General features: G+C 44.0%; 2 protein-coding genes and 1 non-coding gene across 4 annotated transcripts in view; 1 reads left to right on the forward strand and 2 right to left on the reverse strand.

The window, feature by feature from the left end:
• Window positions 1-7,511: 7,511 nt before the first annotated feature.
• TRNAQ-CUG (transfer RNA glutamine (anticodon CUG)) lies at window positions 7,512-7,583 on the reverse strand. The gene has a single exon. It is a non-coding gene; the product is annotated as a tRNA-Gln (tRNA).
• RAB11A (RAB11A, member RAS oncogene family) lies at window positions 7,576-46,515 on the forward strand. Its single transcript, XM_026673117.2, has 7 exons — window positions 7,576-7,611; window positions 7,967-8,080; window positions 8,186-8,579; window positions 23,189-23,384; window positions 25,337-25,530; window positions 37,345-37,425; window positions 44,423-46,515. Exons 1-7 carry the CDS (start codon window positions 7,576-7,578, stop codon window positions 44,560-44,562), a joined length of 1,155 nt encoding a protein of 384 aa, XP_026528902.2. The 3' UTR covers window positions 44,563-46,515.
• A 6,037-nt stretch (window positions 46,516-52,552) lies between these two features.
• Window positions 52,553-71,301, reverse strand: part of MEGF11 (multiple EGF like domains 11) — a 530,131-nt gene continuing 511,382 nt past the window's right edge. Inside the window, exons 22-23 of one of the 2 annotated variants that reach the window (XM_087972942.1) lie at window positions 56,444-56,650; window positions 52,553-52,942 (exon numbers count right to left, since the gene is read on the reverse strand). In XM_087972942.1, coding sequence (XP_087829068.1) covers window positions 52,782-52,942; window positions 56,444-56,650 — 368 coding nt within the window. In that variant the 3' untranslated portion in view covers window positions 52,553-52,781. Of the gene's footprint in view, window positions 52,943-56,443; window positions 56,651-56,776; window positions 56,857-71,301 lie in introns of those variants that run through there. The other variant, XM_087972943.1, reaches the window with a different exon arrangement.

Here is a 71,301-nt window from a genome sequence, read left to right on the forward strand (position 1 = left end):
TTCCTTCCTCCCTCCTCCCTCCCTCCCTCCCTCTTCCCATCCAAGAAGCTTCTCCAATTCTAACTGAAGTTAGAAAATCGCACCTTGAGGATTCTCTGGAAGTAAAAAAAAAGAATCCGTTTTCTGCTGCGACCGACGGCCCCGGGAGGAAACATCCAGTGACCACAGAGGAGTGACGTGGCCCACAGCAGTCAAACGTGTCTCCAGTGGGAGCTGGGAAGAGCCCAGGCCCTGCTTGAGTCACTGCCAGCGTTGTGCAGGTTGTCCCAGATTCGTTTGTATGGCAACAGCGAGCAAGAGAACGGGGGAAATTGCCTTGAGAGAGTAGCTAAAAATAAATCCAGGTTGCGCCGGTCTGGTGTCGTGAGGAGAAGACGAGGTATCACAAAACAGTCCTTGGTGGGAATATCTTTCAGCTGTGGTTCGTGGGTGAAAGTAGATCCTTTAAACACAGGCAGTCCTTGACTTACGACCACAATTGAGCCCAAGGTTTCTGTGGCTAAGCAAGTGCCAGGATCCCAGCAATCGCCCTAATTAAAGCATGATCCTCGAGCCAAACTTCAAAAAACTTCAAAGGACTCACTAGAGGTGACGCTACTGGCACTGCCCTATATGAAGCCAACTCTGGCACACGTCATTGACACTCACCTGTCACCCTGTTTCCCCTCAGCACTCCTTCAGGGCAGGTATAAGAAAACACCAATAGCAGAACGGGTATGTAGATGTGGTAAAGGAGAAATGGAAGATATCTCACATGTTTTATTGTACTGGGAGTTATACAGAGTTTATAGGTCATTGTATGTTCTCCCCTTACAAGAGAGATTGCCAGGGAGGGCAGACCATTTTTATGGAGGCTTTCTCCTCCAGGACTCAGACCTAGTTGTTACGTGTGCGGTGGCAAAATTCTGTGTTGCTGCAATGTCTGCAAGAATTATAGCTGTCAATGTGTGCCAATTTTTGGAGATAGAACAATCTTTGGAAAATGATATTTACACACACACTTCTTGGCTCTCCACTCATATAAACCAGAAAATCTGCCTTTGTGAAAATCATTGGAACACCAGAGCAGCTTTCCATGTTAATAAGAATGCTCCAGTTTTGGTTTTGGACAGACATCTGGTATGTTTAGATTAGGGAAGAAGCAGAAATTTAAGGGGGCAGAACAAAAGAGCCCAGGGATTTGATGCCACGTTGTGTGAATCAAGCCTTTTCTGCCACAAGACAAAACTTCCTTTCCAAAACTCAACCACACCAAAGGGAGTCTCTCCCAAAAATATCCATTGTGTCTCCTTCTCCAGCTGCTTAAAAACACAGAAGGGAACACGTTCATTTCATCCATCTGTGCTGCCTAAAATGGATGGTTTCTTGCTGAATACAGAACGCAAAAATTCATAGGACGTAGAATGATAAGAATCAAAAAGGACCTTGGAGGTCTTCTACCTTGAGCACAAGTAGTCATAATCACAGGGTTGGAAGGGACCTTGGAGATCTTCTAGTCCAGCCCCCTGCTCAATCAGGTAAGTGGGTTGTCCAGTCTCTTCTTAAAAGCCTCCTGCGTTGGAGCACCTACAATTTCTGGAAGCAAATTGTTCCACTGATTCATTGTTCCCACCTAGGAAATTTCTCCTTAGTTATAAATTGCTTCTCTCTTTGATTTAATTTCCATCGATTGTTTCTCGTCTTGCCTTCTGGTGCTTTGCAAAATAGTGCAACCCCCCTTGTCCTTGTAAGAGCCCCATAAATATTGGAACACTGTTGTCTTCCCTAACCCTTCTTTTCTCTAAAGTAGTCACACCCAATTCCTATAACCTGTATGAGCCTCCAGTCCCCTAATTCTCTTTGTTGCTCTTCTCTGCACTTTTTCCAGAGTCCCAACAGCCTTTTTATACTGTGGTGACCAGAACTGGATGGAATATTCCAAATGTAGCTGTACTAAGGCACTCATAGTTGTTCTTCTTCTTCTTCTTCTTCTTCTTCTTCTTCTTCTTCTTCTTCTTCTTCTTCTTCTTCTTCTTCTTCTTCTTCTTCTTCTTCTTCTTCTTCTTCTTCCTCCTCCTCCTCCTCCTCCTCCTCCTCCTCCTCCTCCTCCTCCTCCTCCTCCTCCTCCTCCTCCTCCTCCTCCTCCTCCTCTCTTCTTCTTCTTCTTCTTCTTCTTCTTCTTCTTCTTCTTCTTCTTCTTCTTCTTCTTCTTCTTCTTCTTCTTCTTCTTCTTCTTCTTCTTCTTCTTAGAGGTGGGATTGGCTCAGTCAGAGGTGGGATTGGCCAGTTCTCCGAACTACTCAGAATTTCCACTACCGGTTCTCCAGAACGGGTCAGAACCCGAGGAATACCACCTCTGAACTGTTTCCAAAACATCTCTTTTAAAATTGATTGGACAACAAGAGGCAAGCAATAGGAAACGACCAAGGGAGGAAATTTAATTGGGAAAATTTGGCATGAAGCCTCAGTACGGGCTTCTCACCATTGTAATTCACTTGACTTCTCGTAAACTATACCTTTCTCAACAAACTGGAGTTAAGGATCGTCTTTACTTAGAAGACCGAGTTGAGGCAGGTCTGACATCAAGGAGCTTTCAGGGCTGAAGATGGACTAGGATCTTGCGACTTCTTAAAATCCAACGCTTCAAACCCTTCCTCGCATTATTCCTCCTATACTCTCAGCCTGGTTTGGTGTGTCGTGTAAAGTCTGACGAAGTTAACAGCTTCCTTTGTTGTTCTGATTTTTGGTTTTTTTTTTTAGTGGCAGATGGAAAAAAACCAGGAGGAATTGGGTGAGGTTCTGTTTCCACCTCCATGCACGGAAACCCAAAGCTTATCAAGGCAATTGCAATTTAAAAAAAACAAAACCTGTAGCATTAAAATAACAGGAAATTCTACCTGGTCCATGGTTTCCAAAAGTGTCAGGGGAGGACACTCAAGTATGCTTTGTCAGGTCACCTGTTTGGCATCTTCTGAATAGCAATCTTACTCATCACTGCTGGTTTAGCTGTATTTAGTGTGCTCTACACATTCACCCAGAAGTTGCCTAAGATGGATTGTCAATCTGCTACGCTAGCCTGTCAATCTGCTATGTTAGGCTGCCATGTTTAACGGGGAGGGAGAATTGTGGGGTAGGGTAAGGGGGGGTTAGCACGAGAGGTATCAAAACTAAGCATGAATTTGGACTGTCCTGTGAGAGTCACCAGCCATTACAAGGTCACACTAAGGAATACAGAACCACTCAGCCCGCAAAGACAGAGACTGTTACCTAATTTGTTAGCATCTAATGAGAGAGAGGGAGAGGGAGAGAGAGAGAAGGAGGGAGGGAGGGAGGGAAATAAACAATTTGGAAAAAACAGGGGAAAGATTAAAGTGCTTCCAATAAAGGAGAATATTGATAGCTTAGGGTTAAATGAGGAATCCTTGGTGCTCTCTGAGTTTGGTTGTTTTCTTAAAGACGTCTCATTACTCAAACTAGGTAACATCATCAGTGCTAATCCTATCGCTAGCAAGGATGATGTTATGGAGTTGCAGGCATTGGGTATGTGTGGCTAGTTTAATGAAAAGTAGGACTAGGAGAGACATGATAGCAATGTTCCAATATTTGAGGGGCTGCCCCAAAGAAGAGGGAGTCAAGCTATTCTCCAAAGCACCAGAGGGCAGGACAAGAAGCAACGGATGGAAACTAATCAAGGAGAGAAGCAACCTAGAACTAAGCAGAAACTTCCTGACAGTGGGGACAATCAACCGGTGGAACAGAAGTTGCCTTCAGAAGTTGTGGGTGCTCTATCACTGGAGGCTTTTAAGTAAAGACTGGACAGCCATTTGTCTGAAATGGTATAGAGTCTCCTGCTTAAATAGAGGGTTGGACTAGAAGACCTCCAAGATCCCTTCCAACAACCAAGTTCAAGGAGCACCAAGGACCCCTCACTAAAATGCTTGGAAGCTTAACAGCTTTAAGTTATGTCTATGGAGATTCTCAGTCATCCGGTTGTCCCAAAGGTGCTTTTTCAAGAGGCAACTGGAGTTTTTTTTTCTTTGAAGATGTTTCACTTCTCCTCCAAGAAGCTTCTTCAGCTCTGATGAAGAAGAAGCTTCTTGGGTGAGGAGCGGAACGTCTTCAAAAAAAAAAGCAGAAAGTCCAGTTGCCTCTTGAAAAAGCACCTTTGGGACAGCTTGAAGTTGGACAGATGAGATCTCTGGGGAGCAAAGTGATCCACCACACTGGACATTTCTCAGACTTTTCACTCCAGCAAGGAACCACTTTTAAGCAGTTCCTTCAATAACAGCTTATACAGACATAAATCAAATTCATGCTCACCTTATATACTATTTGATATCTTATTTAACCCGGGGTTAAGCCCCTTTCTAAAAAGAAGTTTTATGTCTTTATGTTATGTCTTTTGTTTATGTTTGCTTATTGAGAATTAATAATGTTGGATAAGAACATATGAAACAGTAATAATATGAAATATAGTAATATGAAATAGATGAAAGTATAAGTTTAATGAATAAAATTGAACAGAAGTAAAGGAAGAAACAGTGAGAAGTTGGAAAAAAGAGTAATAAGATATGAAGTTGAATACATAAGATGCATATTAAATTGTGTTTGTATGGAAATGTGATAATTTAGAATTATGTTGTACTTAAATAAGATGTTTTATTTGTTTTGTTAAGTAGTTCTTAGAAAAGATGTTCTATGTTCTTACGTTTTATGTTTTGTTTGTCTGTGTATTGTCTTTGAAAATTAATAAAATTTGTTTTTTTTTTAAAAAAACAGCTTATAAATGGCTTTGTAGGTGATATTGAAACTGCATCTAGAAGCCAGGGTGGATCTTTAACCTTAGATTGTCTACTATTGACCTCACCCCTTTCCTAAGAGGTCTGTAGGGGGCATGCATAAGTGCACCAACATGCCTACTGTCCCTGTCCTATTGTTTCTTTTATTTTTCTTATATGTATCCATGCAAGGGTGGGATTCAAATTTTTTAACAACCAGTTCTGTGGGTGTGGCTTAGTTGGTGGACATGGCTTGGTGGTCATGTTATTGGTTGGGTGTGGCCAACTCAATATCACTCACATCGAGGCACGCATCTCCTCGCCTGGCCTCTCATGACTGTGCGGATGCTGCAACAGTCAGAAGTGTGAAAAATGGTCGTAAGTCACTTTTTTCAGTGCCATTGTAACTTTGAATGGTCACTCCACACAAGCAAAGTACCAGCAAAAGAGGGGAAAAAAAACTCCAGAGAAGTTCCTGAGACAGGAAATCTAGTCCTGCCAAGAATGTAATAAGGGTTAACGGAGAGGCAGTTTCTGTAAGCACCACCAGAATGTTTCCTTCCTGCCTTCCTTACAGGATTAGGCCAGTAATTTCTTCTAACAACCGGTTCTCCAAACTGCTTAGAATGTTAACAACCGGTTCTAGCAAATAGCTGCGAACCTATAGAATCCAACCCTTGTATCCATGTATTCATAACTATGTTTTTACTTATACCTATTATCTTGTAAACAATTGACAAACCAAATAAAATAAATAAAAATGTGCAATCCTTGCCAGCTCTGATTCTGTTGGCGTTTTTTTAAGATCAGCCAAACCTGGCCACTTACTGCCACCTAGACCTCAATTTAATACTTGTACTTTCATCCCACCCTTGTTTCATCACCTCTTTTTCCTTTGCCAATGCCTCTCTTTGGAAGCAGACGCTGAAATTAAAATTCCAGGAATCGGGTGTCGTTTTTGAGTCCTCCCACGGATGGAATAATGATTTTTTTTTTTTAAAGTCTTCGGCAACACCTGTTGTTTCTTCTGCTTTGGAGGTTTTCCTGATGCAAATGGGATCTTCAGGAGAAATGCTGGGAATCTTTGCAGGGAATAAGCCAAAGGGCTGCAGAGTATCTGGAGCGTGTGTGTGTGTTTTGTGTGCAGTTGTCATCATTTATGCAGAAAGGGGCAAGACCCAAAGTCATTTTACTTTTCCAACTTGGACACTTGTCCTTCCTCTTCCCTTCAGACTTCCTACCTGGGGTGTGTGTGAGAATTTTGCAAATGGGTTTGTCAAGATTAGAGAACAGCAACCAAACAGGACAGGGATAATTATCAACTAATAATGAAGACTGAAGGGGAAACAAAAACGACGGCAACCAGCCTGATTTCCATTGAGGACCTGTAAACTGCAGAGGTTAGGAAGAGGGCTGAAGAAATATCTACAGACCCCTCACCTTCGGGACATAAACTATTCCAACTCCTCCTTTTGGGACTCCGCTCTAGGGCATTGCATGCCAAGGCAACTAGACACAAGGATTTTCTCTCCTGCCATCCCTCTTCTGAGCGCCTAATTCCCACAGTGCCCTAATGATATTTAATCCACGTAGTTGGGCCCTATTGCTATTATCCTTCCCAATTTTTCTACCACTTTCTATGTTTGATATCATTATGGTGATTATTATTTACTCTGTTGTTTTGCATCTAGAAGGAGCCCCTGAACCAGAGTCAAATTCCTTGGGTGTTTTAATCATACTTGGCCAATAAAGAATTCTTATTCATATATTCTTATTTGTAGATTCTTATTTTTTATAATTATTCTTTTAATCTTATTTTCTTATTTTATCCGTATCCTTATATTCTTATTCTTTATTCTTATTCTTTCATTCTTATTTTTTTATCCTTATATCCTTATTTTTTTATTCTTATTCTTTTATTTTTATCATATTCTTATTCTTTATTCTTACTCTTTCATTCTTATTCATTATTTTTGATTCTTCTTTTATTCTTATTCTTATATTCTTATTCTTTTATCCTTAGCCTTATATTCTTATTCTTTATTCTAATTATGTTCTTATTTTTTATCCTTATATTCTTATTCTTACATTCTTAATTCTTTATTTTTTATTCTTATTATTTTTTATTCTTCTTTTATTCTTATTTTTATGTTATTATTCTTTTATCCTTATGTTCTTATTCTTTATTTTTTATTCTTACTCTTTTATCCTTATGGTCTTATTCTTTATTCTTATTTTTTAAATCTTATTTTCTTATTTTATCCTTACCCTTATATTCTTATTCTTTATTCTTATTCTTTCATTCTTATTTTTTTATCCTTATATTCTTATTAGTTTTTTTATTCTTCTTTTATTTTTATCATATTCTTATTCTTTATTCTTACTCTTTCATTCTTATTCATTCTTTTTGATTCTTCTTTTATTCTTATATTCTTATGCTTTTATCCTTAGCCTTATATTCTTATTCTTTATTCTAATTATGTTCTTATTTCTTATCCTTATATTCTTAGGATAAGGTTCCGAGGCAGGCTCCCCCTGGCGAACTGGAAAGGCTGGATGGGGGATACTGGGAATTGAAGTCCACCCCTGTTAAAGCAGCCAAATTTGAAAAACGCCGATTTTAAATGAAAAAAAAAACCAACCAACCACGCTCAGCAGCAGAAACCGCTCCGTGGGAAGCTTCCCCGGGAGAAGCAGCAGCCAAAGATTCACGAGAGAGAGAAAAGAAAAGAAAAAAAAAGGAAAGAGCCGAGCAGGTTCCACCGAGATTTGAACTCGGATCGCTGGATTCAGAGTCCAGAGTGCTAACCATTACACCATGGAACCGCAGCGCCACCAGCCGCCTCAGGCGCCCGTAGAAGAGCCGCCTCGGCAGAGGCTTCGTTTCCTGCCCGGCTAGAGAAAGAGGCATGGGTTTTGGAGTGGGGTGGAAGGGTGGAGATTTAAAAGGCCACTGAGCATGCACAGAGCGCAGCTGGGAGGGAGGGGAAAAAAAAACAGCTACTCCTTTGGGAAGAAAAAGGAATTCTGCGCATGCTCTGCGGCACCGAGAGAGAATGGCAGCCAGACTCGAACGTCTGCAAAGGAAAAAAAAAAAAAAAACAACCCCGGGGGCGGAGGAGAAGGAGGCACTCTGTGCATGCTCAGGGACATAAGTCCTTTGCAAACCCCGCCTCTCTCCTACCCCTTCTTTTTTTTTTTTTTCGTAGTTCCCCGACTTTTTCATTCGTGGCTGCAACGAGCCTACCGACCGGCAGGGGGAAGCAAAGCGCAGTTCTGCTTCTCGCGGGCGCCGCCCCGTGGCCGCCGTGCCGCCCTATACGGCAAGGCTCCTCGCTCCCCCACCCCAGCCCTTACTGATCAAAACCAGAGAGTTCCTGCCCAGGCTCAGCCCACTTCCGGCTTCGACTCCCTCATGAACCGGAAACTCCCGGAGGAGACGCGCTAACCCTTCTTACGTCTCGGTGGCGCCGCTCTTCTTTCCGCCATCGGCACCGGAAGAGTTGGTGGTAACCCGGGGGGGGGGGCGAGAAGAGAGAGAGAGAGAGAGAGAGAGAGAGAGAGAGAGGCTGTCACCCCGGAAGCGTTTTGGAGCCGACCCCGGAAGCTGTCCGGGGTGGGCGGAGAACAGCGAACTAGGCCGGTCAGGGGGCGGAACCGGAGCGTCACTGGTCCGAAGGCGGGGAGGGAGCCGCGGCTGCTGCAGGAGGAGGAGGAGGAGGGAGCGGCCCCTTGGCTCTTGCCTGCGCTTCCTTCTTCGCTCCGTCCGCCATCGCCGCCATGGGGGCTCCCGCGACGACGAGTACGACTATCTCTTCAAAGGTGGGCTCCCAAGACCGCCCCGCCCCGCCCGCCGTGTAGGGGAAAACCCGACGGCCATTCCAGCCGGGCGGAGAGGCTTCCTGGCCTCTCCGGGTGTTAATATGGGGGAGGAGGGGAGGAGAGGGGGCACAGAACGATGGTCTCGAGGAACCCCCGCCTTGGCCCGGCCCTTTTTCTCCTCGGCGGGGGTCTCCAAGGGGAGGGGCCGTCCGAAGCTGCCCCTCGTGACCTTGACCTTCCCGAAGCCCGTCCTGCCTCGCAGGGCTGTCGTACGGGGGCGGTGGGGGGGAAGTCGCCCTTCCCATGTATGTGGGGGTGAAAGGAATGAGGAAAGCTGCCTCGGCTCCTTTATTGGACGCCCTCCTGGGTGGGTGGGTGGGGGGGCTCTCCTTTCCCTTGACCCCCCAGGACAGCCCCCTCCCCTCTTGGCAAGGGGTCAATCTAGGCCAAATGTGACTTCTTCCCCTCATTCACTTTTTTTTTGGGGGGCAGGTGCAGGTGGGGACGGACTGCAGGTGCCCCACCTGCATAAATAGGGTTTTTTTGGGGGGGGGCTGGATTTGGGTGGTCCTTGGTGGGGTCTCTTCACCCCCCCCCCCAGGATCCTTTGAGACCCGTTCCTTGTCAGATGGGCCCCGGAGGATGCATAACCTTCCCTCCTGGTTTCTTTTCTTTTTGTTGTTGTTGCCCCCAGGGCATAATAATAATCAATTTCTCATCTTAATAATTCTCTTTCTCATTTCCGGCCTTTGTGGGGGTGTGTGTGGAAAAAAACAAACAAACTTTGGCTTGTAAAAAAAACTCAGGCTGAGATACTTGGCGGTGAACCTTGAACCCAAGACCAGCTTTTCTCTTCTGCCATGCAAATAGATATATAGAGAGATTAATATAACAACCTCATTTATATAGACCTCATTTTAAGGAAAGGATAAAGACTTCTGAGAAAGCTTGAATTTCTGAAGAATTTATTATAAATTTTTATTAAAATGGTTAGGAACAGAAGTTTTTTTTTTTAAATTAGCATCCTACCAATATGTAGATAGCCTGTTATTCAGAGACAAATCACTTAATTCTAGCCAAACTTACGTAAAAACAAGGTATTTGATTCAGGTGGGGGAAAAAAAGAATGGAAATAAACCAGTCAAATTAATATATATTTTTTATTCCCTCTTACTTTTTCCTCCCCAATTCTCATTTCTTCTCCCACCCTCCTAGAATAAGGCTCTGCATTCTGAATATGCCATGTCTTATTAAAGCCTTTTCTCCAGAATTGTCTTTCCTAGCTAGGTGTAATAATCGAACCTTTAAATAAGGGCCAGGTATTAGGTAGTTCAGGGATGGGCGGGGTGGCACAAAGCATTTGCAGCAAAGGAGGTTATCTGGTGTAACAGGAACGTCTTGTTATTATAAGAATCATTTAGACTTTTTTTTTGCTTTTTAATCTGTATTGTTTTTCAGTCCTCCAAAGGGTGTTTTGTTGCTATTGCCCCAGTACTTAATTTGTTTCTTGCAGTTTTGTGGGTACAGCAAAGATCAAATTCTTCCTAGGCTTTCTGTTGGTTGCCAGCTCTTCTAAACACTCCTTTGATGTGAGGATCTAAACTGTTAACTTTGTTATAGTTTTTATCCGAATGATTGCTGCAATAGTTTGGAAGAGATATTTGTAGGGTTGAGGCTTGACTTTGGTTCCAGATGTGTTGGATACGGTAGTTTCTTGATTCTGACAAATAAAAGTTTGCTTACCATGTTTTTTTTTTTTTTTACATTTTCAAACCATTTTTAAAGTACATTTACAGTCTGAGAATAAGCCATTATTACCTTGGCTTTGGGTTTGAAAAAGTATAATTTTCACTCCTCTTTGATCTTTCATTTATACATTTTTGCTTCCCCAATTTTTGTGGCCCTTTGACATAGAGGAAGTGGTTGCCACAGCGGTAAGACTTTTCAATCTGGAGGTTAGTGATTTAATATATTAATGAGGTTTGTTTTAAATGCATGAACTTGCAGGTTTATTTTGTATCTTAAAGAGGTGGCTGGAAAGAGAAAGCTAACTTTTGAATCTGAGATTTGTTTTTGAATGTATTGCACACCTTTTACAGTGAATGTGCATTTATCCTTTATTTTTAAGGGTAAATTGGATTCTCTTTAAATATATATTCTTCCCAAGCAGCAGTATAGCAACAGACCGGGGGGGGGGGGTCAAACTCAAGGCCCCCAGGCTGGATCCACCCCGCAGGGTGCTTACATCTGGCCTGCCCTGGAAACTGTGATGGACTGGCCCATGAAAATGGAGCTCGGGAGGGTGATGTACAATCCTCCCGGGCTCCGTTTTTGACTGCAATGCCTCCTGCAACCCTCTGCCAGCGAAAATGGAGCTCAGGGAGGCTGTGTGCAGCCCTCCCGATCTCCGTTTTCACTGGCAGAGGGCTGCAGGAGGCCGTCACGCCGAAAACGGAGCTTCGATGAGTGACGTTGAGCTGGCCATGGGGGCCCCGAGGTGAAACACAACCCTGAGGTGGCCCTCAATGAAATCGAGTTTGACACCCCTGCAATAGACACATCCTCCCTTGGCCTCTTCCATCCTTCTTTGTTTTGGGATAGACATTTTGTGAATAGATTAGCTTCCCTTTGCTGATAAGTCATAACCCCCAGGAGTGACGCTCCGGATCGCAGATGCTCCCGCTGACCCACAAAATTCAGGACCTTTGGCAGCCAAACCCTGATCTGTGCGGACAAACAGAGGAAGGCACTGTGGGTTGCCTGGTTCTGATTCTGTCACTGACCTCATTTCCCTTCCTGTTGTTTCTGCCTAAATTCATTTGAGCGACTGTCCCCCTTTGGGATCGGTATACATTCTTCCCAGGTTGCTTATTCAGCTTTCTGATAGTGAACAGGATATGCTGGGAAGGACCATATTTGTCTGCTTAGATAACGGGCATTGCATTATGAAAAGGAAGTATTGCACAGAGCTTTTGCAGCCAAGCTGTTTAGAAGCAAAGGTGATTAAAGTGGAAACAGACACTGGTCTGTTTCCTAGGCTTCAGAACTGGGTTTCCTTCCCAGTTGGAGAACCTGTGCAGTGAACTGAAATTCCTTTTCAGTCCCAGGTCAGATGTAGAAACATCTGCCCAATGATGCCCAATTATAGTTAACATCTTCCAAGACCAAGGAAGAATAAAGTAGCCCTGTCATATGATTCTCATACTGACTCACCTATTGGAAATGCCTCTTAAGTGCTTTCCTATATTATTCCTTAGATCATTTTGGCCTGCATGGCATGAATATAATTTGGATTTCAAACGACTCCATGGTAATACTGCTATTTATTCATTCACTCCATTTATATCCATGACATCTTGAGTGTTAGTTATTTATATCCCGCCTTTATTTATTTATTTATTACAAATCAGGCAGCAAACACACACCGTATACTTTTCCTCCTTCTATTTTCTCCACAACAACAACAACAACAACAACAACAAATAGGTGGATTGGGCTGAGAAGGAGTGACCGGCCCAAAGTCTTCCAGCTGGCTTTCATGGCTAAGGCAAGACTTGAACTCACGGTCTCTTCCTTCCTAGCCTGGTGCCTCGTGCTGGCTTACCAATATCATAAAATTTAAAAATAAACAGTCAACATTTAAAGCATAACACACTTACAGTGACATAACAGTCTTAACCAATGTAGGAATTACAAACATGAAATAGAATTTAAACAGCCAAATGGTATGATATTAATCAAATACAAATAATCCTTGATTTACAACTATTTGTTTAGTGACTATTCAAAGTTACAGCAGCACTGAAAAAAATGGCTGCTTTTCACACTTACGACCTTTGCAGCATTCCCATGGTCATGTGATCAAAATTGGATGCTTGGCAACTGGTTCATATTTGTGATGGCTGCAGTGTCCCAGGGTCATGTGATCAGCTTTTGTGACTTTCTGAGAAGCAAAATCCATGGGGAAGCCATTGTCTGCAAGGAGCATAAATCCTTCCATTCCCCACCATCCAGTCAGAGCTGAAGAAGCTTCTTAGAATGAGAAGTGAAACATCTTCAAAGAAAAAACAAAGTCCAGTTGCCTCCTGAAAAAAAACACCTTTGGGACAACCAGGACCTGGATGACTGAGAATCTCTACAGACTTTTAGCTATACAATTTGGGATGGACACCCTTGGAATGGGGTGCGAGTAGGAATGGATTTCCAGAGGAAAAAATTGCAGACTACAGGAACCATTTGCACTACTCAAGTGACCCTGAGGACACAGATAAACCTCCAAGTGGCCTCAATGACCCTGTAAAAGGATGCAAATGACCAGCTGTCTGCAAGGAGTTTAAATCCTTCCATTCCCCACCATCCAGTCAGAGCCGAAGAAGCTTCCTGGAAGGAGAAGTGAAACATCTACAAGGAAAAACAAAGAAAGTCCAGTTGCCTCCTGAAAAGAAACACCTTTGGGACAACCAGGACCTGGATGACTGCAAATCTCTACAGACTAATGGGGAAGCCAGGTTCACTTAACAACTGTGTTACTAACTTAACAACCACTGTGATTCATTCACTTAACAACTGGGACAAGAAAGGTCGTAAAATGGAGCAAACATCACTTAACTATCTTGCTTAGCAAGTGGAAATTTTGGATTCAATTGTGATCGAAAGATGAGTACTTTTAATAACATAATGAGTTTATATAGTAAATTCCAACGATGAAAGCATTGCTCATGTACCATGAAAGGTTGCCTTCTGGGAAGGTGGCTTTATTTCTATAATGCAAATTGGGAAGAGAAATAATATCGCTCAGTTGCCATAAAAATGGCAGAATTTTGCCGCAACGAATGTGTGCTGGAGCTTGTTAGGTTGCTCGTATTGTCTTTTCCTGCTACAAGCGATTAAACGAACCAGAGATTCCCTGTCTTTAAAAGTTGCCCAGTTTGGGAAAAAACCCTCATTTAGAACTTCTCTTTAGATCAGTATTCCTCAAGCATGGCCACTTTAGGATGTATGGACCAACGCCCAGAATTCCCTAGCCATCAAGTTCGCCCCATCTTAATGGGGCCAAGTTGATGAAACATTGCTTTAGACCAAGGATCTTCAAACTTGGCAAGTTTAAGACTTGTGGACTTCAACTCCCAGAATTCCTGAACTAACATGACTGGAGGAGGAATTCTGGGAGTTGTAAGTCCACAAGTCTTAAAGCTGTCAAGTTTGAAGACCCGTGGAATAATTAGACAAAGAGGTAGAATAGATAGAAAGAGAGATAGAATAGATAGATAGAGAGAGAGAGAGAGAAAGATAGAATAGATAGATAACGAGAGGTAGAATAGAGAGAAAGAATAGAATAGAATAGAATGGACAGATCAAGGGTCTTCAAACTTGGCAAGTTTAAAACTTGTGGACTTCAACTCCCAGAATTCCTGAGCTAACATGACTGGAGAAGGAATTCTGGAAGTGGAAGTCCACAAGTCTTAAAGCTGTCAAGTTTGAAGGCCCCTGCTTTAGACCAAAAAGCTGAAGTGGTTTATATTCAATATGTTCTTATGGATTTATAATCTCAGCACACAACTTGGAAGGATAAAGATTGGAGCTGGGAAGGGAAAAGGTATCTATTGTTAAAGATGTCTATTGGTTCATCCATAATGACTGTCAATGGATGGACGCTAAACAAGGAGAGAGCCAACCTGAAACTAAGGAGAAATTTCCTAACAACCCGTGAAACAGGTTGCCTTCAGAAGTTGTGGTGCTCCATCACTGGAGGCTTGTAAGAAGAGACAGGGAACTTGTATGTCTGGAATTGAGCAGGGAGTTGGACTATAGAAGACCTCCAAGGTCCCTTCCGACTCTATTATTTTGTTGTTCTGATCCAAAGTTAAGGATCAGTTGCACAAACCTTGAAATGGGCTGGGTTGAAGCAACTACGTATCTGCATATATTTATTTGTTAAATGTCTGTACTGCCTATCTCACTAACACAGCAACTCAGGGTGAATTACAATATTATAATAAGATAAAAAGTGCTAAATTAAAATTAGAATAAAAGGATTAAAAGTTAAGAACCAAGATCATGGGCAGTCGGAGAGAGATAATTTTCTTTACTCGAAAGCCACCCCCCAATGTAGTAAACACATTTTTAGACTCTTCCAGGAATCCAGAAGGCCAGGAGAATGGAGGAAGATCTTACCTGTAAAGGAGAATATTTGTAGTTCAGAGTTCAAATGAGGGGTCCTTGGTGCTCTCTGAGCTTGGTTGTTTTCTTGCAGATGTTTCATTACCCAACTAGGTAACATCATCAGTGCTGGAAGGGAGCAGGATGCACTGATAACATTACCTAGTTTGGGTAACAAAACGTCTGCAAGAAAACAACCAAGCTCAGAGAGCACTAAGGACCCCCAATGCTATCTTTGATGCTAGAACATTCCAGAGGGCAGGGGTCACAGCAGAAAAGGCTCATTTTCTGGACCCTACTGGCCAAAATTCTTTGGTCAATGGTATCTGAAGCAGACCCAAGGGTGGGATTCTACCGGTTCGCACCTATTCGCTAGAACCGGTTGTTAACCTTCTAAGCAGTTCTGAGAACCAGTTGTTAGAAGAAATTACAGGGCTAATCCTGTCAGGAAGGCAGGAAGGAAACATTCTGGTGTTGCTTACAGAAACTGCCTCTCCGTTAACCCTTATTACATTCTTGGCAAGACTAGACTTCCTGTCTCTGGAACTTCTCTGGAGTTTTTTTTCCTCATTTGCTGGTACTTTGCTTGTGTGGAGTGACCATTCAAAGTTACAGTGGCATTGAAAAAAGTTACTTATGACCCTTTTTCACACTTACGACTGTTGCAGCATCCCCACAGTCATGAGAGGCCAGGCGAGGAGATGTGTGCTTCGATGTGAGTGATGTTGAGTTGGCCACGCCCAGCCAATAACATGACCACCAAGCCACGTCACCCAGCCACATGACCACCAAGCCACACCACCAACTAAGCCACGCCCACAGAACCGGTTGTTAAAAAATTTGAATCCCACCCCTGAGCAGACCCTTTCTGCTAGAACAAGTGGGCTAGGCTAGTCCCATTGGGCTAAGGCAGTTCCTCAGATACCCTAAAGATCCACGCCATGAGGAGTTTTAAAGGTGAACACCTTGAATTGGACCCTAAAGCAAACTGACACCCAATGCGCTGATGTAACAGTGGTATGTGTACCACCTGAGGGCACATCTGGAGTTCTGCACCAGTTGTAGCTTCCAAATAGTCTTCAAGGGTAGACTGCATTGCAGTAATCCATCCAGGAGATGACCAGGGCATGGGTGACTTGTATAGAGGACCTCACGATCCAGGAAAGCAACTTGCCCACCACTCAAAATTGTGCAGAGACTTTCCTAGCTTCAGGCAGGAGTCAGAAGTCTTTCAGAAATTCCTTTCGGTCATTCAGAAGGTCTTCTTTCCCTCCTCCTTTTCTTCCACTGTCACTCAAAGTCATGGCAATATCCTGCTGGCTAGGACATCGTTGCAGCGTCGCCTCTGGATCAGAATCCATGGTTTGTTGCTCATTTCATAAGCCAGGATGTTAAACCAGCCAGATAGAGCAGAACCTGCCTATAGATCTCTAATTTGCTTAGCTTTGCTTCTTGGCAAGCGGAGTCCAGCATGAGTGTGAATTCTGGCTTCTCTTGTTATCCAAACTGTATCGAATGGGAAATATATGGCAAGATACTATTTCTTTAGTATTGATTTTTATTTACTTATTAGATTTATTTGCTGCCCCTCTTGTTTAGTTCTTAATGCCATTTTCAAATATATTTTTGAAGTATACCTTTTGAAGTTCTCTTTAAAATACGTTCTCCACAAGCTGGAGAACATCCTTTCTTGTTTGGGGACAGCCATTTCACAAATAGATTAGCTTCCCCCACGCTGGTCTGTAGCCCCCAAAAGATATGCTCAGCCTTGCAGATACTTCCCCTGACCTCCACCATTCAGTATACTTTAATTGCCTAATAATTTAATGATTTGCGTCTTTGAGGCAGCATTCAAAACTGTTTTCTCATTGGGTGGCAGATACAGTTTTAAAAACTAGGTATATCACAGAGTCAGTTTGCTGCAGTGGTGAAGGAATGAGATTAAAAACTGAGAGGCCATGAATTCAAATCCCACCTTAATCACAAATCCCACCGAATAATCTTGGGCCAGTCATTTTCTCTCAGCCCTAGGAAGGAGGGAATGGCAAACATCTTCTGAAAAACCTTGCCAAGAAAACTGCAGGGACTTTTTCTAGGCAGTCTCTCCGAAAGAGAATGCAGTAATTGAACAGAAGAAAACAAAACAAAACCAAATTACATCGTAGTCAGTTTCTTGTAAAGGATTTTTGGCAAAGGAACTGGACTTTTGTCCAAGATCTTGGATTGCAGGTAGGTCCAAGTGACACCATCAGTTACCTACATCTAGTTCAACAAAAAGCAACCTTGTCACCACCAACATTGCCAGATAGCATCAGGGAGGCGATATTGGAATGAGAGGCAAGTCAGTTGAAACTTAATTCTGTCTTATTTTTCATTAGGAGTAAATTACACAGTGTAGTGTGGGAGTTCCTGTTGATCAGGCTATTAGTGGCCAGAAGTGCTGCTTGTCAGCTTCAGTTGGGCTGCCGGTTGAGTCCTTCTGCATTAATCTTGCTTTGCTGATATTTGCACTGGAAGCAAATCCAAAGCGCACTCTTTTGCAAAGCATCCTTTTTTTTTTTTTTTTTTTAAAGGCAGCTTGGAGACTTGAATTCATTTTAGAAACTTCACCAAGAACTTGTAGGAACAAGGCAGTTGGATCATGCAGTTTCTTCCCCACGTTCTTTTTACACTGACGATTTTAACACTCAACGTCTTGGTTTCATGTTTTAAAAACTTTCCCTAGAGTGCAGTTGGTTGTTAAAAGTTCTGCTCAAACCAGATCTGGGAGTAACAGAAGCAGGATTTTTTTCTCTCTCTAAGAAATGGGTTGTTTTTATTTAGGATAATACAGCATCTTATGCAAGATGAAAGTTTAGCACCGAGAAATTAAAAATGTGTTAATATCTGAGCAGCAGGAAATTAAGAGTTTAACACGGAAAGAACTATTGAAAATGTGCAACGTCTGATTTTTGTACAGGTGTTGGGGATAGAACAGTGCTGACCAGCCTTCAATGTAATTTGACAACCAAAATGATGATGGTGATGATACATTTACATAAAGTATAAAGACACGTGTCTATGGAGATGCTCAGTCATCAAGTTATGGTTGGCCCAAAGGTGCTTTTTCAAGAGGCAACTGGACTTCTTTGGTTTTTCTTTGAAAATGTTTCGCTTCTCATCCAAGAAGCTTCTTCAGCTTTTTTCAGCATTCTTCTGCTTCTTGAAGCATTCTTGAATGCTTCTTCAGCATTCAAAGGGTGTTCATCCCAAAATGTCTATGGAGATTCTCAGTCATCTAGGTCATAGTTGTCCCAAAGGTGCTTTTTCAAGAGGCAACTGGACTTCCTTGGTTTTTCTTCAGCTCTGAAGAAGCTTCTTGGATGAGAAGCAAAATGTCTTTAAAGAAAAGCCAGAAAGTCCAGTTGCCACTTGAAAAAGCATCTTTGGGACATAAAGACGTATAAAGCTATATCCTTCTACCCTAAAAGAGGGAAATTCTGGGGAATGGCTGCCCTGGGCCTTCCTATGTCTCCCATCCAGTTCAGGACTGCGCAGTCACTTGTTTTGGGACCTTCTCTGGAATGTGCTGCCTCCTCCACTGTGGTACCACCGACATTTCCCGCCCCAAAGCTTCTCCGTCACCTGCACATTTAATCACCTCTGACTTAGAGCATAGAATAAGAGAGTTGGAAAGGATCTTGGAGGTCTTCTAATCCAACCCCCAGCCTATACCATTGGCGGTCTAATCTCTTCTTAAAAGCCTCCAGTGAAAGCCTTCTGGCGGCAAGTTGCTCCACTGGTTAATTGTTTTCACTGTCAGAAAAATTATCCTTAGTTCCAGGTTGCTTCTCTCCTTGATTAGTTTCCATCCATTGCTTCGTGTCCTGCCTTCAGATGCTTTGGAAAACGGATTGACCCCCCTCTTCTTTATGTAAACCACTTAGATATTGGAAGAACTGATATCATGTTGCTCCTCGTCTTTCTTTTCCCTGTGCTATAAATCCCTTCTGGTCTGAGGGTATGGCTGCATTTTCCACCCCAGAGTATTGTGGGCACAACATTTGATCTGTCTGAGGCCCCTTCTGGAAATGTGGAGCCTTGAGAAAGCATAGAAGTGAACATCCAAAGTTCTACCAGTTTAGTCTCAAGCCATGGTCCTCCCCTTTCTGAAGGGCTGGTGCATGATATTTGTCCTCATAGAGAAGGGCTAAGATTTTTGGGAGACGCTTTTTAGATGACAACATGATAAGCAGGACATCCTTAAAGGAGCAGCAGAGATCGGCAACCAGAAGGTGACTTCTGGTTGCCTTCATCTCCAGAAAAAGGAGAGATGATGAGGTTTCCCACATGTGCTCCCCACAAGTGTATACTGCAGGGACGGAGATTTTTGCAATCAACCCATGGGTGGCTTGGAGTCGAGGGATGCAGTCACCATGTAGTCTGTATGGACAAAAAGCTCAGCTGAGCCTTACTTTTTTGAATTTCCTTTGAATTGCTTTTTATTTATTGAGAACTTTTGGATCAATATGTTTTACAACATTCCTTGAGTGAGTCCCCATCAATCCTTGAAGAAAGAAGTTGTAGGTGCAAGATTTAAGGTCTTAAAAAACGAGGAGGGAAAATAAACATAAAAAACGTGATTAGAATCTATTTTAGAAAGTTATAAATGGGTTAAGGGTCCAGAGGGATTTCACATAGTTATAAGAAATCTTCCCATGGGAAAATGCTATTATTTAGGAAAACAACACATGATAAGATGGGATTTAGAAGGTTGGACACCAGAAGGAACCTGAAATAAACCGAAGTTTATAATTAAAAATAATTTACATTTGCCTCAGTAACACAAAATGGAGCAAAATACTTTAATTTTGGATGAACTGGAGGGTATTCCTAAACAATAAACTCAAGTTAGTCTTAAGATTGTCTGCTATCATAGACAAGCTGGTTTTAAAAGAGATTATAGAATAGAAACAAGTTTTACTGGACAAGACTGAGGCTGATTTGAATATGGATTTTAAAATGACAGGTTACAATGGTAAGGACAAAGATGTTATATTGGATATACAAATGAAATCTTAGTAATTATAAGGGATATACAAATAAGAAACAAGAAGAGTGACTTGGATACTTATTTTGGATTTGCAAGAGACTTGTTGAAATTTTGAAGGATTTTTTTGAGAAGGGACAAAGACACCATGAAAAGAAATCATTTTTTGAGAGATTATTTAAATAGACTAAAGATTAACATTGTTAAAATTAAAGGCAAAGAATATAAAATTGGATTATTTGATCAAGTGTAAAATATAAATGTTATTTCTGGTAACCCCCAATGGATTTTTGCTGACCTGAATTGAATGTATAGGAAGCAAAAATGTTTTATTGTATTTTCAGAGAAAATGATAAGTTTCTGACATTGCTTATACATGCTGTGATGAAGGGAGAAGTTACTTCTTTATATATTGCTTTTCTAATGTATTCTTATCTTTTTTTCCTTTTCTGTCTTTTTATTTTTTGCATTTTCATTTTTTTCCTTTTTATTCTTGTTCATGTTTGTTTAATTTTATTAGTTATTTTTTCATCTTTGAAATTATAAACTTTTCCTCCATTCAATCATGTTCAATTCTCAGAGAATTCCTGGACAGGTCCCTGCAGTTTTCTTGGCAATTTATTTTGACAAATCTTAATCAAAAAGGTCAAGATTTTCTTTGTGAGCTTGATTTTGTATTTGAGACTGATAGGTGTGTTTATGTGTGTGTGTGTGTGTGTGTGTGTGTGTTACTCATCTGATTTTACGGAACACAAATTTTTGTGGAGAATGGAGACTGGGCTGGCTATTTTTATTTATACAGTGTATTAGGAGTAACTGAATGGTCCTTGTAGATTAGCTACCCTTTTTTATTGTGAATTTGACTCCCTGGGATTCTATTATCCAAGTTACGTATCATGGCATAGTTGGCATTCTAATGCACAAAGTTGGACTCCATGGGTGAGGGGCAAATCCTGCTTCTCCCTGTAACCCCTTGAATCCATCCAAATCTTTTCCAGAATCGAATTCCCCGTCTAGTGGTTAAGGTACCAGGTTAGAAAGTGGGAGAGCCTGAGTTCTAGTCCTGCCTTAGGCATAAAAGCCAGCTGGGTATCTTTGGGCCAATCACCAGGTGAGTTCTAGTCCCGCCTTAGGCATAAAAGCCAGCTGGGTATCTTTGGGCCAATCACCAGGTGAGTTCTAGTCCCGCCTTAGGCATAAAAGCCAGCTGGGTATCTTTGGGCCAGTCACCAGGTGAGTTCTAGTCCCGCCTTAGGCATAAAAGCCAGCTGGGTATCTTTGGGCCAGTCACCAGGTGAGTTCTAGTCCCGCCTTAGGCATAAAAGCCAGCTGGGTATCTTTGGGCCAGTCACCAGGTGAGTTCTAGTCCCGCCTTAGGCATAAAAGCCAGCTGGGTATCTTTGGGCCAATCACCAGGTGAGTTCTAGTCCCGCCTTAGGCATAAAAGCCAGCTGGGTATCTTTGGGCCAATCACCAGGAGACCTTGAGTTCTAGTCCTGCCTTAGATACGAAAGCCAGTCCCTCTCTTTAAGCCCAACCCCTCTCACAAGTTTGTTGTTGTTGGGAAAATAGGAGGAGACAGATGTGTGGGATACGTTTGCCACTCTGAGTTATTTGTAAAAAATAATAGAGCCAGGATGTAAATAAATAAAATAATTTTAAAAAATGTGCAAGATTGGACATCACTCCCAGAAGGGGCTATTTTACAGGAGGGGTTTGGAGGCACTTCAGTTTGACCTCCCTTTGCTGCTTTTACCCTTAGCTGAACTTGTCTCGCTGGCTTCTGTCATTCTTGGCCCAGGCTGATGGGAGTTGTGTTCTGACAGGTTTGGGAATTACGGCACAGGCAGGACCAGGTGGCAGGAGTCCTGCTTCCTCTTTCCGGCCTTTCGGTTCCCGCTTCATGTTCTGTTTGGAGGCTCTGGGCCACTTGCAGAGTTTGGGAAGTTGTAGGATGGGCGAAGTGAGCCCACCATTCTCCTCCTCCACCCAAGTTGCAAGTCGTCCTCAACTTATGGCCACAATTGAGTCTCACATTTTTTGTCCCGTTTGATGACCTCCCTTGCCGTGTTGTTAAGTGAATCTGCCTCCCCCCCCCCCCCATTGATTTGCTTGTCAGAAGGTTGCCAAAGGGGACCACATGACTCTCAAGACACTATAAAAGTCATAAATATGAATCAGTTGCCACAAGTGTCCGAATTTTGCTGGCCCGACCGTGGGGAGGCTTGCAGTGGTCTTAAATATGAAAAAAAAACCACCATAAGCCACTTTTTCAGTGGTCACTGAGCGGATGGTCGTAAGTTGAGGACTACCTCTATTTTGCCCCCCTCCCCCCCAAAATGCAGAGCCTTTTAAAATATTCCATCTTTTCTGCCCATGGTGGGGGGAAAAAAAGGTCTTTCCAACCTGCCGAGGCCAGTTTCATTTCCCACCCAGTGCTTTTACCTGCCAAGCGTTTGCAGAAACCTCGGCCTCTGCGGTGGTTTTTAAGCCTTTTGGATTTGCAAATAGGAGTCAGCTGATTGCCCAGTGAGGTAATGGATTTTCCTCCCTGGCTTCTGTCCTTGGAAGTTGCTGAGGCCAGCTCATCGTGCCCTGCCTGCTGCTGGAAGAGCGATGGGGGATTTTCAGCAGGCTGGCTGGCTTTTTTTGGGGGGGGACGGGACCCCCGTGCTGGGCGCTTCTCTGGCTCCCCAGATTGATTGCTTTCCAGAGAAGCCGCCAAAACTTAATTAACCTGGCGTTTTGAATTGTGTGCAGCTTTGGCTTGGCGGTCTGGGAACGTTCACAACCTTTGGTGTTTTTATCCGAAAAGCTGTTTTCCTGCTTGGGGCTTGCTTATCATGATGGATCACTTTTTCTTTTTCTTTTTTTAACGTGTGAGAGGCTTGCTTTCTCAGGAAGAGCTTCTTGGTGGATTGTGATTTATTATTTGGCATCTCACATTAATGACGTCAACTTCAAAAGCCCAGCCTTCTTTCCCTGCCCGACGTAGATAGGTTTCTGAACTTAAATTTATTACTTTATAACAGGAGTCCCCAAACTTGGCAACTTTAAGACTGGTGGACTTCAACTCCCAGAATTCTGGGAGTTGAAGTCCACCAGTCTTAAAGTTGCCAAGTTTGGAGACCTCTGCTTTATAAGTACAAGTAGTCCTTGAGTTACAACAGTTCATTTAGGGACTATTCAGAGTTACATTTGAACATATATTTTTTTCTTCTTCAATTAAAACAATTAGTTTTGCCATCTCTGCCAAATTTTTCCACCCCTTCTTCCCTTGTGGGAATTGATGGGCCTTTCTATTTTTTGACACCCACCGAATTCTCCCTGCAGTTGACGTAATAGAATAACAACATTCAATTTTTTTCTTTTTTGGGTTCCAAGTTCTTTCTCCAATAATCTTCTGGTCTCCCCTTTCCAGTGGTTCTCATTGGGGACTCCGGAGTTGGCAAAAGCAACCTCCTCTCTCGCTTCACGCGTAACGAGTTCAACCTGGAGAGTAAAAGCACCATCGGTGTAGAGTTTGCCACCCGGAGCATCCAGGTGGACGGCAAGACCATCAAAGCTCAGATCTGGGACACGGCTGGGCAGGAACGATACCGAGCCATCACATCTGCGTAAGTGTCCCTTCTCTTCCTAGCCCAGATGATCCAAAGGAGTCTTAACGTATTTATTATGCCATACAGTTTTCTCTGGATTAATTAAAATAAATATGGTACAATAATACTTTTAATTTCTAAATTTATTTTTAACATGACCGAGGAGGGAAATTATGTGGAGTGGTGCGATGGCTTAGAGGTGGAGCTCTTGCCTCATAAGGAGGAGGTAGAGGCAGGTATTTCTCTGGGCACAGTGAGAATATATCTGCTGAACAAAACTCCGCATTGCCAATAGGAAGGGCATCCGGCCAGTAAACACACTGCTAGCTCCATTCTGTTGCTCAGACTCCACCCCGCAAGGGATAATGGAGTCATTAAAAAAAAAGAAGAGGAAGAAAATTACGTTGTGGGAACAGTCATATTAGCTATATTAAGGTGGTTTAAATCAGGGGTCCGCAGCCCGTTTGAAACCAGGCCGTGGGAAGTGGTGGGTGAGTGCGCGCATGAAGAAAGTTTCACTTGTGAAAGCAGTGCGCGCCTCTGAAACCATCCCCTCTTCCTCTACTGCCACTGCCTCCGGCACTCCACCAAACCAGAAAGATTGGGGAATGCTGGTTTAAATGCAAGGTAAACTTAAATGTAACACGAAATCACATTTAGTGCTTCCTCCTAGTCCTCTTTGCAAAAACATTTGCACCCTTAATTTAAAACTACATCACACAATGTGGGTTTCCCTTTCCACGGGTATGAAACTCTCTGCTCCTAGGCCCTTGTTAAGTGCTTTTTAGAAAAGCTTTTAGACTCTTTTATTTGCAAAGAAATCAGGAATGATGTGATACAATTAACGTCATTGAAGTCCTGAATCCTTGTTGTTAGGTTTGTTAGCAAAAAGCACATTAGTGACAGAATTAGCTGGAGGCTCTCAGATACTGTATTCTGTAGTTAGTGGGTTTTCATTTGCTGAGGATCAATGGCATCTTACCTATTAAGTCTCTTCATTACACTAAGGTGTAGCAAGGTTTGATTGGTTCAGTGTGTTGTAATTTAACAGATCATGGTTAAAATAGATGATGGCTTCAGCTTCTCATCGATTTTCTTTCACACGTGGAAGATTGTCCACCCTTTGTGAGTGGGACCAAAGATTACTTCAGAAGGAGAGATTTATTTATTAGTTCAATATGTCCCACTTTTATTCTGTACAACTAGGCATTAAATATACAAGGTTGCTACCTCATATTCTCTCCATGCAACAATTGCCCTTGAGATGGACTGGAATGAGAGAGAGGGAGGGAGAGAGAGAGGGAGAAGGAGAGGGAGGGAGAGTCAGTCTGGTCTAAAGTTACATGTCCATCTTCCCGGTCCATGGGTGTACTAGAACTCACAGCCTCCTGGTTGTAGTTCCTCACCTGGTTTGTAGTTCCTCACCATGGTTTGTAGTTCCTCACCATGGTCACTGCACCTGGCTGACTCTCTTAAGTGAGGGAGCAGGTACATCTGTAACTCTTTTAGGTATAAGTTTTATTCTTGAAATTCTTCAACCTCAATTCTTCTGAAATCCTGACAGTTGGCAGCCTACAATACTGCATTCTTAATCACTACGCCATTACAGCATGTTCCTCCCTCCCTGCACTTAGACTTCTATACCTCTTCACAGTGCTTTCCAGCCCCCTCTAAGCGGTTTACAGAGTCAGCCTCTTTCCCCCCACAATCTGGGTCCTCCTTTTACCCACCTCGGAAGGAGGGAAGGCTGAATCAACTTGCGCTGGTCAGGATCGAACTGCCAAACTGCTGGCCGTCGGCAGTCAGCAGAAGTAGCCTGCAGTACTGCACTCCAACCACCGCGCCACCGTAGCTTTTATACAGCGTTTGTTGTTTCCCTCCTTGTAAGCCCCTCAGGTTTGTCAGTGAGTGGGGGGGGGACCTAGAAATGTTAAACGACGGGTGATCGGTGATGTGCTTTGTTCCTCCAGCTATTACCGTGGTGCCGTGGGGGCCTTACTGGTTTACGACATTGCCAAGCACCTCACCTACGAAAACGTGGAGCGGTGGTTGAAGGAACTGCGGGATCACGCCGACAGCAACATCGTCATCATGCTTGTGGGGAACAAAAGTGACCTCCGTCACCTGCGAGCCGTTCCAACAGACGAGGCCCGAGCCTTCGCAGGTCAGTGGGTTTGGCTGTGGGGGCATTCAAATTTTTTTTTTTACTACCGGTTCTGTGGGCGTGGCTTGGTAGGTGTGGCTTGGTAGGCGTGGCAGGGGAAGGATACTGCAGAATCCCCATTCCCTCCCCATCCCACTAACCTGCTTTCCAGCTCCGTTCTCCTGGGCAGGGCAACCAAAGGAGACCCAGCTGATCAGCTGGGACTCAGGGGGAGGCAGCGAAGAGATGGGGTTGGCGGGGCCAGTCAGAGGTGGGATTTCCCGGTTCTTCAAAACTACTCAAAATTTCCACTACTGGTTCTCCAGAACTGGTCAGAACCTGCTGAATTCCACCTCTGACCCCCCTCCGATGGTCACTGTGTCCCTGGGACATCCTCACCTGTAGAGCGATGTTTATGGCAGATTGCTTTAATTGTTCCTGATGCTACTTGTCTGGCTACAAAGCTGGACCCAAAATAGTCGAGACACCAACCCTGTCAAGCCCAGCATTGGGCAGTGATGGGACATTTTGCAGTAATTTTATTAAGCATAACGATTAAGATACAAACGAAAAAGAATTAGAGAAATTAAAGAAGTTGATATAAAGAAATAGAAAAGAAGAAGAAAATGATATAGGGAAGAAGAGCAATATACAAAAAATGACATCTCCATAAATAATTTCAGTGGCTTGTCACTTTCTTTTTAAGAGCCAAGAAATGATCATCTTCTCATATCTCTTATCTATAAACAAATCCTTAAAGTCTGGTCAGCAGAAGTCCATTAAGAGGTAACTGGAGGCTTTCAAGAAGAGACTGGACTGCCATATGTCAGAAATGGGGTAGGGTCTCCTGGTTGGTGGGTGGTTGGACTAACCCTAACCCTACAAGGTCCCTCCCAACTCTGTTATTCTGTTAAAGTAACCAAATATCTGTTTTAACCTTGATCAGATAAACCAACTTTATATGTCTTCCTCTTCCTTTTGGCAATCTTGCTCTTTAATCCCTTAATATCCCAGCACTTGAATTCCTTTCATTTTTTCCTTTGTCCTCATAAATTCTTCAGTTTTAACAGCCTGTTTTATAAATCCAGTAGGAGAACTATCCAGATTTTCTATTTGTGTATCTCTTTTAATTATTAAGACGTTAGCTGGTCTAGTGTAACATCTTTTAAAGACAGTCTATGTATAATGGCAGGCCCTCTTAAAATTAATTTGTGGGTCCATGATTTGCAAATGCTATCTAATGTTGAATTATTTTGTTCCATTCTGTATTAGTAAGTCGAATTAAATGTTCTTCTCCTTTAATTGTAATCTTTAGCTCCTTTTAGTTCTTTCCCATCACTTTATGTTTTGCTTTAAAGAATTCAAAACAACAGCATTTTCCCACGGGAAGGAGCCTGATAATTAATTTGTTAAATTATATTTTTTTAAAAAGCCCAAAACTCTGTACTACTTGTAAGGGATTTCTAGTCAACAGTGAATGTTGATATAAAATAAATCAATTTTTTGTTGTCATTTTCACCAAAGCATTCCTCCATTGTGGATAATACTGAATTTTTCCATCTTTAATCTTGCCGCAGTTATCGTTCCATGACCTTTTTCCCCCAACTGTTTATCCATTCCCTGAGAAATGCCCCCTGATTTAAATTCTATATTAATCTTCAAACTCCTCTGCATTAGTGTACATATTTGAGCTTTCTGGTTTTTTTTAAATACATCCACCCAATGTGATAAAACCTCCTTTCTTGCTGTTCAGTTTGCCAGGCTACGTTTGAAGGGCCTTTATACACTCTAGACCAGGGGTCTCCAACCTTGGCAACTGAAGACTTGTGGACTTCAACTTCTAGAGTTCCTCAAGCAGCAAATTCTGGGAGTTGAGATCCACAAGTCTTAAAGTTGCCAAGGTTGGAGACCCCTGGTCTAGATCACAGGTGTCAAACTGGATCCCGTCCCTGGCCACATCAGGAGTTTGCCCTTGAGGAGCTGGGGTGGACATGGCGGTTGATTGAGTGGGTGTAGACAGGCCCGGGATGGCAGGGGCCAGTCCCTCGCGGTCTCCAGGGGCCAACTCCACAGCCTATTACGGGCCGTATCTGGCCCACAAGCTGCATGTTTGACACACCTGCTCTAGACAATTTCTCTGGTGACATGTACCAACAACACATTGTTTTACAGAACTTCTCTTTAAGACTATAGTATAGTGTAAATTTCCATCCCATATTTCCCCATGATTTCATATATACATTTATAACCATAATTTTTAGCCCACTCATCATAGAGGTGCCACTTGATGATGGCTCAGCCATTCGTGGGAATATGGGTCTGATGTTTCCCACCCATGGACATGTGATCACAGGTGGCCAGGATGCAACATCCTATGGTAACATGACTGCGTTTTATGACAGTTTTGCCCAACATTAGCATTTATTTCTAGTTTTTAGCAAAACCAGCCCACTGAGAATTATTGGTTTGCTTATAACAACCATGGCATTTCTCAATGACCACTGTGGTTAAGGATAAGGTGACCTGCTTTACGACTGCTACAACCTATGACCATGATGGGCAGGCTCCCTTATGGTCATAAGTGAGAATTACTTGCACATTCCTTCATAGTCCTTCCCTTATGTTTCTTTTCTGGTCCTTGAAATACTGAATAAATGAGAGTGGAGAATGGGCAGCCTGGTCTTGTTCCTTTTTGTATCTCACATGGTTTTGTTAGATTTCCATGAACAATTACGTGTGTTTTCTGTGAAGCATAAATCAGTTTCACCCATTTTATAAAATATTCTCCGAAATTCATATTTTCTAAAATCTTGGAACCACAAAGCCCCGTTCAAATGGTCGAAGGCCTTCTCTGCATCTAAGAAATTCAGTGCAGTTTGTTTTTCATTCTGATGTTGCTCCAAATATTCCAAAAAGGCCAACACATTCCTAGTGGTGTCTTTTAGGTAAAAATCCCTATTGATCCTCATGTGTAAATTTTTGAAATATTATTTTCAGTTTATCAATTAGAATTGTGGTGAACAACTTGTAATTGTTAGCGATAGCACTTAGACTTATATACCACTTCATTAATAGAGTAAATAATTATAATTTCTTGTTAAGGTCAAATCTTGACCCTTTTTAGGTAGTAGTGCTATGTTATATTAGCCTCTTTTCAACTCTCTGGAGACTTTCTAGCTTTGTTCATGGTAATTTCTAGAGGTTGTAAAGGTTTGTCCTCAAACCATTTATAATAAAACCTAATAATCCATCTGATCCAGGGACCTTTCCCAGTTTAATCTTTTATATAACTTCAGAAACTTTCCTTATTGTCATAGGTCCATTCATAATTTGTCTCAGAATTCTCAGGAACATTTGTTTCTTTAGATATTCATCTATTTTTTTTCTAAAGTGATGTCATTTCCTTTGTACAAATTAGAATAATAATTGATAAAATGCATTTTTCATGGCCTCATTGTCCTTTAATAGAGTATCTCCTTCTTGTAATTTCAGTATCATTTTTTTTTCCTTTTGTAATTTAAATGTCAGCCACTTCCTTGGTTTATTTGCAAACTCAAAATCCTTTTGTTTCACACACTTCGTTTTTACTTCAATTTTTCTTAGAGTTATCATAGATAACTGTGATTTTAATAGTTTAATCTGTTGAGAAATGCTTTTCTTCTCTGTGAATTTCTCCCCCCCTTTATCTCCTCCAAAATAGCTTGTGTTTTCTCTTGTCTCTTCTTTTGGAGCACACTGTGATATTGTATAAAATAATCTCTAATAAAAACTTCACGCATATTCCCAACCATTCTTAAATCAGTGCCTTTATCTAAATTTTTATTCAAAGAAATTCTTTTAATTTCCTTTTACAGGCCTCCACTATTATTAATTCTTTCATTTAGTCGCCATGTGAAAGGACTAGTTTTCCTTTTATATAAACCAGCCTCACAGGATTATGGTCTGAAAAAGTCCTTTGTAATATCTCTACTGTAGAAACCTCAGAAGCCAAGTTCTCTGAAGTCCAATCATATCTATTCTTAAAAGAGAAGTAGGTCTTTCTTAAGAAAGTGTGCACTCGCAAGCAATTCAAGCCATTTTTCTGTCTCCATATATCCAATAGCCCTAAATTGTCCATTAAATTTAAAAAATGGGTAATTTATCTTGAGCGTTTTTTTAACTTTTTTCCTCAAAAGCTCTGTCTGGTTGTGGGTTGTAATCGCTCCATAAATCATTTACAGAACAGTATTTTATCCTCATTTGGGGCATAAATTCCCAGTCTTAGCACCATGCAAATTAATGTCCACCGCCAGTCAGTCAGTACAAGTTCTGGTTTTAGTTGGTGATGAATATAATAATTAATTTCAAAGAATATTAATGTACAGTTTAATTTTTTTCCCTTGCTCCTGCTGAAATAAATCCTTTCCCCGTATTTGTATAAATTATTTATGTCCATTTTAAGAAGAAAAGAAATGTAGGCAAATTATATCCTGTTTTAATGTTTTTCAAATTATGACATTTTTTTTCTCCTTTTCTCTTTTGAGGAGCATTCACTCCGTTTATTATTCCACCTTAAGCATGTGTAATCCATAATCCATAAAAAAAAAACGTTAGGAAAATCAATAGCCATAGTAGTGCCTCGCTCGCTATCTTCCATTTGAAGCCTGTTCTAAGCTGAAATTTAATTCACTTTGGCCTGCTGACATTAAAACCCGACTGAGATCTTTCACTCACTCCTGGGCCAGCCTGACAACAACAGCAACAACAAAAAAAAAAAGGCTGCAAAATTTTCTTTTATTTGTTTGTTCATTTGCACATTATTCTTAGATGTGCTTAAGGCATTTCGGTGCCCTTATTTCTAAATCTCGGCTTAGTTTCCTGATTCCCCATCTCGGCTTCTCTCTGAAGAAGAGAGAATGGTGTTCAGGCGAAACACCATTTCCTTCCTCTGTTTCCTTATTTATTTATTCTTTTTTAGAAGTTGTTTGCAGTCCTTTCCTTTACGAGGACTACAGGGTGAGGTCATGGCTCCGTGGTGAAGGCGAAACCTTGCCAGTCCCATTGTGTTGTGTTTAATTTGTGGCATGTCATGGCCGAAACGGTTTTTACAGGGCTTAAAAATGGGGGAACTAGTCCTGCGTTTACCAGCCATATTGGAGCCTGGAGTTTCTGTAAGTCATGATGGTCGAATATCGAGGCACCCGTGGGACCAGGTCTGATTTTATGACGTAAGTCACGATGGCTGCATATCCCGTGTGATCAGATCTGATTTTGTGAGTTTCTATGCAGCAGTTTTCAGTGAACGTGGCAGTCATTAAGCAAACGCTGTGATACTTAAGTGAATCCATGTACTGTATCCCAAAGGGTGGGGTTTTTTTCTTTTTACAGAAACCTACAAAAAATGGAGGAAACTGGCAAAAAAAGACATAAATCCCGGTCATACGGCCATGCAGTGCTACAGCTGGCTGTGCAAGTGAGCTGATTGCCAAGTGCCCAAAATGCAATCATGTGATTGCAAGGACATGTCACAACTCTGGAACTGAGTCATAAGTTTTTTTTGGGAGGGCGGGAATTGTAACTTTGAATTGTCACTAAGTTGACTGATCGTAAGACGACTCCCTGTCGAAGGAGTCAGTGGACTTGCTCTGTATTTAGCAGGTTTGCGCCTTGATTCACCTCCCTCTTTCCAGCTTAGTTTGGTGAATAACAGAATGAGGGACCTTGGAGGTCTTCTAATCCAGTGATCCCCAACCTTTTGGCGCTGCCCGGTACGGCATCAACTGGGCGCTCGCCGGTCCGGCATCAGCTGGCGCCGCCATCTTTTGATGAAAAGTGCCTCCGGTGACCTCACGGAGCCGTTTCATCAAAAAGATGGCAAGCCGTGAGCCGGGTAGAAATGGCTTTTCAGAAAAGCTCACGGGCCTCTCTTTTGATGAAACGTGCTTCCGGTGAGCTTTCTCCGGAAAGCTCAGAAGCACTTTTCATGAAAAGATGGCGGCCACAAGCCAGCGCCCGGTAGGAGTTGTTCGCGCCGGTCGGTCCACGGACCGGTGGTTGGGGACCCCTGTTCTAATCCACCCCTGCTCAAGCAGGAGGCCTAAACCAGGGTGTCAACCTTGGCAACTTTAAGACTTGTGGACTTCAACTCCCAGAATTCCTCAGCCAGCAAAGCTGGCTGAGGAATTCTGGGAGTTGAAGTCCACAAGTCTTAAAGTTGCCAAGGTTGGACACCCCTGCCCTAAACCATTGCAGAGAAATGGCTGTCCAGTGATGGAGCCTCCCACCACTTCTTGTGGCAAGTCGTTCTCCCTCTCAGGAAATGTCTCCTTAGTTCCAGGTTGCTTGGTTAGTTTCCAGGCGTTGCTTCCTCCTCCCACCTTTCCTTTGGAGAAGAGGTTGACACCCCCCTCTTCTTTGTGGCAGCTCCTCAAATACTTCAGCACAACTTTTGCTCCCCCGCCCCCTTATCTTCTCCTGGCTTTCCTGATAAGTCTGTCCAGCCAAATGGCTGGTGCCTAGAATGGCTTTTCTTTGTCAGTATTTGTCAGCCAGAATTATATTCTAGTGACCTATCCATCCCATCAACGGGAGTGCAGATCAGCCACACGGTAGCCAGGCTTTTTAAAAAATTAAACAAGGGTCTGCACTATTTCCCCCTTCTCCCACTCCGCACCCGGAAGGGCAGAAGCAATTAAACAACGGAGCCGTTCGTGTGTGTGTGTGTGTGTGTGTGTGTGTGTGGTGAATAAATCATGGGAATAAATCTTGAGTTTCAGACTGGGGGTTTATTTCACTCTGGAATGTGACACCGGGTCCTTTGCACTAATCATGATTAAAAAGGCTTGATTTATATTCCCCCTTGCAGTCAAGAGAAGATTTCTGATTACTGGGAGGAGGAGAGGGAAGAGAAGAAGGGAAATTGCTGGCCCTTGGATTTTGTGTCAAGAGGAATGGCATGCCCCCCCACCCTCCCTCCCCTTCCTCAATTCCCCACACAGCCTCTTGCACCAAAATGTTGTTTTCTGAGGATTGCAAAATTCCATCCTGTCTGTGCACAGGATACTGTACACAGGAAGGGAAAAGGAGAAGTGGTACAGTGGAAAAAGGTTGCCTTGAAGCCAGCTTGACGTTTACTCCTATTTCTACCCCCCTCCCCGCCATAATTTAAAAAAAAAACATTCTTGCCCTTCTGATGAAAGAAGCTTTTTTTAAAAAAAAAAATTAAAAAGGTGTGAGCTATAAGGGGGGTGCAGGTAGCGCTTGACTTACAGCTATTCGTTTAGTGACTGTTTGAAGTGAACAGTGGCCCTGAAAAAAAGTGAGTTAACAACTGTTTTCCACTCTTATGACCGTTGCCACATCCCCATGGTCATGTGACTTACAATCGGACGCTTGACAGCTGGTTCACATTTATGACGTGATCCTGGGGTCACGTGGTCCCCTTTTGCGACCTCAGTGAGGAAATTAGATTCACTTAACAACTGTGTTCCTGGCTTAACAACTGAAGTGTTTCACTTAACTCTGGCAAGAAAGACTGTAAAATAGAGCAAACTCACTTAACAACTATCTTGCTTAGCTCAATTGTAACTCGAGGACTACCTGTATGGTTTTTCAACAACCCCTCATTCTAAGCCTTGGGCCAGCCAAAAGCAAAGGTCTTGGTTCTCCCTTCCCCAATTTTGTTCTACAAAACCCTTGAGAAAAGAAACATTCCAACACGGTGTGGTTCCTAAAAGTTTACACATACTGCAAATTTAAGTTGAATAAAAAAGAGGAAGTTAGAAATCAAAAAAGCCCTACCTGCTTTTCCAAATAGTTCCTTTTTTTTCTTTTTGATTTGGTTTTATTTTCTTTCGTTTTTCTTTTTAACAATTATAAATAATCAATAGCGATGCACTGGAGTTCTTAATGTTAGCCATTAAGCTCTAAGACAGAAAGCTTTTTTATACTACAAGATAATCAAATGTATTTTGCCACCGTCTCTCGATAGTTAGCTTTACAGTTCAAACAGTTTTAATAACTTTTTCAAAATTATCCTTTTAGCATTGATAAAACCTTGTTTCTCCTTATCTTTAAAAGTTTACCCTATCCGAACCCACCATAGTATTAATAGTTTTTAGTTTGCATTGCATAATGCCACAACGCCCCACTCTGGTGTTGGAAAGAAAAACAGAACAGGTGAAGTCACCTGGTTCTTTGTTCAACAAAGGGAAACTGTTCTTATGTCTCCAAACAAAGCACTATAAAAATATTCTGGCGCTGGCAGGTTGGTTAAGAAGGGCGTGGAGAAGAATACAAACATAGACTCATGTGCTTTTTCAAGAGGCAACTGGACTTCATTTTTTTTTTCTTTTGAAGACGTTTCGCTTCTGTTGGAAGAAATATCCTTCTGGGTTCAGTTCCAAGTGGGAAAGAAAGACACTGGAAACATGGAGGCTGCTTGGAAAGATGGCTTAATGGTGGACAGGACCCCATGCCCTGGAGCTCCAAAGTGAAGAGGACGATCACGTGCTTCCGGATGTTGGGTGAAGGGAAAGAAGGGAAAAAGGGAAAAGAGATGCTGAGAGTCCCTTGGTTTTATACCCTCCGTTGGGTCTCCCCTGAGTGTTTCCTGTTCCTGTGCAAGAAATGCATCCCATTGGCTGTCAGACTCCCAGGGGCGGGGCCTTCGCTAACTTTGTAGGCTTTGTCTGGACCCACATGGCTTCACCCGAGGGCTGGCTGATGCACTCTTGCCAGGCCAGGTGGTGAGGTGGGTAGAGGCCTTTGTTATGTAGAATGCTCTGGCCTAGATCTTAATGGCCCGCCCATTAACAAAGGTGTGGGGTGAGCTTCTGCCTCTCTGAGTTTCTACTTCCCTTTTAGGGGAAATATTCTGCCTTTTTAATATTTCCTAGGACATTTCATTTTATCTAGGAGAGGGGTGGGTACTAACTTCCTACACTTCTCATCCAAGAAGCTTCTCCAGCTCTGACAGGATAGTGGGGAATGGTCTTCCCATTCTTTCATGACCTGGATAACTGAGAATCTCTACAGACTGTTGGAAGTTAAAACCTACCCCTCTCCTAGAGAAATGAAATATTTTAGGACATATGTTAAAAAGGCAGAATATTTCCCCTAAAAGAGAAATAGAAACTCAGGGAGTCAGAAAGCCCCCTCCCACTTTTGTTAATGGGCCATTAAGGCTACATAACAAAGACCTACCTCCTGCAGGCCATTCAATTGCCATTCAGTCGCCCTTCATTGCATCACCCAGCCAGTTTCAACCAAACTTAGCGCACAGACAGCCTACAAAGCTAGCTAGGACCTCGGACAGCAACCCATCAGGATAGAAGCTCAAATTCAAATCCCAACAGAGGGCATAAAACCCAGGGACTCTGAGCATCCCTTCCCTTTTTCACCCAGGTGCTCCAAGGCAGGTGATCCTGCCCACCATGAAACCATCTTTCCAAGCAGCCTCCATGTTTCCAGTGTCTTTTCCCCCCACTTGGAACTGACCCCAGAAGGGTATTTCTTCCAACCAGACTTACCGACTCATAGGGTTGGAAGTGGCCTTGAAGGTCTTCTAGTGTTAATTCCCTACTCCAAGGCAAGAGATCTTCTACCATCCTGGACAAATGGCTGGGAACTCCAAAACCTCCAGGGATGGAGCACCTCCCAAACACCTCCAGGAGGAAAACTGTTCCGTTGATTCATTGTTCCTACTGTCAGGAAATTTCTCCTCCATTCTAGATTGGTGTTTCTCTTTTACAAGCTTCTCATTCCTTCTCCTCCTGCATTTTGGGGCGTTGGAGAATAAGTCAACTCCCTCTTCTCTATGGAAAGGTAAAGGTTCCCCTCGCACATACCTGCTAGTCGTTTGTGGCTCTACGGGGCGGTGCTCATCTCTATCACAAAGCCGAAGAGCCAGCGCTGTCCGAAGACATCTCCATGGTCATATGGCCGGCATGACTCAACGCCGAAGGCGCACGGAACGCTGTTCCCTTCCCACCAAAGGGGTCCCTGTTTTTCTACTTGCATTTTTTACATGCTTTCAAACTGCTAGGTTGGCAGAAGCTGGGACAAGGAACGGGAGCTCACTCCCTTACGCGGTGCTGGGGATTTGAACCGCCGAACTGCCGACCTTTCTGATCGACGAGCTCAGCGTCTTAGCCACTGAGCCACCACGTCCCCTTCTTCTCTATCAGAGCCCCTCAAATTTTACAAGACTGCCATATGTCAATCTGTCTCTATCTCAATATATATCTACTGTATATCTATTTATATTTCTATACAGGCAGTCCTCAACTTACGAACCACAACTGAGCCCCACATTTCTGTCGCTAAGTGAGACAGATGTTAAGTGAATGTTGCCCCATCCCATTTTATGACCATCCTTGCCACGGTTGTTCAGTGAATCTCTGCCGTGGTTAAGTTAGTAACCCGGCGGTTAAGTGAATCTGCCTTTCCCATTGACTCTGCTTCAAAGAAGGTCGCAAAAGGGGATCCTTTGACCCCCCCCAGGACACTGCAGTCGTCATAAATGTGAATCAGTTGCCCAGCGTCTGAATTTTGATCACGTGACCATGGGGTCATGCGACAAGGGTCGTAAGTGTGAAAAAGTCATGAATCGCTTGTTCAGTGCTGCTGTAGTTTTGAACGGTCATTAAATGAACTGTTGTAAGTCGAGGACTACCCTATCTGTGTTAAATATGCTGCCCATCTCGCTGTTCCGAGGGGCTCTTGAGTGGGTTGCAGCAGTATAAAAGCATAAATATAAAAACATTAAAAGCATCAAGAGCCTCGGGGGCGCAGTGGTTAGAATGCAGTACTGCAGGCTACTTCTGCTGCCTGCTGGCTGCCTGCAGTTTGGCAGTTCGAATCCCACCAGGCTCAAGGTTGACTCAGCCTTCCATCCTTCCGAGGTGGATAAAATGGGGACCCAGATTGTTGGGGGCAATAGGCTGACTCTGTAAACTGTTTAAAGAGGGCTGTAAAGCACAGTGAAGCGGTATAGAAGTCTTAAGTGCTATTTCTATTTCTATTATTTCTATTTGTATTATTTCTTCTGTTCTATTCTATTCTATCCTATCCTATCCTATCCTAACCTAACCTAACCTAACCTAACCTAACCTAACCTAACCTAACCTATTATTATTCTATTCTAGTATAGTAGTAGTTAGAATACAGTATTGCAGGCTAACTCTGCCCACTGCCAGCAGTTTGATCCTGACCGGCTCACGGTTGACTGAGCCTTCCAAGGTCGGTTAAATGGGGACCCAGATTGTTGGGGGCAAGAGGCTGACTCTAAACCCCTTAGAGAGGGATGCAAAGCTCTATGAAGTGGTATATAAATCTGAGTGCTATTGCTATTAAGATTAACAATTAAAAATAAGGTTAAACTCAAGCATACAGGGATGAACTTTGCCTCTCAGTCAGCCACCTCCAGGATAGCCTGCCCTCATCGGGTCCCCAAGGCCTTCCTGGAAGGCCAGAAGGATGGTGGAGGCAGATCTCAACTCCAATGACACAATTTCCAGTGAGACATAATAGCTGGTAATGCAGAAGCCAATGTTTTGGTTCTCCAGATTAGAATTCTTTTATTGGCCAAGTGTGATTGGACACACAAGGAATTTGTCTTGGTGCAAATGCTCTCAGTGTCCATAAAAGAAAAGATACATTCGTCCAGAGTCAAGAATCATCAGGTACAACAATTAATAATAGTCATAGAGTACAATAAGCAATCAAATCTAGGAAACAGTCAATGTGATGGACAACTGAGAAAGCCAGGTGTCCATTTTGTCCTCCAGTTCCTGCTTCCCAAGGTCAAGAAGCTCCCAGGCCAACCCCTTGACCAGCCTGTCCTCTTTCCCACAGAAAAGAACGGCCTGTCATTTATCGAAACCTCTGCTTTGGACTCTACAAACGTGGAAGCTGCTTTCCAGACCATCCTGACTGGTGAGTGGGGCCTTTAGAGGCCACCTAGAGTTCTCCTTGTCCCTGAAGTTCTTAAAAAAGTATCTGGCTGACTTTGGCCTTCAAAGGTGGATAGCACTTGGGTTGAAAGACCAGCGGTAAGATTGAATCCTGAAGTAGGAATGCTTTGGAAGAAATTCTGTTTTCCTCTTGCAACTCTCCATCACTTATTGCTGTTGTTCTCCAATATACAGTAATTCCCTCTGAAAGAAGGAATGAAATTGCGACAAGACCAAAATGTCCATAATGGGCAATATTTTATGTTGTAAAACATATTTTCCCCCCCCATGTTGGAAGCACCAAAGTGGCAAAAGGTATTTGCCGGTGGCATCACTGTTGCCCAGGGGGATGTCCAGGTTGGGGGATCCTTTTATGGTCCCAGGAAGTTTCCCACTGAAGGGGTACCCATTAATCTACTTGGGGTCACCCACTTTCCAACTGCTGGGCTGGCAGGAGCTGGCGCGTGTGACGGGAGCTCACCCCGTCCTGCAACAGTAACAGGACTCGAACGTGAGCCTGCTGATCGTCAGCCCAGCATTCTGACCTCGTGAGCACCGTGCTCCTCCATAAAAACAATAGAAGATCACGAACTTGAAGGAAGAAATGGGTAAACCAGGTTAGCTGCCATCCCACCGTTCCTTCTCAAAGCGTTCCACCTGCCACCTAACAAAACGTTGGTGCATCATGGGTGGTGCATTTGCATTTGCAAATCAGCAGACAAGAAAGGAATTCATCTGGATGACCAGAAAAGTTTACAAAAAGGGGGCACAAGGCATGTATCCCATATATTCTCTTACAATCTGTGTACAGAAAGCAGGTTGTCCCATGCGAAGGCTCCCATTTTTAAAAATTGCCATTGCTATATCCTGGTTGTCCACATGAGCGGTGAGGAGAAAAGTCCGTCCGTTCCATCAGGCGCACCCCAAAAAGCAAGCAAACCACAGGGAGACTAAGATTTCCCTCCTGACATGTTCGTAGTTTGACGAAGTTTTGAGAATTCTGCATGCTGAATTTGTGTCCCAGGAAAAATGGGTGTGGAAGTGATGGTTAAAGTCCTTTTCAGTGCACAGCTGGGTTATGGCCGAAGGCTTCGTTTTTGCCCTTCCTATGTGCAGCGTGGTAAAACTGACTTCCCTTTCTTTTGAAATTCTTTGGAACCGTTTGGGGCATTTTCGTTTTTGAGCAGTTAATGCCACCAGTCAATGATCTGCAGAAAAGACACTAACGAATTTGCCGACAGCAGCATTTCAAGAGCATACCTCAGTCTGTGTTTTAAAAAAAGACATTGCCCTTCTCTAGGAAAAGGGGATAGAAAAGAGGAAAAACAGAACAAATAGAAAAGAAGTGTGCAAAAAAAAAAAAAGCTCAGTTTTGCAAGTTTTAAATCTTAACGACACATCCCAACCCCGAGTTGAATATTTTGTTGGTAATCTTCTCCTCTTCCTTCATTTCCCCAGCTGCCTCGTGGCCTTGGTGTGCTCCAAGAACCATGGCACACCTGGATGCACCTGTGTCTTTTTATTCCTTCCCTCAAAAGCAGATACAAGGCTGTATTTCTTTCTACGATTGCCCCGTTTTGAAAGCATGGTTAACCTTTGCCTCTAGAATGTCAGGCTGGTTAAAGACATGCCATTCACCAGTCCACGCCCATTCCAATAAACGGTTAAATTAATATTTTTTTGTAAGTCCCCCAGAATAACGTGAGAGTGAGTGGGTGGCCATATAAATTCTCTTAAGTAAAAAAAACAACAATAAATAATGAAACAACTGTTTTTTGGGGGGGGAGATGGGGCCAAATTGAGACATGCAGGGAGAAATTCTGAACGGCAGTGGGGCGGGGTAACAGGGACAGGAGGCTTCCCTGTGGCCCTGGGTGCAATTCTTTGGAGACAGGAGCATGGGTGGGCTTCAAACGTTTTAGCAATGGGTTCTCTGCCCCGGTTGCCGGGTGGACGTGGCCTAGCCGCCCTCCTGCACCACAGCGGGGAGGAGTTTGGCCTCCCCAGGCTCCGGAGGCTTTCCTTGAGCCTCCAAGAGGGTTTGAAAATGCCCCCCCCAGACTCCGGAGGCTCTCTAGAAGCCGGAAACAGGCCCATTTCCTCCCTTCCCTATCAGAGCATTTGAAAGCGTGGCTACCTTTATGAGACAAGCCAGGAGCAAACCACAGCACACACAGAGACGTACACCATTAACAGTGGTTTATATGCTGCAGTTATATACAGACGTGATAGGCAAAATACCTTTAGTCTCCAACCTTGGCAACTTTAAGTCTTGTGGACTTCAACTCCCAGAATTCCTCAGCTTAGCCAAGCAGCTGAGGAATTCTGGGAGTCGAAGTCCACAAGTCTTAAAAGTTGCTAAGGTTGGAGACCCCTGCTTTTAGAAGCCAGCTTTCTTCTTCTTAACACCCGGAGAACTTCTGCACTGAATCCTGGTCACAAGGAAAGAGAACCACGCCCTCTAATGGCTGCCTTTTATACACACACCTCTTAAGGGGATCTTTAATCTCCGGTCTTAAAGGGGAAATGCTCATGCTGTGCTGAATCACTCTTGTTTCATCAGCCTACATCTGGCAGCTATTCACCGCTGGTCAGTTCTTAAATCGTAATACCTTAACATTCCCAAACTTCCGGGAGGCCCGTTTTGCACTCTCCCCGAGCCTCTGTGAGCGCCCTGCAGTTACCGGCATCCAAAACGGGCCACGTGGGGACTCCTGGGAGGGGAGGGGCAGGGTGGGCGGGGCCAGCCAGGAGTGGGATTTGGGGGTTCTCCAAACTGCGCAGAATCTTAGCTAGGGGCTCTCCTGAACCCCTGGACAGGGGGATTGTCCAGCCTTGGCCATGCAGAGAAGGGAGAGCAGGCAGGGGGCAGCCCAGCCTCACCCTACTTGTCCCATCGCATCGCTCTGGGATTCCCTCCAGATGTTGGCAAGTGGAAGGTCAGAAATATTCTGGATTGTGTTTCTGCTGAACTGTGTGGTCCACCTGAAGCATTCGGGAAGAAGACAGGCAGCCCTCGACTTAACACGCCATAATGGACCCCAAAATTTCTCTTGCTACATAAGATAATCGTGAAGTGAATTTTCGCCCACTTGACGGCTTTCCTTGCCCCGTTTCTTAAATGAGTCGCTGCAGCGGTTAAGTTGTTTTAACAACGGTTGTTAAGTGAGTCTGGCTTTCCCGTGGACTTTGCTTGCCAGGAGGCCCCCAATCTCATGACCTGCAAGGCAGTGGAACCGTCATAAATACGAGTCACTTGCCAAGCGTCTCAACGGTCCTGAGTCACTTTTCCCAGTCCCGTCGTAACTTTGCATGGTCACGAAAGGAACTGTTTGAAAGTTGAGGGCCACCTGTATCTGGAATGTGCGGTTTGAAACACAAACAGAGCGGTCTTCTGAATTGAGGATATTTCCCTTTCTTCTGGTTGAGAAAGTTTAGTTTAGTTTATTGTCACTGCACATCATAGAACAAAATTAAATACTAAATATAGTAGAATTCAACAGAGTTACTGCCCTAGGACAGAAGCTGTTTTTCAGCCTATTTGTCCTTGTTTTTATTCTCCTATACCATCTGCCAGGTGGTAATAGTTCAAAAAAGGGTTCCCAGGATGAGATGGATCTTTGAGGATGTTTTGAACTTTCTTAAGGCAGCAGGAGCTATGAAGCTCTTCCAAAGAGGGGAGAGGGCAACCCATGATCCTCTGGGCAATGACATTCACCCTCTGGAGTGCTTTCCTATCTGCCCCTGTGCAATTGGCAAACCATACAGAGGTGCAGTAAGTTAAAATACTCTCTATGGTGCAGCGGTAGAAGGTCACCAGCAGTTTCTCATTCCGTTGTTGTTTTCTGAGAAGTCTCAGGTAGTATCGTCTCTGCTGGGCCCTTTTGACCAGGGCTTCAATGTGAGCACCCCAGGTCAGGTCCTCTTTTAGGGTAACACCCAAAAAAGCCTTGCAAAATAAGGCTTGTATCCTGTTGGAGCCTCATTTGCCTCCCCCACTGCCCCACTTAAAGGAAAACAACAGGATTGATTGATTTCAGGAGTAGTGTGTGTCCTGACAATCCAGAGGCCAGATATCCTAATTAACCACCCGGGGATTATAGCAAGTCCCAAAGGTAGCATTTGCAATACTACGTGTCCCAAGAGGTAGGAAGTGGCCCTGGATCTCTGCTTGATAAACAGCAGCTTAGAGGAGATAAGAAGGTGATCTTCTGGAATTTGGAAGTGGTGCTTGGAGTGGCTTTTAAGTTCAGGTGAAAACCAGTCATCCCAGGACAGGTTTTAATCCCCATAAAGCAGGAAGAAGTCTCTGGCAGGGCATTGGGTCAATAGAAGTCAGGACTCAGCAAGGAAAGGCTTAGACCAGGGCTGTCCAACCTTGGCAACTTTAAGACTTGTGGACTTCAACTCCCAGAATTCCTCAGCCAGCAAAGCTGGCTGAGGAATTCTGGGAGTTGAAGTCCACAAGTCTTAAAGTTGCCAAGGTTGGACAGCCCTGGCTTAGACATCCCAAGAAATTGACTCGGTACAGACCAGCTTTGCAACCCAAGATGTGTGCCGTTTACAGCTCCTAAAATTCCAGGCATACCAATCCCTGATTTGAGATCTCCAGGCTGGCCCGTGGCTAGCCCGAGAGTGGGCAGGATGTGGTGCCAGTGTGCCCAGGCCCCACAGAAATCTTGGGAGTCCTTCCTGCAAAGTATCTGCAGAGGTTACCATCAGATTGTAATCGCCAAGGGGATAGAAGATTGCCAGAGTAGTCCAGAGGAGGGGATTTTAAAAAAAATAATTATACGTATGAAATCATTTCTCTCCTCCATGGTTCAGGTAACTTTGAAGTTACAACGGCACTGAAAAAAGTGACTTATGACCCGTTTCCATATCTTGTTCTCGGGCCTACTGCTTCAATGTTTATTGTTACCTTGTTTGGCAGTTTTTGATTGGGGTGTTGTTTGCTTTTTGATCGATGGTCTGATCTTAATCTTGACTTTAAAATAGAATTAGTCCCATCTGGTTATATTTTTGTCTGGAGCACTTCCCTAGGTTGACTTAGGCCAGAGGTCCCCAAACTTGACAACTTGAAGGCTTGTGGACTTCAACTCCCAGAATTCTTCAAGTTGCCAAGTTTGGAGACCTCTGACTTAGGCAGTGGAGACCTCCGAGTTGGGAAGGGTCATTTCATGTTGGTTGTTCCGGTTTGGAAGTAGGAACCTTTCTGGGCCAAAGTGTCTCCCATCTCGGCCCTGGATTGTCAGTAACAGGCTGACTTTGCCAACTTTCTAATGGCGTATTTCTGATTCCAGCTGGCGGAACACACTATTCTTCACCATTTATTTCACTGTCCGTTGGAATAGATGCCCAGGCTCAGTCTTGTTAACGGCCTAAATGATGACTGAATAGGCCTACCCTTAAAAACTAGCCCACGGATTGTTCAGTTCGATCCGGCAGTTCACAAGGGATGGCGTCGGCCCATCTAAACAGCGCCAAGTTGGGGAAAGCAGCCTCAAACTAACAACCATGGGGAAAATGTCAGAAGAATGTGCATTGGTTGGTCTATTGATTGGTTGCTTTTTCTTTGAGTTTATCTGTGTGTCTTACAAGAACCTGCTCACAAATTAGCTAGCTAGTGGAAATTTTTTAAAAATTAAAGTATCGGAGGCTCCCGATGACCTCAACTTCTCCAAATGAGAACAAGTATACAGGTAGTCCTCGACTTAAGGACTGCAAATGGGACCAGAATTTCCATCGCAAAGCAAAGTTAAGGGACTTGCGCCCAATTTGATTACCTTTTTTTTTGCCACCGTTGTTAAGCAAATCACTGCAGTGAATCGTGTGGTTGTTAAGTGAATCATGAGGTCATTAAGCAAATTGGGGTTCTGCCGTTGACTTTGCTTGCCAGAAGCCAGCTTGGAAGGTGGCAGGTAGCGATTATGAAGAGTGTCAGGGCTCCAGCATCCACCCCCCCATTCAAATCATGGGTCTAGCCGCATCTCTCAGAGTTTAAAAAAATGATTTATTAGGAGCGAACATGCTGGTGCTACCTGGGTGTAGCCGACATCGTTCATTTCCCCCTTGACCCTGGTCTTCCTCCCGCCCCCTGGATGTATATTCTCCAATGGGACACCTCCATAGCCAAGAGTCACCAATCATGCTCTCCAGTAATAATCTTGCGATCCAGATTATCTATGAAAGCATTTAAGGAATGCACTACTTCTCCCACTCCCTTTCTGCTGGCAACTCCAAAAGACCAGAGAAATATTTTTGAGTTGACAGAGAGAGATTGCAACGGCCATAAATGAATGCCAGTTTCCAAGGGACCGAATTTTAATGATGTGATTGTTGGGGACGCTGCAACGATTATAAGTGTAAGGGCCAGTTGTAAGTCAGTTATTTTCAGTGCCATAGTAACTTTGAATGATCACTAAACAAATGGTTGTAAATTGAAAAGTACCTGTACATAGCAAGAGAAGACCTGAAGTTAAATGGAGTAGATGTTCACAAGCTAACCCTTCCTGTAAGGGGTCTAGGATAGGGGTCTCCAACCTTGGCAACTTTAAGACTTGTGGACTTCAACTCCCAGAGTTCCTCAGCCAGTCCGCAAGTCTTAAAATTGCCAAGGTTGGAGGCCCCTGGTCTAGGACAACCCGCCACAAACAATTCACCATAGCTATGGCCAACTCACTGCAGAACAACTCGCTGCAGGCCAAGAGTTAAAATAATATCAAAAGAAATAGTCAAATAGAATCATTAAAGAAAGGATGCCAAGGAGGGACAGAATAAAATATGAACGGCAGAAATTAAAATTATTTCAGTTAATTAACTTGGGATTGTTGAATTGTCTCGTAGCGAGTTGTCCCATTCCACCTGTAAGTGGGGCTCTATGGTTGGCGCATGTATGGAGGAGGGTGAATTCCAGAATGGAGGCCTCAGCCCCTCTCCCTCCTTTTCCTCCTCGGTCACCCGCGGCTTCTCTCTTTCAGAGATTTATCGCATTGTGTCGCAGAAACAGATGTCAGACAGACGCGAGAATGACATGTCTCCAAGCAACAATGTGGTGCCCATCCATGTTCCTCCAACCACGGAAAACAAACCAAAGATGCAGTGTTGTCAAAATATATAAGAAGTTCAACTCCTGGAAAACGGTGTATATTCCCCCGGATCTGAACGGAAGTAGAGTTTGAGCTGACATTATTTTTTCTTTTTCTCTCTCGTTCTCTACTCTCTCTTCCCCCTTTTTTCCCTCTCCATCACATTTTGCCTTTATTTTATTCTCCTCTCTCCGTTTCCTCATCATTTTGTCACCGTTTTCTCCGTGTCTTCCACCTCAGTTCTGTGACTCATCTCTTTTCACACGAGGCTGCAGCATCATTTGAAATGCTCGCGTCCTGCAAGGCAAACCTGGTTAACCGATCACAGTGGATCGCCTGCCTGGCTCACCTCGGGAAGGAGCAGAGGTGGCTTCTGTCAAAGCGTCCCCAGTTCAGACACCCCCGTCAACACAACGGCATGATTTGATAACTCCCTTGTCCACTATGGCCTCAGTGCTTAGATGCCGTCTCTCTCTCTCTCTCTCTTGGCCTTCCACGTCCCCAGGGCCCTGCAGACTACAGCTCCCATCATCCCCTCTAGCCCCACTGTTGGCCCGAGATAATGGGAGGTGTAGGAAAATGGGTCTGGAGAAAGCTAGGTTGAGAGAGCCATTCGTTCATCCGGTGGGCAATGGATGGCCTGGGCCCTTGGGTCAAAAAATGCAAATTGTTCGTTGGGTTGACTTTCTGTCTGGCCAGAACTGTGATCCTGTTTGGAAGACCCAAGTCGGGGAGGATAACCTCCGGGAACAGCTGGGCCTAATGGATTAGCATCCATGAGCAGGGCCTGTGGTCTCACTTTTGGAATTGGCTTTGTTGAGGCCACACCCGCGTCGCCTTTCGAGGGTTTTTTATTCATGATTGAGCAGACGGGTGACGTCTCCCCTTGCAAGCAAGGAGAGGAGGATCAATCCTCTGGCTGACAAGGCCACCGTGCGAATTAAATTATTGCAGCCCACCCGGCTCAGGCCCAACATCTGTTGCTGGATGCTGGATGATGCCACATAGTTAACCCTAAGAGGGAAGTGCCACCTCGCTTCGCTTGCTAGTCCCTGTGGCTCGTCGTCTGTGGCATTTAGTTGTGTCGCACAATCTAGTGTGGGCCCTGGGGGGCGGGGAATCATTTTGCATGTTGCACATGTACAGGTGATGGAGAAGGCTTGGAGATTGGGCGTCGCAGCTCCCAAGAAACTCAGACTTTTTAATGAGAATTGTCAGCAAAACTGGCACTGATGCATCCTGCCCCCACCCATTGCCCGCCCAAGATTTGGCTCAAACTGGTTTAGTTTCTCGGGAGGGGTGGGGGTGGGGGGGCAGTTCCTGGCCTGGAAGCCCTTGAAACTCTTCAGTTGCACACTAAAAGCCCCCAAGTGATTGAGCCCTTCTGGGTTTCCAGAGGACATTCCTTCGCATCTCACTCCCCTAGGCAGCCTTACGGTTTGCAGCCCACACTGCCTGTCCGTCTGCAGCACTGTTCGAAAGAGGGGTTAGGGTGTGCACACCAGCACACACACAATTGTGCAGTCTTTGGGAAGCCCAGCTGAAGAGGAAAGAGTCCCTGGTTTATAGGGATAAGGGAAGGAAGGAAGGAAGGAAGGAAAGGAAGGAAGGAAGGAAGGAAGGAAGGAAGGAAGGAAGGAAGGAAGGAAGGAAATGCTTCTTGCAGATCTGTTCTTCCTGCTGCGTTGAAAGCTACTCCACTCGGCTTGTCTGCCAGTCTTGCAGTGCTCATGACGTGTAAGGCGCACCGAGGGCATTGCTGTAGTCCAGTCATCTTTTGTTTTTGTTTTCTTTCTCCAGAGTGTTGTTATTTTTCCGCACACTTTTTTTTTTTTTGGGTTCTTTCCCTTCTCGCACCCACTTTTTTTTTTTTTTTTTTTAAATTGCTTTGTACTGTTATGCACATTCTGTACCGAGTATTTTTTAATATTGATTTAAAATTATTCATTTTTGGAATTCTAATAAAAGAATCACAGGGGATTGTTCAGAGGTTGTGGAGTGAACTTACTTGGAATTAAAGACTCTGATGGGCCTTTGAGGTTTAAAAAAAAAAAGAGGGGGGGGAAGAGGGCCCTTGAGCTGCGGGAAGATCATTGGAATTAACGTGTCAATAAATTACGCGGATCGACTTGACATGCAAATCTGATTCATTTACGGTTCCACTTTGCACTGTTAATTGCGTTCCAATTGGCAGAGCTTTAAACTTTGGGTGTTTTGTTATCGTGGGAAAAGAAAGCAAGTTCTCCAAATAATTTTTTTATTTTACTGGATGCTTCTGGTGGACAAAGCATTCTGGATGAACAGAACTCCATCAGCCACTTCCTTTATCTTACAGCATGCCAAGAGGATTAAAAGCAGATTGGGGGGGGAGTTGGAGGCCCAAAAACAACATGGCCACCAACTCCTCTTTTTGGCCTCCATTTTTTTCCAGACCTGGTGACCACTGGCAGTGCTTACAGAATAAAGTCAGACAAAAGGCTGTTTGTGCCCACTTGGGCATAAGTCATTCCAGACTATATAACGCTTGGCAATTGAGATCCCAACCGATGAAATTCAGTGTAGAGAAAAATAAAGGTTTTACACTTAGGCAAGAAAAACCAAATGAGCAGGTACTACTGACTCAACAGCAGTAAATATATGAAGGATTTTGGAGTTCTAGTAGACAATTACTTAAAGATGAGCTAGCCGTGTGCGGCAGCAGCCAAAAAAGCCAACACAATCCTAGGCTGCCTTAACGGACAGAATCAAGATCACGTGAAGTACTAGTACTGCTTTCTACCACCCTTGGAAATAATGTGTCCAGTTTTGGTCATCATATTATAAAAAAGATATAGAGACTGGAAGGAGTGCAGAGAAGAGCAACAAAGATGATTCATAAAACATGAACGGGTGTAGGAATTGGGTATGTCTCGTCTAGAGAAAAGAAGGACTAGAGGTGACATGATAGCAGTGTTCCAATATTTGAGGGGCTGCCACAAAGAAGGGAACAAACAAGGGGTGGGATTCAAAATTTTTAACAACCGGTTCTGTGGGTGTGGCTTGGTTGGTGGGCGTGACTGGGTGGATATGGCTTGGTCATGTTATTGGCTGGGTGTTGGCCAACTCAACATCACTCACATCGAGGCACGCATCTCCTTGCCTGGCCTCTCATGACTGTGGGGATGCTGCAACAGTCGTAAGTGTGAAAAATGGTCATAAGTCACTTTTTTCAGTGTCATTGTAGCTTTGAATGGTCCCTCCACACAAGCAAAGTGCCAGCAAAGGAGGGAAAAAAACTCCAGAGAAGTTCCTGAGACAGGAAGTCTAGTCCTTCCAAGAATGTAATAAGGGTTAATGGAGAGGCAGTTTCTGTAAGCAACACCAGAATGTTTCCTTCCTGCCTTCCTTACAGGATTAGCCCAGTAATTTCTTCTAACAACTGGTTCTCCGAACTGTTTAGAATGTTAACAACCGGTTCTAGCGAATAGGTGCAAACTGGTAGAATCCCACCCCTGGAACACACTATTTTCCAAAGTACCAGAAGGCAAAATAGGAAACGAAGGGAATAGGAAACTAATCAAGAGAACCAATCTAGAAATAAGGACAAAGAATAGTTAACCAGCAAGTGGAACAACTTGCCTCCAAAAGCTGTCAGTACTCCATCTCAACTGGACAGCACTTGTCTGGTTTAGGGTCTCCTGCTTGGACTAGAAGACCTCCAAGGTCCCTTCCACCTCTGTTATTCTGTTACGTTTTTTGCTTTAAAACAATGAGCACTTTACACAGATTGGTGTACCCAAGGCTTAGAAATAATCATAGGTGGGGAGGAGGGGTGGGGAAACAAAATGCAACAGAGAGAAATTCAGTTTTATTTTTTAACAAGCTGTATTACCTTTGTTTGGTCAACAAATATTACAAATACGTCTTGCTTTAAAAAAAGTATTGCCATTACAACGTTTGTATTCTCCTTTAAAGGAACGGGTCTGCTTTTCAGTGCCTCCTGCTGGATGTAATGTGCCTTCCCCCCCCCCCAATACATCTTCTCTACCCCCTTTATTTTGGCCATAGGACACTCCGTTACATAGTACAGCAGTCTCAAATGCAGCATAAACATTCCCTGGATCTGCAGCCGTCATTTCTCCTGCTGGAGAAAACGTTCCCCTGAAAACTTGCATACATTTACGAACCGGATAAGCTTATATAATTACCCATATTTTGCATCCATACCTCCATCAGAAAGCAGGTTGGTCCTGGGCATTTCTTGTCTCTTCTGCAGGTATGTCTTCTTGGAAAAGTGCAGCGGTCCATATTCCTGACTTTTTTTTTTATCTAGGTCGGTATGTTAATTCCCAAGTCAACTTCACTGTGAATTTGCCCAATTGAAATTTAAAAAAGCCTTCATGGAGGATTTTTCTTTTTCTCCCCCTTGCGAATTACTGAGGTAAGACTTTTATTCCCCTCCCGCCCCCCCTATACATGTATTTAAAATATATATTCCCTACAGGTCCTACAAAATAAAGTTCTACTTTTTAAATATATTTTTGGATAAGGCTCTCTTGGAAAGTAAAACAGCTATTGCCAATAGGTCATATTTTTTTTCCCCATGCACACATGCAGCATTCGTGTAAATAATTAACAGTTTTTCCCCCTCTGCTGTAGAAAAAAAAAAAAAAAGTCATTCTCCTAAAACCTCACTGGGATGCATTTTCGCTCCATCCGCTGACCAGTGCAGAAATCCACCCTCTGCTTTGCTTTGGAATTAGGCTTTCATTTCCCACTATTTTCCCCCACCCACCCACCCACCCCAAAAAATTCCTTGGCTTTCATTGAGGGACTAAACTAACTCGGTTTCCAAGCATTCCTTCTGCCATGGTAGACAGAAAAAGCAAAGTTGAGCTTGATAGACACCGGAATTGTTGCACAGGCAAAAGGGGGTGAATACTTTTTTTTAAAGTCCAGAATAAGATCATATTTGGAAAGAGCTCAAGCAGACACCTACCTAACTCACCGCAGCGTGAGAGAAGGAGAAGGCGCGGCATAATCAAGACTTGCAAACTTCTGTTATTAAAGCCAACTTCAATAAGATTACTTTTAGCCTTCCCACGGAGTGGGTTTTCTGGTCTGGTCTACCTAGTGGAGAGGACAATCATGTTCTGAAAATGGTTTGGATTAAAACTCTCCTATAAGTCCAAAGCAAGCCATCCGTAGAAGGTGTTTTCTGCTCTTAGCGACTCGATTCCTTACCTGTCCTATCAATACAATTACCCTAACATTACTAGCAAGCAAACGCTTTGGAATAAAATGTGTGAGCCGATTGTTTTGCTACCATAAACTAACACGACTCTCTTACAATATTCTAATACTTGTTACTAACCACAGCAGAACTCCAATGCTGGGCTCTGAGGAGATGAGACGCTTGGTTCTCCAGATGGACATGGAGTAGGGGAGGATGGGTCCTTCCTCTCTGCATCCGTTTGATGAGAAATGTTACCCCATTCTTCCCCTCCATAGCCTTGCAGTTTCCCTAGCTCGTCAAACTAATGCGAAAGCATCTCGTCTGCAAATGTGGCCCTCTTAAATCCCCCATATCTGTGCCTCTCATTGAACGGTTTGGCATCTGGTTCAAGGAAGTTCAAAGCAGTAGTCGCCATAAAAATAGGGAACAAGGTTGGGCTACAAGTTCCTTGTTGGTCTCCTCCCAACTCCACAATTCTGATCCTAACTTTTTCAGGAGCTGCGAAAGCCACCTTTAAATGCAGGAGTCTCCAAACTTGGCCACTTTGAGACTGGTGGACTTCAGCTCCCAGAATTCTCCAGCCAGCTATACTGGGAGTTGAAGTCCACCAGTCTTAAAAGTTGCCAAGTTTGGAGTCCGCTGTTCAAATGAATCGAGAGATCTCTGGGTCATCAAGCCAAAAATTGTCAATGCTCAGCCACCCCAGGTGTGGTCACACCCAAATCTGGGATTTGTAATCCCACATCTGGAGATAACAGTCTTGTAGTCTATGCTGGCGGCAGCAAATCTGTCTGACAAATGCTCAGTTTGTGGCATTCACAACTCTTGTATCTTGCCACTAGTGTATATATACAATGAATTATCCATCTGGGGTCTGCAACAGGTACTCTGACCCCTTTAACTTCTATATTTTACACAGTCACCAACTCTAGCAAGATCCCTATATATCCCTACATGGGATCTCCTGAGATTTCACACAAGAATGGAGAGGATCCAGTATTTTGTTTCCAACGGAATATTATCGCATGAGAAGCGATATAGGTACCCATCACCTGAAAAGGTTCATTGACCCCTCCTTCACGATGCTGATAATACGTTCTGGAGCTGCATTCTGTTATTCAATTTATTTCTGATTAAATAATAATTCCAACCTATCCACCTGAAAGAATCCTGATCAGTTGCAAAGTTGCAAAACAGCGGATCTGATACCTTTTGTCACATTTTAGGAAGCTATTCTTTTCATTTTCCTTTCTCTTACAAATTCCACTCCATTATGCCTTAATGGTATATGGACATTTCTTGGTGAAAGGCATCCTTTTCACTATATTAACAATTGTTGGATGAAAAGATTATACAATATCAACATTTGATCCTATCCAAGAAGATCTACACGCAAACCACGAGCATTTACCCAAACTGCAAGCTAACGGCGATTTCAGATTTCAGAAGGTACTTATGATACAGAAACAATCTTCTTGAAACGATGTGTAGTTGATCTTGTTATACTAGAGTGATTTGAGGGAACAGCATAGCTCCACGATTGAAATCTGCTTGGCATGCACAAATTCTCAAGTTCTACACTTGGTATCTCCAGGAAAGATTGGGAAGGATCTCTGCTAGAAGCCCTGAAAAACCACGGGTCAGTCCGTAGACATTCCTCGCCTGGTGTTTTCCAGCTGCGTCGAATTTCAGATTCCATCACTTCCATTTAGCATGGACATTAGACATCCTGACTGGGAAGGAGGATGAAATACAGCTTCCCCTTACTTGGTAGCTCTTCTTATGTAGGGATTGAATCTCCGTAATTCTTTGGCCAATGACTATTGCTGAGAGTTCTGGGAATGGAAGTCTGCACATCTGGTGGACACCAAGATCAAGGAAAGTTTTGCAGTCCATTTCTACTAGAGTAAACCACGTTGATGAAGGATGCCGCCAGCGTCCAGTTCCTGTTTAGACAATTGTCATGTCTGTTTGGATAAGGCCATTGATGAACATCTTTTAGGTACTTCATCCTTGGTACATTGCAAGCATGCCATCTTTGTCAGCAGAAGGACCCAAAAGTGTAATTAGGAGTCCGTGTGCATTAGCTTTTTTCAGCCCATCTCATATTCATTCCACTGCCAGAGAAAACAAGCATCTCGAGATTGCCCCGATCCACCCGAGAAACAGATGGGCACGGACTTCTGTTGCAGATTAGCGTCGTTCAATCCCATCTCGTGGCGATGGATGGATGGAGACCAGCTCCTAAAGGTGGAACGATGGATACATGGGGTGGGCAAGGAGCAGAAGAAGTCATGCTCAGCAGAGTAAGCGCTTTTATGAACTGAACCTTCCATAAACTCTGTAGACCAAGAAGAATTTCTGAAGTTCTGCAGCCATAAAAGGTCTGAATCCTTCACACCGTGTAGAAGGAAAGAGTATCACATTATGGCAAGCAGTGATTTTCTAAAGCACCTTGTCTCTGAGTTCCTTGAAGAAGTACTTTCTGGAATCTGGACCTGCACATGAGGTTTTATAACTGATCCCAAAATCTATCTGAAGGTTATTTCATGTCTTTCTCTCTCTCTCTCTCTTATTTATTTTTTTTACAAAAGAATTCTTTAAGCAGATGATAATACAGTACAGATACAGCTATAAGAACTTTCAGCAAGGGGTGTGTTCTCCCTCCCCCTCCATTTTTTTTAAAGCAAAAACAAATCACACGTGGTCCAGGGTTGACCTTGGAGATAAATGGCTTTCCGACGTCTTCTTTCTGCTGTTGGAACGTAAAGGAGCTTTCTTGGTTTTTTTCTTTTCTTTTCTTTTCCTGCAACATGTATAAAATTATTTTTGTCAAATAATAAAGAGTTTTTCATGCAGAAGCAAGTGGGCCCCAACCATTGTCTTTGGGTGGTCTTCCTCTCCTCCAATATACAGCAGGATAAAACGGAAAAAAAAAAAAAGAAAGATTGTCATCTTTGTTGTGTCCGAGAACAATGTTCACATGGCACGTGGTTTGGGGTGGTTGGTTGGGGGATGTCCGGGTGGCCTGGCCCTTTAAGAGGGCTTATCCCAGAGTGTCCCATGAGTTGGGCTGTGCCTTAGCGGGACAATGTCATAGTGGCTGGGGATGTGGCTGTTTCTGGGAAGATCGTATGGGTTTTGGATGTAACCAGCATTGCGGAGACGCATCTCTTGGACCACGCTGACCGTGGGCTCTGTGGAAAGAACGACAAAGAGACAGGGTTTTTTTGGGGGGGCCCATCAAGCATTTTAGGAAGAGTATCCACACGACTCAGAGCGGGGGTGGTGGTGGTGTCAAACTCCATTTCATTTGAGGGCCGCATCAGGGTTGTGTTTGACCTCGGAGGGCCGGGGTGAGTGTGGCCAGCTCAACATCACTCGTGCCGGGGGCGCCAGCAGGGGTGGGCTTCAAGAATTTTAGCCAGGGGTTGTTCTCTGCCCCGGTTCCTGGGTGGGCGTTCCAGGAGTCAGCCTCCTGCATCACGGCCGGGGTGGGGTGGGGACTTTTTGCCCTCCCCGGACTCAGGAGGCTTTCTTCGAGCCTCCGGGAGGGCAAATATGGTCTCCCCGGGCTCCGGAGGCTCTCTGGAAGCCAGAAACAGGCCCATTTCCAGCCTTCCCGAACTTCCGGGTGGCCCATGTTTCACCCTCCCCGAGCCTCCGTGCGCATCCTTCACTTACCTGCATCCAAAATGGGCCACTTGAGGACTCCTGGGAGGGGAGGGGAGAGGTGGGCGAGGCCAGCCAGGAGTGGGAATTTGGTGGTTCTCCAAACTGCACAGAATCTTAGCTAGCGGCTCTCTCGAACCCCTGCGAACCCCCCAGCAGCCCAGCCCTGGGTGCCAGGGGTGGCCTGGGTGTTCTGCCCAGTGAAAACGGGGCCCCGAGCTCCGTTTTCGGCTGCAACAGCCTCCCGCAACCCTCTGCCAGCAAAAATGGAGAAGCACAGTGGGGGCCGGTCCTTCACTGTTTCCAGGGCAGTTCCGTTGGATCCGGCCCTCAGGCCTTGAGTTTGACACCCCTGCCTCAGAGACTCACTCCTCAGATGACACAACAGACAGACAATCCAGAAACATTTCAAGAATCCCTATCCTTTTGGTTCTTCTGTGTAGGTAGTCCTCGACTTACGGACCCCATTTTTGTGGCTCAGCGAGAGAGTTGTCACATGACTTTTGCCCCGTGTTCTTTCTTGCCACCGTTGTTAAGTGAATCACTGCAGTTGTCCTTTTAGTAACAAGGTTGTTAAGTGAATCCGGCTTCCCCACTGATCTTGCTTGGTGAGAAGTTCACACAAGGAGACCCCGTAACCCCAGGACGCTGCAACCGTCATAGATACATGCCAGTTGCCAAGCGTCTGAATTTTAATCACGTAACCATAGGGATGCTGCCATGGTGGTGAGGGTGAAAAATGGCCGTAAGCAGAGGTGGTATTCAGCTGGTTTTGACCAGTTCTGGAGAACTGGTAGTGGGAATTTTGAGTCGTTTGGAGAACTGGCAAATTTCACCTCTGACTGGTCCCGCCAACCCCATCTCTTCTCTGCCTCCCATTGAGTCCCAGCTGATCAGCTGGGTCTTCTTTTGTTGCCCTGCCCAGGAGAATGGAGCTGGAAAGCAGGTTAGTGGGGTGGGGAGAGAAGGGGGATTTTGAAGTAACCTTCCTCTGCCACGCCCACCAAGCCACGTCCACAGAACCGGTAGTAAATTTTTCTGGAATCCCACCACTGGCCGTAAGTCACTTTTTTCAATGCCCTTGTGACTTCAAATGGGCACTAAACATACTGTTGTAAGTTGAGGCCTGTCCGTATCAATAATCATTATGAACAAATTGAAGGAGGAGGCAGGAGTTTAAGAATGGTTCGACTTCCAAAGAGAAGATGGACCACTCGAGGTTCCAATTTCAGATCTTCCCTCCAAGCCAGCAGGAGACATGGAGATGTTTGAGTGGAAGGACTCCATTTTGCATCATTCCTTCCTTTATGACCGGTGGGCAGACAGGAGGTGACAGTAGGACAGTTTACAAGAAAAGGAGTGAAAAGTTAAGATGGAGGCCACAAAATATGAGATGGAAGCTCACCAATGTTTTTACATGTATTGCAATTCATATTTTTTGAAATAAGGGGCTTTGATTAATTTATTGCGGCAGCCATCTTGACTTTTTGACACCTCCCCTACTCTCTACAAAAGGGCTGTGGTGGCTCAGTGGCTAAGACGCTTGTCGATCAGAAAGGTCGGCAGGTTGGCGGTTCGAATCCCTACCGCCGCCTAACGGAGTGAGCTCCCGTTCCTTGTCCCAGCTCCCAGATGGAAGCTCACCAATGTTTTTACATGTATTGCAGTTCATATTTTTTTGAAATAAGGGGCTTTGATTAATTTATTGTGGCAGCCATCTTGACTTTTTGACACCTCCCCTACTCTCTACAAAAGGGCTGCGGTGGCTCAGTGGCTAAAACGCTTGTCGATCAGAAAGGTCGGCAGGTTGGCGGTTCGAATCCCTACCGCCGCCTAACGGAGTGAGCTCCCGTTCCTTGTCCCAGCTTCTGCCAACCTGGCAGTTTGAAAGCATGTAAAAAATGCAAGTAGAAAAACAGGGACCCCTTTGGTGGGGAGGGAACAGCGTTCCATGCACCTTCGGCGTTTAGTCATGCCGGCCACATGGCCATGGAGACGTCTTCGGACAGCGCTGGCTCTTCGGCTTTGTAACGGAGATGAGCACCGCCCCCTAGAGCCGGAAACGACTAGCACACAGGTGTGAGGGGAACCTTTACTTTTATCTTACCACTCTCTACAGACTCCCCTGTTATCATTTCTCCTCCCTTCGGACACCTCTGAGTGGCATCTACAAGTTGCCCATCTGGATTTCATGATTACTAGATCAAGGTGGGAAGGCGTGATATGTTGTGGGTCCCATTAATTAGGCATATTACATCTGTTGGGACCATGGAAAAGGACCTTCTCAGTGGTGGCCCCTTCTCTATGGAACATCATTCCTCAAAGGGTGGGGTTACAATCAGCTCCCACCTTGTGGCTTTCCTGAAATATCCTGGTTATGTCAGTGGAGTTGGGGGCCATGAATGGAGTCTCATTATCCCGGGGTCATGTGATCCAGGGGTGCACTTCAAAAAATTTAGCAAGGGGTTCTCTGCCTGGTTGCGCATGGCCTAGTTGGCCTCCTGCACCACGGCAGGTGGGGAGAGTGTTTCTGACCTTCCCTGGCTCCGGAGGCTTTCCTCGAGCCTCCGGGAGGGGGAAGCCAGAAAAGGGCCCATTTCTGGCCTTCCTGAACTTCTGGGTGGCCCGTTTTTCACCCTCGCCAAGCCTCTGTGCACACCTTGCACTTACCTGCATCCAAAACGGGCCCCGTTGGGATTCCTGGGGTGGGGGTGGGAGGGATGGGAGGGGTGGGGCCAGCCAGGAGTGGGATTTGGGGGTTCTCCAAACTGCACAGAATCTTAGCTTGGTCCCCTTTTGCGACCTTCTGACAAGCGAATCCACGGGGAATCCAGAATCGCTTAACGAGGTTATTAATTTAACCACTGTCGCGATTTGCTCAGCCCTCGTGGGAAGAAAAGTCATAAAACGGGGCAAAACTCACTAACCGATTTTTTCCCCCACCATGGGCTCGATTGTGGCCATATGTCGAGGACTGCCTGCCCTAACTTCTCCAAGCTGCTCTTCTCCGGGGGGAGGGGACTTACCAACGTCGTAGATGTTTTTGTGAGCCGGCGAGGAGGTTGGCATGTCCAAATACGACGCGTCCCGGTGGGCAGGAGACTTCATTTCCACATAGCTGTTCTCGGGCGGTTTGCGGGTCAGGATGGGAGGGTCTCGGATGGTGGCGTAGGGGTTTTCGCTGCTGTTGAGGGAAGCGGAGCTGGAGCTATGGGCAGATTCCTTCACGTAGTCTGCAAAGACAAGAGGCCGGCTCGGTCTCTTAGCGGGTGGGAACCACCGGGCCTCGAGGTACGGGGGTGAGGGGGTAGGGAGAGGTTGGAGACCTAGCCCTCAACGCACACAGCACAGGAACCCACCAGTTACGCCTCGGGAATGTCCGAACCACCAATGTCTCGCCAAACCATCTGCTCATCCAAACTCATGTGCAAGTCATGTCCTGAACATTTGGTGGGAAGAAAAACAACCCTTTCAGTACCACAGCTCTCACGGTTACAAGGGTCTCGATGTGACAGTTACGTTTACATTTATGCGCCCATGGTGCTCCAGCCCACCCAGCCACCCGTGGAGGAGGGAGGTGCCACCCGAGGCGCCAAGGAGCATGCACGGCACAGGTGGTATTCAGCCAGTTCTGACCAGTTCTGGAGAACCGGTAGCGGAAATTTTGACTCATTTGGAGAACCGGCAAATCCCACCTCTGACTGGGCCCGCCAACCCCATCTATTCGCTGCCTCCCCCTGAGTCCCAGCTGATTGGCTGGGTCTCCTCTGGTTGCCCTGCACAGGAGAACGGAGCTGGAAAGCAGGTTAGCGGGGTGGGGAGGAAATGGGGATTTTGCAGTATCCTTCCCCTGCCATGCCCACCAAGCCACCCCACACAACCGGTAGTAAATTTTTTTGAATCCCATCAGTGATGCACGGCCGTCTCCCTTGGATCTCTTGGGAGATCACGGCCAGGTAGTGGAACACCTGGTTGAGATGCATCAGCCACAGAGCACACCCCCCCACCCATCCTGGGGGTGCTCAACCTGGACTTCAGATTCAGCGCTTTTGGGGACCCATTTATCTCTCGTGGGGCTGTCAGGATCAGCTGTTCTCCTGATAGCAGCCACTCCCTTCAGTCCCTTTATTGCACGAAAACATGGGCAGAAGGATAATTCCTTGCTTAGGGATCCCCGCGGGAGGATGTGCGCGAGACACCTTTTGCGACCTTTTGACAAGCAAAGTCAATGGGGAAGCCAGATTCACTTAACGACCGTGTTCGTAACATAACAACTGCAGTGATTCACTTAACAACTCTGGAAAGAAAGGTCGTAAATGGAGCAAAATTCCCTTAACAACTGTTTTGCTTAGCAACAGAAATTTTGGGCTTGATTTTGGTTATAAGCCCAAGACTATTTGCGTGGCACAAGGGGGAAATTATTACATTTGTGGCTGGATCATAATCGTGTCAAATCTATCCGAATTAATTCAGTGTAGATGCGGATGAAATGAATCCAAGTTCGTTGAGCTTGGATTCACCTCGACACCCTGATTCCAGTGCTGCCCAAGGGAGAGAATGCTAAACACAAATACCTCCTAACCATCCCACCAGGAGAAGATCTGGAAGGGGAGAATTGGCACTCTTCTTGGCATGTTACCTGGAAGCTTTAATTTGCTTTCAGAATAACCTTTTTTTCTGCAAGGCGGTTTGAACGATGGAGGGAACGCTGTACAAACAGGTCTTTATCATCCTTCAAAAGCATTTCAGATTCATCATTTGGGTCAAACAGGAAATGCAGGGGTGCGGGGTAGGAGTTGAGCATTTTCTAATTTCTCTGCCCCCCTCCAACCCTTTCTAAATTGAAGGTCTGTGCTGGGGATTTGCAGAAATGAACCTTCTTTATTCTTCATGATTGTATAAATATATTTATGATACAATGGTAATATATGATATGATATGATATGACATGATATGATATATAAATCCATCTATCTACCTATCTCTACCCATCATCATTTACCTAACTTTCTATCTATTATCTCTCTCTCTCTCATTATCTATCTATCTATTTATCTATCATTATCTATCTATCATGTATCTATCTATCTATCTATCTATCTATCTATCTATCTATCTATCTATCTATCTATCTATCTATCTATCATCTATCTATCATGTATCTATCTATCTATCTTTATCTATCTATCATTATCTATCTATCTATCTATCTATCTATCTATCTATCTATCTATCTATCTATCTATCTATCTATCATCTATCTATATCTATCTATATCTCTTTATCTATCTATCATTATCTATCTATCTATCTATCTATCTATCTATCTATCTATCTATCATCTATCTATCTATGTATCTATCTTTATCTATCTATCATGTATCTATCTATCTATCTATCTATCTATCTATCTATCTATCTATCTATCTATCTATCATCTATCTATATCTATATCTCTTTATCTATCTATCATTATCTATCTATCTATCTATCTATCTATCTATCTATCTATCTATCTATCTATCTATCTATCTATCTATCTATATCTATCTATCTATATCTATCTTTATCTATCTATCATGTATCTATCTATCATGTATCTATCTATCTATCTATCTATCTATCTATCTATCTATCTATCTATCTATCTATCTATCTATCATCTATCTAAATATATCTATCAATCTATGATCTATCAATCAATCAATCAATCATCATCTCTCTATTTCCCCCCCCTCTTTCTCTAGCCAAAGTCACACACACAGAGACAGTAATCAAGGAGATAAAACATATGATGGACAGTTGCAGGAACTGGGCATGGCTAGTCTAGGGAAGAGAAGGACCAGGGGAGACAGGATAACAAATATTCCAATACTTGAGGGGCTGCCACAGAGAGGAGAAAGGGGTCAAGCTATTTTCCAAGGCACCCGAAGGCCAGACAGGGAACAATGGATGGAAACTGATCAAGGAGAGATTCAACCTGGAAATAAGGAGGAGTTTCCTGACAGGGAGAACAATCAACCAGTGGCATGGATTGACTTCAGAAGTTGTGGATATTCCATCACTGGAAGCTTTTAAGAAGAGACTGGACAGCCACTTGTCTGAGATGGTATAGGGTATTTTGCTCAAACAGGGGGCTGGTCTACTCAAGATGTCTAAGACCACATCCAACTCTGTTATTCCATGTTCTATATTCTATACCTACACAGGATTCCTGTGGTTTGACCTGATGACCATTACATGTTTCTTTCCCCATAAATGCTGGATATAACCGGTAGTATTTACATGAAGCCTCATCTGAATACCTACAAACCAGAGGTAGGTATTTAGCAGGTTCTGACCAGTTCTTGAGAACCTGTAGCGGAAATTTTTAGTAGTTCAGAGAACCAGCCAATACCACCTCTGATTGGCCCCGCCTCCATCTATTCCCTGCCTCCTATCGAGTCCCGGCTGATCGGCTGGGTTTCCTTTGGTTGCCCTGCACAGGAGAACAGAGCTGGAAAGCAGGTTAGTGGGGTGGAGAGGGAATGGAGATTTTACAGTATATCCTTCCCCTGCCATGCCCACCAAGCCAAGCCACGCCACACCCAAGCCACGCCCGCCTACCAAGCCACGCCCACAGAACGGGTAGTAAAAAAATCTGAATCCCACCACTGCTACAAACTCCTTCCATACTTTGATTTAAGCAAATGCTTATGGCTTTCCGTTACGTACGTTCATACCTCCATTCATTCGTTTCTCTAAAACCAGTAGGTCACTCAAAGACTCTGTGACAATCCAGAGAATCTGTTTTAAGGAAGATGCCTCCCTCGGTCTATTCAGTCAAGTTGAAATCTGCTACACAAGGAGACCCATGTCCTGGTCCCCCTTTAGGGACAGAAGCCATCTGGGTGACTCTGAACCAGCCCTTTTCAGTCCATTTGCCCCTGGCTGAGAAGTTGAAAAACTTCTGAAATGGAGAAGATGCAAAAACAACCCAGAAATGGATCAAAAACGCATACGTTGAGAAGTTGTAGACCAGGGGTGTCCAACCTTGGCAACTTTAAGACTTGTGGACTTCAACTCCCAGAGTTCCTCAGCCAGCTTTGCTGGCTGAGGAATTCTGGGAGTTGAAGTCCACAAGTCTTAAAGTTGCCAAGGTTGGACACCCCTGTTGTAGACCTGGAAGGTGAAACCTTCTGGAAAAGTTGAAAAAAACAAAACAAAAAACCCTACATGGAGTTGTTGGTTGTTGTTTTTTTTGTCACCGGAAACTAAGCTTGACCCAACAGCCATAACAACAATTCTCTTGGTGATGTTGAAAGCTCACCCAAAGAATGAGATGAGAAGGAATAGAGAGAAGGAGGAGGAAGCTACTGGCAAGAAACCGCAAGAGTAGTCAGGGGTCACGCAAGGACTGGAGCACGTCCTCTGAGCTGAATATTTTTCAAAGATGCTCCCAGTTCTTTTTGTAATAGTTCAAACAGAAGCCTGGGGGAAATGAAAGCATGGGTCTTCTCTATAATTATAAGCAATCCAGGTCCTGTGCGAACTGAGGAATCTCATTTATAGTCCCTGGTGCCTCTTACAAGCTGTTCCCGATTCTTGAAAGGGTATTGCTGGATGAAGGAATTAATTGCCCCTGGTAGGAACCTCAGAAGCTGCCTTCAACTAATTATGAACATCCACCCCCGAACTCAAGTCTACACTCAAGTTAGATGCACTTCTTCCACTCTGTCAAGTATGGAATCAGGGATATCACACAACACACTTTTTTTAAAAAATAAGGAGAGCCTTGATTGCTATCTTGGCTTGTTTTTTTTTTTAAAACCATATCCTGAGGGCACCCTTGCTTGGAATGTGAAATATTTCTATCAGAAGCGATTTCAGAAACTCTTGTCTTTCTGTGGGCAAAATACATGTCCTGACCCAGGCTTCCTAAACCATAATTACCCGCACACTTATTTTAAAAACAAGACTTATTTTACTGCAACGCTGGGAATTGTTTTCATTCCCAGCCGGAATTAAGCTTAAACAGTCCCCTGAGATAAGCATCCACCTTTCAGTTCTGTGAAGTACTGCCAATAACAGAAGTATCAAATTGACTAGAAAAGAAACCAACTGAAGTACAAAAAAAACAACACCCAATTGAGGTACAAAGAGCTTCAAGAATGACTCTGAACCGATCGAATGACTTTGCTTCCTGCAAAGGTTTCATCATCTTGGCCTGTCCTTTATACCTTATGGGAGGGGCAATCACCTCCAAGCCTTACTCCTGAGTCGCCGCTTTTGTTTCAGCTGCTCTTGCCTTCTAGCAGCTCTGCACACACATGCACTGGGAACAGGCTCCCCTTGTTCCTCTGCCTTGCTGCTGCCAGACTCCGGAGGCTCCGGAGTCAGCACCCCACTCCCAGATGGTCCTGGCCCCTTCTCTGCATCATGGGAAATGTAGTTAAAGGTATCCTGGGAAATGTAGTTCATGTCACGTGGTTACATCTGTAATCCTGATTGGTCACTAAATTGACCCTTGAGGGGTTGAGGGAGGTTTCCCTCCATTCTTGCCTACACTCATGGACTGATAACAGCTTTTCTTTCTATCGGTACATGATGGGTTAGGAAAAGAACCATTTTTTACTCTGCAATGCTGATATACAAAGGATTGGTCATTATAGAAGAGCTTCGTCACAAATGTGAGTTATGAGGATACCTGATGTACCAATAAATGTACTTCGTTATGGATGTTTTGTGGAATTATCTATCTGCATCTGCATAGCCACAAATCCACCTCATGAGACAGGACGGGAAACGCACCAAACTTGATTGCAGGAAGTACGACTTCAGCAATAGAGTGGTCAATGTCTGGAATACTCTACCTGACTCTACCTGGTTTCTTCCCCAAACCCCCAAAACTTGAACCTTAGACTGTCTACTATTGACCTCACCCCTTTCCTAAGAGGTCTGTAGGGGGCGTGCATAAGCGCACCAACGTGTCTACCGTCCCTGTCCTATTGTTTGTTTTATTTTTCTTATACGCATCCATGTATTCATAACTATGCTTTTACTTATACCTATTATCTTGTAAGCGATTGACAAATCAAAATAAATAAATAAAAATAAAATAAACAAATAAATCACTGTTAAAAGACAAAGCCTTTGTGTCCTATGTCCTATGCTCCTGGGTTGTCTCGCAAGAGTAGTCACCCTATAAACACTCTGACATCATGGCTTCGTACAACTTGGCTAAGACGATGGCTGGGAGCTAAGGACCTCACGCAAATCCATTTTAGCCAAGGCATCCATTGGATGTGATTTTCAAAAAAGGCAAGGTGGTGGCCTTGTTAGTGTTGCTGAATCTCTGGCCATTTGGTGTGTGATGCACACAGAAATATATAAAGCTTTGATCATATCGTCGCAGCCATTATCTTGATTTTGTTTAACCACCATACCCAGCAGATACCTTTTGTAGTTCAGTCTGCTCTGTGCACTCAGCCACGCAGCCTCCTAATTTCCACCTTTTGATATCTATGCCTTTGACAAACCAACACCTAATCAATCAGCTAATCAAGTCCCTGAGACTCCAGCCAATAATGGGACCTCTTCTAGCTGACAGGCAATTAAAACAGAAAGCAGGATGAAAATAAAATAAAATGTGGGTATTAGTGTATGATGAGAGAGGATGCATACACCGCTCGCTATAATAACTTTAAATCAAAAGCAAAGATTTAAAGGCTAATTAGCAGGGCCTCTTAAAAGAAACCGGCCTTTCTGATGTTGCCAAGATGAAAGACAACATAGCAAGGAGTCAGATGCATAATTCTGCTCAGGATGGGGCAGATGAGTGTGGGTCTTAAAGGGGGAAAGCAACAGGCTCACTCACACCAAAGTATCTTCTCCTCAGAGGTGGTATTCAACCGGTTCTGACCAGTTCTGGAGAACCGGTAGCAGAAATTTTGAGCAGTTCGGAGAAGCGGGAAATCCCACCTCTGACTGGCCCCGTCAACCCCATCTCTTCTCTGCCTCCCATTGAGTCCCAGCTGATCAACTGGGTCTTCTTTGGTTGCCCTGCACAGGAGAATGGAGCTGGAAAGCAGGTTACCACCCCTCCCCTCCCCTCCCCGGAGTCCCCACGCGGCCTGTTTTGGATGCAAGTAAAGTCCGGGTGCGCATGGAGGCTGGGGGAAGGCAAAGAATGGGCCTCCTGGAAGCTCGAGAAGGCTGGAAATAGCTCCATTTCCAGCCTCCGAAGGGCCTCCGGAGCCCAGGGAGGCCATTTTCACCCTCCCGGAGGCTCAAGAGAAGCCTCCGGAGTCCAGGGAGGGTAAAAATGCTCCCCCCATACCATGGTGCAGGAGGCCGACTAAGCCACACCCACCATGGCCACGCCCACCCAGCAACTGGGCAGAGAACCTGCCTGCAACCATCCGAAATACACGCTGTTTGCCATTGCTGTTTGATCCTGTAATCCTGGGGGCCGTTGCGGCCGTTGTAAGTGCGAGGAATGATTGCGAATCACTTCCTTAAGGGCCGCTGTAACTTTGAGCAGTTGCTAAATGAATAGCTGTACATCAAAAATTACCTGTAAAACCTTGGGACAAGTATATTTTGCTTTATTGTCTTTACTGCACCTGATAAAAGTTAGGGAGAGTTCTAGAGGTTAATAATGACAAAATAATTATTAAATGTTGAATATGACTAGAACCAGATATCGGGAGCAACTCCTAGGTAAATGAGATTGACTGTGTGCCATTAAGTCAGTATTGATTCTTGGGGCACCCAGGAAGATTAGGTAAATAAATGGAAAAATGTTACGATAATATTAATGACATATAATGAATAAGTTAGCATCAGATACATAATTAACAAGATGTATAATTAATATCAATAAAAATGGTTAAATTATTGTTGACATTAATTATAAATCTTTTAATTATATATCTTGCATATTGTTATTATAAACATATCAAACCATATTAATGATATTGTTCTCATTATTGTTATTGTGTTATTCCTTTATTGTTCTCCCTTCTGAAGGTGCCAAGATTTATTGTCTAAACTAGGAACACAGCACAGGTAATCTTAAATAAAGCCATTGTAATAAAATCGACTCAAGAAAAAAAAAAAAGAATTGTCTCCTCAATTGTGATTGTCAACAGGCCCGACTTCCATCATTTAATTGCAAGGGGCCTGGGGCAGGGGACTAACAGAACTCGCCTTAATAAATGGGATTCTCAGAAAAATATGATAAAGGGAATGTATACTTGATATTGCATGTTTTAACAGGAGCAATAATTGTATTTGCACAATATTGGAAAAGCGAGGAAACCCCTACGGGAAGAAGATATAATGAAACAAATATTGGACTGTGCAGAAATGGACAGATTAATACTGAAGATAAAAGAAAAAGAAGGCACAGAATATTTTCGAATTTGGGAGTTGTTTTATCAACAGTTGGGTAAAAGGGATATGAAATTAGGAACTTAATAAGCATTAGTATGTAAACGAATTGATCCAGACGGTGTGCTGTTCACTAAGTGTGTGTGTGTGCACGCACACACGCGCGCACACACACATTTGAAGAGGAAGAGTCTTGGTTGCCAAACCCATGGTGAGTTGAACCAAATCAGATCCTCAGGAGTTCCTTTCACATCTAACAGATTGACAGAGTTGGAAGGGACCTTGTAGGTCATCTAGTCCACCGCCCTGCCCAAGCAGGAGACCCTACATCATTTCTGACAAATGGCAGTCCAGTTTCTTCTTGAAAGCCTTTAGTGATGAAGCTCTCACAACTTTTGAAGGCAAGCTGTTGATTGTTCTGTCAGGAAATTCCTCCTTATTTCTAGTTTGAATTTCTCCTTGATCAGTTTCCATCCATTATTTCCATCCATTATTTCTTCAGGTGCTTTGGAGAATACCTTGACCCCTTCCTCCTCTCTGGGGCAACCCCTCAAATATTGGAAGACCGCTATCCTGTCTCCCCTGGTCCTTCTCTTCCCTAGACTAGCCAAGCCCAGTTCCTGTAACCATTCTTCATATGTTTTAGCCTCCAGTCCCCTCATCATCCTGGTTGCTCTTCTCTGCACTTTTTCTAGAGTCTCGACATCTCTTCTATAGTGTGGGGACCAAAACTGGATGAAGTACTCTAGGTGTGGTCTTACTAAAGCTTTACAGAGTGGTGTTAGTACCTCCCTTGATCTTGATTGCATCCCTCTGTTAATGCAATTTAGGATTGCATTGGCTTTTTTAGCTGCCGCTGCACATTGCTGGCTCATATTTAGCTGGTTGTCCACTAAGACTCCAAGATCCGTTACTGCTACTGAGTCTGGTTTCACCCAGTCTATCTAGCCTTAGTCTCTCGATTGACACGTACTAAGGATGGCGGGCCATGGGAAACTTCAAACGTTCCTCAAACGTGGCCATTTTAAGACATGTAGACTTCAATCCCCAGAATTCCCCAGCCAGCACTGAGGTGCTTAACTTTCACACCTACAATTGGGTACAGAGGAATCAGCATTGTGTTTTCAGGGATGGACACATGGGCTGATCTCCTAAGGTAGCTCAAGTTGAAATGCACTTCAGAATCCAATAATGAGATGATTAGGACACAGATCACTCAGGCAAGGCTGACTCAACCAGGTTGACTAGGTAAAGGGTCTTCTGGATGCTGGAGGCACCTAGGTCCCCCAACTCACAAAGCTATTCCTTTCTCAAATGAAAACATTAAATGTAGACTTCAGCTTCCCGATCATCTCATCTTATTTTGTTGAGAAGGGGTCCCCCCCCCAAAAAAGCAAGCATCTGGTCCTTATGGGAAGCTATAGTATCATAGAACCGTAGGGATGCAAGGGACCGTGGAGGTCTTCTAGTCCACCCCTGATCAAGGCAGGAGACCTTATTATCATCCTGGTCAAATGGTTGTCCAATCTTTTCTTGAAAACCTCCAGGGATCCACAACTTCCAGAGGTAAGGCCTTTCCACTAATTAATTGTTCTCACTGTCAGGAAATTTATCCGTGTTTCTAGGATGGTTCTCTCTTCGATAAGCTTCCATCCATTACGTCTTCTCCTGTCCTCGGGTGCTTTGGAGAACAGGTTGATCCCCTCTTTCTCTGTGACAGTCCCTCTAGTTCTGGAAGACAGCTATCATGTCATTGCTAAACCTTCTCTTCATTAGGCTAAAGATACCTAGTTCCCTTGGAATGGAATGGAATGGAATGGAATGGAATGGAATGGAATAGAATAGAATAGAATAGAATAGAATGGAATGGAATGGAATGGAATGGAATGGAATGGAATGGAATGGAATAGAATAGAATAGAATAGAATAGAATAGAACAGATGAATGGAATGGAATGGAATGGAATGGAATGGAATAGAATAGAATAGAATAATAGAATAGAATAGAATAGAATAGAATAGAACAGAGGAATGAAATAGAATAGAATAGAATAAAATAGAATAGAACAGAGGAATGGAATAGAATAGAATAGAATAGAATAGAACAGAGGAATGGAATGGAATAGAATAGAATAGAACAGAGGAATGGAATAGAATAGAATAGAATAGAATAGAATAGAATAGAATAGAATAGAATAGAATAGAATAGAATAGAATAGAATAGAATAGAAAAGAATTCTTTATTGGCCACGTGTGATTGGACACACAAGGAATTTGTCTTCTCTAAACTCCTCTAAACTCTCAGTGTACATAAATAAAAAATAAAATATATTCGTCAAGAATCATAAGATACAACCCTTAGTGATAGTCATAGGATACTAATAAGCAATCAAACCATACTAGGAAACAATAAAAACAATACAAGTTGTAAAGATACAAGCAACATGGATATAGCCATAAGTGGGAAGAGATAGGTACTAGTAAGGATGAGAAGAATACCGTAATAATAATAATAATACAGTCTTAGTAGTTAATTTGACCTTGTCGTGGGAATTAGTTGTTTGGCAGAGTGGTGGCCTTGGGGGAAAAGCTGTCCTTGTGTCATTTGTTCTGCTGTGCAAGTGCTCTATAGCGTCTAGTCTTAGCTGCTCATTATAAAATTTAGCTTCCAGACCCATAATATAAGATCTTTTTTTTCCCCCCCATATATTAGGATATTAAGATATGCTTGGAAGTTCTGGAAATGTTGGCTTGCTGTACCTTCCTTGTCCTCACGAAGAATCCACCCTAAAAGCACCAACGTTGGCAATGTCCACCCCTTCCAAAATGAACCGTGCCCGAGAGGGACATTACTCTAAATCTGAAGTTACGGAAAATAGCTTTTTCTTGGCACAGAAATCTTTTGGCAAAGTGAAGCAGGGGGAGAGAGTGACATTTCCCCCATCCCTCCAGGGACCCTCGGAGAGGGGGAAAAAAATAAAATAAACCCCCAATGAAGAGCTCAAGAAGAGCCAATCTCTCCAGAGCGGACTTGCTACAGAAAGGCTCTGTTCATCTTCCGACAGTTTTCCCCCTTCCTTGCCAAACTCCATCCCTTTGCCGATAACAAGGTCAGCCATTCAAAGCATGCCTGGGCCCCCTCTAAGTTAATGATCATTTGCTGTCAATCACAACCCAGATCGAAAGAGCCAACACTTTTGTGGGAAAGAATAAAGCCGTCTCAATTTTGTGATTAAGCTACTTGCAGACTCGACTGGTTCGGCTACAAAAAGAAAAAAAGAAAAGGCAGGGATTTTTTTTTTTTAAAAAAAGCCAGGAAATATGAAGCACACCCTTGTTTATCTTGCAATAATTAAAGGCTTAATTTAGAAACCTTCGCTGATGAAATAAACATGTCGCTGCCTGAATTCAGAGGCACTTTGGCGCTTCCTTTGGCCAGTGCGAACTTTGGAATTAAAGAAAGGAATAACTATCTTAGGTGTGAAAAGGCGAGGCCTGCCAGGGACAAGCACCCCTAAAACAGTGGGGTACTTTCTTATTTTTTGTAGCTTTTGTAGCTCAAATGCAACCACCACAGAGCCTCCTTACCCTGCAGTAAAAATATCCCACTTCTTCCTCATGCTGGGTATTGGTGGCTCACATCAAGTAGCCAAAATATAGAATACAGAATAACAGAGTTGGAAGGGACCTTGGAGGTCTTCTAGTCCAACCCCCAGCCCAAGCAGAAGATCCTGTCCCATTCCAGACAAATGGCTGTCCAGCCTCTTCTTAAAAGCCTCCAGTGATGGAGCGCCCACAACTTCTGGTGGCAAGTTGTTCCACTGATTGTCTTTACTGTTAGGAAGTTTCTCCTTAATTCCAGGTTGGTTCTCTCCTTGATTGGTTTCCACCCATTGCTTCCTGCCCTGCCCTCAGGTGCTTTGGAGCAGGGGTCGTCAACCTTTTGGACCTCAGCGACCACCAAACTCATAATTTTAAATCCCACGGACCAGAGACCCTGGGAAAATCCCCCCAAAAAGTCTGCAGGAAAATTCCCCATCCCTTTTTCCTACTGATAGATCATTATTTGGGATTGCAGGATACCAGGAGGGAGGGAGGGGAGAGAGAGAGAGAGGAGAGAGAGAGAGAGAGAGAGAGAGAGAGAGAGAGAGAGAGAGAGGAATAGAACAGAATAGAACAGAATTCTTTATTGGCCAAGTGTGATTGGACCCACAAGGAATTTGGTGCAGAAGCTCTCAGATAGATAGATACTGTAGATAGATAGATAGATGAGAGAGAGAGAGAGAGAGAGAGAGAGAGAGAGAGAGAGAGAGAGAGAGAGAGACAGGGAGAGAGAGAGAGAGAGAGAGAGACTGAGACTGAGACTGAGACTGAGACTGAGACTTCATGCAAGGAAAGCAGCAGAAGTCTTTCTTTCTCTCCCCCAAACTCCGCCAGAAATGAGTCTTTGCCGGCGCAGCCTCTTGGAGTGGGATGTCTTGCAGGGTCCCAAAGACTCATTTCTGGCAGAGTTTGGGGGAGAGAAAGAAAGACTTTTGCTGCTTTCCTTGCATGCAGCCAAAAGCAGAAGAAGAAAGAAGCAGCCAGGTGCCCAGGCGACGCATGTGGGGCAAGTGGGGCAAGTTCCCCCCCTCCGCCCTTTCCCCCCTCCCCTCACCCTCACTAATGCAAGCGACACAAGCCTTGTGTTCTCGCGAGCCGTGTGGGCAGTGCAGCCTTGTGTTCCTGCGCTGCCCGGATTAATTCCTTTGAGGGTGACATTTCTCTGCGGCCCACCAAAATTTTCTCACGGACCACCAGTGGTCCCCAGCCCACTGGTTGTCAACCACTGCTTTGAAGAATAGCTTGACGCTCCCGCTCTTCTTTGTGGCAGCCCGATATTAGAACAGTGCTATCAGGTCACCCCTAGTCCTTCTCTTCTTTAGCCTAGACCAGGGTGTCCAACCTTGGCAACTTTAAGACTTGTGGACTTCAACTCCCAGAATTCCTCAGCCAGCTTTGCTGGCTGAGGAATTCTGGGAGTTGAAGTCCACAAGTCTTAAAGTTACCAAGGTTGGACACCCCTGGCCTAGACCTACCCACTTCCTGCAAAAAAGTGACAGGCTAATCCTTGAGCAAAACTCCCTTAACAACTGTCTCATAGCGTAGCGACAGAAATTTTGAGCTCAACTGTGGACGTAAGTCGAGGACTACCTCTACAATGTTCTCTCCTCCCAGCTGTTCTACTGTCCACCGTCCTCGTATGGACATAAACAAATGTGAATGGAAAGATGGAATGGCAGGAGAAGGAGTTGCACAACATACTTAAGCGGGATTTCACCTTTGTGCAAGGAATTGGAGAGGTTTGAAGACTCCGAGTATGCCTTTGGCTCTTCTCCCCACCCCCAAGAGTCTCAATTTGGTTTCTTTCTTGCCACAGCCAAGGCCACTGAGTCATGCATCAGGCAGCAGGACATCACAAAAACAAGTGCCTGCTCCAATTCTGACAACCTCACAGAGCCTTTTTTTTGACTCCAGGTCAGAGGTGGCTTGCTGTTCTCTTCTTCTGGGACTTTTGAAAATGACATTTCAATCTAGACTGCAGGGGTGGCTTTTCCTGGTGGTCTCTCATCCAAGTATGAACCAGTCTGACCCAGCTTAGCTCTTCAGACCAATTAAATGTAATTAGATGCTGCCACCTAGCAGGGCACAGGAGGTAGTACAATTGTTTTACATATATCTAGGCAGGTAGTCCTTGACGTACATTCATTTAGTGCAGGGGTCTTCAAAACTTGGCAGCTTTAAGACTTGTGGACTTCAACTCCCAGAATTCCTGAGCTAACAGGAGGATTTCTGGGAGTTGAAGTCCACAAGTCTTAAAGCTGTCAAGTTTGAAGACCCCTGGAATAGATAGATAAAGAGAGGTAGAATAGATAGAGAGAAAGAGAGAGAAAGAGAGAGATAGAATAGAATAGAATAGAATAGAATAGAATAGAATAGAATAGAATAGATAGAATAGATCAAGGATCTTCAAACTTGGCAAGTTTAAGACTTGTGGACTCCAATTCCCAGAATTCTTGAGCTAACATGACTGGAGGAGGAATTCTGGGAGTTGAAGTCCACAAGTCTTAAACTTGCCAAGTTTGAAGATCCTTGGTTTAGTGACTGTTCAAAGTTACAAGGGCACTGGAAAAAAAAACTTATGACTGTTGATGCATTCGTCACGTGATCAAAATCCAGATGCTTGGAAACTGACATATATTTATTGACAGTTGCAGCTTCCCGAGGTTATGAGGTCACCTTTGGAGACCTTCTGACAAGCCAAGTCAACGGGGAAGTCTGATTCACTTTACAACCGTGTTACTAACTTAACAACTGCAATGGCTCACTTAACAACGGTGCCAAGAAAGGTAATAAAATGCTGCAAAATTCACTTAACAACTGTCCTGCTTAGCCACAGATACTTTGGGCTCAGTTGTGGTTATTAAGTTGAGGACTTCCTGTATCTGGATCGCTGGCAAAAGGCTGGAAAG

This window comes from Notechis scutatus, chromosome 11 (assembly GCF_049901735.1).
Source record: "Notechis scutatus isolate UNSWTSFEM ecotype Mainland chromosome 11, rNotScu1.2, whole genome shotgun sequence".
Classification (NCBI taxonomy): Eukaryota; Metazoa; Chordata; class Lepidosauria; order Squamata; family Elapidae; genus Notechis; species Notechis scutatus.

What these genes read in the sequence shown, in the direction of transcription:
- RAB11A (XM_026673117.2), top strand. Translation starts at nt 7,576, where the DNA reads ATGGAACCGCAGCGCCACCAGCCGCCTCAGGCGCCC. An exon ending in ACCAGCCGCCTCAGGCGCCC is followed by an intron (nt 7,612 to 7,966) that starts GTAGAAGAGCCG and finishes TTTTTTTCGTAG; the next exon opens with TTCCCCGACTTTTTCATTCG. An exon ending in GTACGACTATCTCTTCAAAG is followed by an intron (nt 8,580 to 23,188) that starts GTGGGCTCCCAA and finishes TCCCCTTTCCAG; the next exon opens with TGGTTCTCATTGGGGACTCC.